The following is a 72,089-nucleotide window of genomic DNA, read 5'->3' as shown; positions in this document are numbered from 1 at the left end:
CAGTGCCAAAAGTTAATACACTATATGCGAGTCTACAGAATGAATCCAACATGGGCAGATTGTAAATACTTACACATCAACATTACACATGTAACATATCAGTCGTATGTACTTTCTAGTGACTTCAAAGAGCTTCGGATTCTGTATAAAAAAGAGGTTTACAAAGAACATCTTTTGAAAATAGCATTATGTAATATATGTAAGGAAAGAAAAGTTAAAATCAGCGTAACATAGCATGTTTCAAACTTTAATTCAACAATGAAGTTAGAATTGGAGTTCTTTGAAAGCTATTAATTTATTTATTCATTAGGCCTATTGTTGTGCATCTGAACATAAAAGGATCAGTATCATAATGTATTACTTATGACAAGTTAATCTGGCATTGCCCAAAAAACGAAATTGTACAAATAATCCAAGTGTTTATCAACAAAACAACACAAAAACCAAGAAACATAGTTCATAAGTTAACCAAGGATTTGTATAGAAATAACTACACAAATACTTGATTAAACTTATTGCCCTCAACAAAACACTTCAATCATCTTCGAAAAGAATGATAATGGACGATCAGCAATAAATGATGGTCTAATAAATGTGGTTCCTGTACGCCATACGGATGTTACTTAGTTTACAAATGTGTAGAACACAACGAATTTTAACAGAAAGATTTAAAAAAAAACAATGGTTGGTGTTAAGGGTTCGTGCTATAGCGGATTCGCATATTGTTGTCTACCCCTTGGCCAGTTATCTCTGGTGAAGGATTTTTTAACAAATAAACAAATTGGTTAATCTTTAGTGCATGTAAATTCTCCACTAACTTATTGAATTTGAAAGTACGAAGATTTTCTCTGAGTAAAAGAAGGATTTTTGAATGATAAAACTAACCATACTTGGAAAAGTAAAATATGAAAAAAAAACAGGACATGGAATAAAAACCATGACAGATTAAAAAAAAAACACACGGTCTACGGTTTTCATGTTTGTATGGACTGTTTTTAGGGATTAGGATTATAGCACAATGTTGACTGTTGTATTATTGATAGTTCTACCTATTATGTCTGTTTGGTTTTTTTTCACGCATCGTTGTCAATATAATGGAATTTGATGCGACTGTCATACAAGTGAGAGGTTTTGTAAGCTATAAAATAAGGTTCAATCCACCATTTTATACATAAAAAAGATCCCTGTACCATATCAAGAATATGACAGTTGTTATCCATTCGTTTGATGTGCTTGAGCTTTAGATTTTGACATTTAATTAGAGACTTTCCGTTTTAAATTTTCCTCGGAGTTCAGTATTTTTGTGATTTTACTTTTTTTTTATAAAAATATTAACATACGTATTGTAACGTTTTCACTCGGTGTTGCTATAGCGTTTTCGTTACCCTAAAGTGAAACTCTGACCCACTGACAAAACTAGACAATCCGTCAGACAAACTAATACTCGGCAATTACTACTGTTTCAAATGACTGCTCTCTTGGGTTAACTCAACCCTGTAATCCAATAGTTATATTTAATTATGCGTTGTTTCAGAAGACAGAAATAAATAATTCGTTTAAAGTTAATGATTTAATGAAGTGTTACTATGATCAGTTATAGATATGTAATTCAGACAATTTCAATAGTGTATCTCTTTTTGCATCAGATCAACACAATAAATAACACTTAAATAGTATGCAAGCTAGTGAGTACTCTGGTCAAGCTCTATATACACATGTATTAAATAAACAATTATATTAACAAGTATTTATAGAAATCTCTATAATTATATAAGTTATGTCGACTTCAAATGTATAAGTTGCGACTCCGGGTTTTACTGTACTTTTTGTGAATATTTGACTTCGTAATATATAAGAATCGTTAATAAATACAGTTTCTATACTATTGGTATATCAAACAAATAATACAAGAATAACTTTAACTGCTACTTTCTCTGAAGAAAAACTATATTGGCGTCTTATTTGAATAGCGAATTTAAGACTCGAGACTGCGTCGTTGAGTCTCTGTATAAAATATGGAATATTTTATGCTTCTGACTTTTCTTTACTTTTCAGTATATAACTTTTTGTACATCTAATGATCTCTGATCTTTAGAGTCTCTTATAATATAAAATTATAAATCTATGTTTTACATAAAGTAAAACTTTGACAAAATACTTCCTAACGATTTAAAAGTGCAAGACTCAAATTCTAAGTTACAGTGAAGAAAGGATTTATTATTTAGGCTTGTGATTGTAAGCAACCTTTTGCCTTGTCAGTCCGATCACGACTAACGCGCTTATTGGTAGTTCAATATTTATACAACAAAAAGACTTAAAAGATTTCATATTGACGTCAAAAGCGACTCGAAAGACTATTTCAACGTATTATTAATTAACTGGAGCTTATTTGACTAAATACGAGTAAAACTGCCAAATCGATAATTTTGTCCTATAAGGCCAATACGGATTTTTCCGTATTGGCCCGGGTTTAGCAAGCCCAATATTAGCATATTCGATTAGCTCTAGACTAATCGGTTGAAATCCCGATAACTCTAGAGTAACTGAAAGTAAACAGTTGTTTTGAAGACGCAGTTGTCATTTAGTTATCTTCAACATGCTGAAAATGTCAGTATGGCAAACATTTCTGGCGAAAGACGGTCACATTCATTTAAAAGATATTTTGAAGGCAGACGATAGAACTGTTTCAGGTTTGGGGAACGAGTAGATTATCACAAAGTTCATTTCTTGACGACCTCATAATTTCACGATTGTACACATCGATTTTAAATTAGTTTCTGCGTAACACATGCAATGGCAGTACCTTTCCAATTACTATTTATGTGTTGCGTCTAAATTTAAGTTGTAACACTTTATAGTGACTGAAAAGGGTAGAAAAATTCATCAGATGAGAAAATGCTGAAGACACCTGCATCTAATAAAAAGAAACAAACTGAGATTTGGATAGTTCCACTTCAAGGTAAAAATATTTATCTCTTTTGAAATGAAATTAAAAAAATATTGTAACACTTTAGTTTATTAATAAAGATATTATTACGTGTATTTACGTGTGTTGGACTGGTTAATTAATAAAGGTATCATTGCGTAACAATTTTCATATTGGCTTAGTTATAGGTCCTCGGGCAGCCATATTGGCCTTCGGCTTCGCCTCAGGCCAATATGGTACCCTCGGACCTATAACTAAGCCAATATGAAAATTGTTACGCAATAATACCATAATATTGCCGTTCACGACAGTGCACTTTGACGGTTTAAGATAAAGCGACTCCAGTAGACTTGGCGGACATTACAAGGACAAAGAGAGACTCTGAGTCTCTAGAAACTTGACCAGGTTAACTAATTCACTCAATATAATTATATATAGAGATTAAAACAACATACTACAATCGTCAACAAATATATAAAGGTAGGTCCAGTATAAGGAAATTCTGTATTAACACTGTACAAAAATAAATAGAAAGGCGACTCAGTTTCAGGTGGGACTTGACGTTATTCTTATCTTTGCTCAAGTTACTGTTCATAAAACAATATGATTAAGTGTTAAATATCTAAGATAACTTATTCTAATAAAAAGAAACATATTCAAAAATTTATAAGTATCCAATACGGTTAAACGGAGATTTAACTGTTGATAAAAAGAGAAAAGGAGGAGGGGACAAAAACTGTTGAACAACGAGGACGAAATCCGTTACAGTATTAATTCAGTATCGCAAAGAAGACCCAGAACCTGTCTGTGTAGGTTATTTTTAATGTTACGTTCAATTGAGAAAAATCTGTTGATTTTATTTGTAATTTGCTGACTAACTATCGGCTTTTAGCTTATCCGTTAATGGTCAGAGGACTGAATGCAGAGTTCATACTTGTCCCTTTTCTTTTGTTTACACATGAAATTGATGAGGTGCTAATAATCCGTAGCATAATTTCAGGAAACGCATTTAAAGGCAAATATTGTTCTTAAACCAATTCAATATTATTAATCCGCAATGGTGAAAAATGTATTGTAATATAAGTATAGAAGTAGCCGTCAGTAAGTTAATTGCACTCCAATTTGACCTAAAGTAGTCAATAACTTAAGTGATATTTAATGGTTTGTTTTCGTAATATTACTGTAATAAAACATCCTCACAGTCCATCTTACAATGGAATATTAAACAAAATTGATAGGAGAATAATCTTGTTATCTTCTAATATTTTGAATATGTGAAATTAATTATCCCACTGTTCACGTATATCAATATCCCATTAAAATGCATACTTTAACAGGCAGGTACAATAGTATATAAGATTTAACAGCTTAAGCACATCAGATAGCGATTCATTTCTCATGCGGGAGTGGGTAGAATAAATATGTAGTTGTCTCCCGGGAGGGCACTTTCCATTATACTACATTTGTTGGTCATAAACTTACAGTTGAGTTGCATTATTAAATTCATTTAATGGAAACATTAGTTGCATCACAAGAACTATTTGAACTTTATTTTCTATTGACTACGACACACACCTAATTGTTGTTGACACTAACGACAGCTCTTTTGATTATGCAGATACATTTAAGAAATTTTGTTTATTCACTTAAATTTAGTACATTATTTAGCTGAATCCAATTGGGTTGATACATGTTTATACACGAAGATTATATTACATATTTCATTTTATATTAAATTACAGCATCAAACATTACGTAAGGTTTTCTTTAGTTTATCACACAATACAATAATAAACAACGTAACATTAAGTTTATAAAAAGACAGTGAATATTTACAAAATACTCAACAATGTTTTATTCAAACAATATGTTACAGAGATAGTATCAATGGAGCACACATTAGCTATTAAGCAGTTGAAGTTAGGAACATATTTACGCTTTAAAGTGGTTGCAGTAGGGAGCCCACCTTATGTATCAACATATTTTACTTTCAAGAAGCATTGTGAAATATTTTAGATGTTCGAGGCTAAGTTTAAATAGACATATATAAGGTACAAACTGTTACAAAATATATGCCACATGCATTTATTGTTTAACCTAAACGAACTCGTCACTTATATTAACTGTTATCAGCCTTTTCCATTCCGTCACACAAAAGAGAAAGAAGAGTACCTAAGCGACAATGTTAATCTTAAATAAAGGACAATGGTGGTTCCAGACAACCTATAAGTAGAAAGAACATAAAAAATCTTATCCCAAAAACACACCAACGAATACATAACCTATCTTGATATTATTGAACCAAAGTCTATGTCTCCTGCTTTAAGCCTGAGAAAATAATGTTGTCATGTTTCTGTTCTCATGCGGAAATTGTTTAAAAATCGGATACCCAGATTATTTTCAATCCAACATAACGTATATCGCATGCAGAGTTTGATATCCTTACCCTCCTGAGCTTCATAGGAAATCGCATTATCACAATAGTGAAAAAAACAAATTAGATGAAGTTCTAGAATATCAATTATCCAGGTAAATATGAAGCAAAATATATAAAGAAAATAGTTTGTTTACCATATATTTTTTTATAAGTAACTAAAGAACTCTTACGTAATGTTGTCTTACATGTATTTATTCATCCTTGGAATTCCCATTCTTACCCTGATTATTCTGTAAGGTCAACCTAGAAATATGCAACGAACTTATAACTATCGGTACATATCACCTTGATAATCATATTTAATTAGAAAATAATTAAAATTGCTTGAATCATGCAGTAAAGGAATTCGTTTTCTCACTGTAATAAACTTTTCCTTTCGATAATCGACTGTTTCATTGACGTGTTTGTGCTTTTGTGGTAGTCATAGTTTTAATTGTGTCGTTAGAGGAATGCCATTTTATTAGTCTTGAAATTGTGGTGAAAATAATTTCTGTTTTAATTGAAATTCAAGGAAGATTGTAAAATAAAAGAACGATCAAAGCATTAAATCATTTCATTTAATAAGAAAACAAATGTGGTTTTACGACTTGAAATACATTATTTACATTATGCAAGTAATTATAAATATAGAGCAATGTTTCCTTGATAACATTGGTGTTAAAGTATTATACAAATTGCAATTTTCGTAACTAAAAGATGACTTTCAAAGAAATCCGTAAAGTACAAATGGTAGGAAGAATGACTTTCACAATCAAGATAATAGTTTATACCAGTCCAAGCCAGCAACTGAGTCAGCTTCTTAAGATGCTGTCTCAAAAAGTTACCATTCGTTTGAAGACAGATTGGCCTGCTCAGACACATTTATATTTGGACTTCTAGCAAACCGATTTTTCCTAAATGCTTATTGCGTGGCAGATAATGATTATGATGATGATAATGATGGTGATTTTATACAAGAACTGTTTGTTCAAACCCGCAATATAGGTCTACGGAGTTGAATGAAGTTTGCATCTGGCATTTTTCGTTCAGTTGTTAAGACAAAGAGGTAGATAGGGATTTCTTTTGGCATAGAAACTGCAAATATCGATGAACGACTGTTGACCTCCAACACTCTAGAAGTGAATACAAAACAAAAGATGCGGTAGTATTCTAGATCCAGGAAAGTGCATATGAATATAACAATAATACTTAGTGAGCGCTACCATGAAGTCAAATCACTTATGCGGTTAAGATATATTTTGAGTAAATGTAGATCTAATCGTACCATCTCATTAAATACGGTTGTTAATAGTCGTTTGTATTTTCTATGGGTTGGGCTGTTTGTTTAGGGAGGATGGGGTCATATAAACGTTACAATTTCAAATAGAATAACGCTATATGTTGATTGAACAAGTGGTGTTGTATGTTTGTATCGTGATATTCCATCAGTACACTTCATTATAATGGGTTTATTTTTTTAATCAAATGTCTTTTGATTACTTGAGTCATTTGAGTCAGTTGGGTTGCGGTCTTTTGGCGTGGCTTTATAACGTTTTTGATATGAGCGTCACTGATGAGCCTTGTGTAGACGAAACGCGCGTCTGGCGTACCAAATTATAATTCTGGTATCTTTGATAACTATTTCCGCACCGTTATTGTAGTCAAGATCGTTAAAGAAAAACTTGTCTTTAGCCTGTATTTTTGTTCATATCGAATTTCTCCTGCTGAAAAACAAGTATAACTCAGTTTATTATTATGTAGTGTTTCTGGGATTGTTGAAATAATTCGAAATATTGTGATTAATCATGAAGTTTAAAGATTATATTGGATATTTACAAAATAATAAACACACTCTGCTCACACATAATTTGCATTGAAATTATTATCAAAATAAAAACGGTAAATAAAACAAATATTTTCAGTTCAATATCAGTAAAAATGTTCAATAGATATTTTGTGAGGAAATCTCAACAAAAAATTATGAAATTAATTCGAAAATATTTACATTAAGATAATTTCATATATGAAGTTTTAGTCAATCAATACAAAACGGTACACACATATTTATTTTCGTTCATTCTTATATTGTGGTTTATAACTACGACCATCCGTCATCTGTGCGCTTTTATTTACGTAAATTGTGGATAAGCTATAAGAGTTTAACAGATTTTATTTTCCCCAGAACTCAACACATCGGACTGAAATGTCACAACCCACTCAAGAAGGTCAACCAAAAAAGTTACAAATACTTGATTTTCTCCGTTATTAGAAGGAATATAAATTTAAAACTTTGCAAATGTGTTTTTTATGTTAAGATGAACATAATTAGATGATAAGTAAAAAATCGCGGAATTTCCCTTTTTATACCATAGATGAAAATAATGGGACAGACAAGTAACAGCCAATGAAACGCATATGTAATGTGTTTAATTAATTTGGCTAAGGAAAGCTCCGAGTGATTGTACAGGAGGGCTCCAAGCGATTGTACAGTAAACTTGCAAGCGATTGTGCAGTCAATTAAAATATCCGACTTTTAGAAAATGAATATATTGGGGTTTCTACTTGGACAATGACTTTCAAACTTTCAGACAGGTAAAACTATATATCAGAAAAGGTACATATGGTAATTCTGATAGTAACGATGGGTTTTTCGATGTTTATTAAACATTTTTGATCGCTGCTCCGTCGCAGTTTTGATCGATTTACTCGGAGCCCCACCATTCTATTGAAAACGTTTGGATTCATATGTTGTTTTTATTATTTTATTGGTTCATATATATTATATGATTACCAGAACTTGAAGCAGAAAAGTTTTATAGTAACACTTAAGTTCATCAAACTTTCCATCAAGCAACTTGTTATTGTTACGAATGTTGGAGCCCCGCTTGAAAGTCTCCCGAATGACCAAATTATTATGAAACCGTACAGTTCCGTTCCCACACTGTGTAGAACATTGTTATCGAATGTTGAACATTCTGAGATTAAGTTCGAAATTATCAATATTTGTAATTTTTTCTCAAGTTATCGTAAAATCGAAGAAAAAATAAGTTGAAGCAGTTCAAACATTAATTAGTCAAAGATTTTGGTAGACAGACCGGAAAAGCTTCGAATCATCTGAATTAACAGGAAAATTAAATGAGCTATACTCCGACCTAAAATATAGATTCTGACAAAAATGCTTCTTAACTATGCGCCTATAGAAACGGAATATTAAGAATTTCAATGAATCAAATAATCAAGAAAGGCAAAAATGGAAATTATAAGAGTAAATGTAGTACCTTGTTCGATAAAACTGTACTTGTGCTGAAATCAATTTAAATTGTTGTTTTGCTAACGCGTTGTCTATAGTCGCCGTCACGTAAAATTGGCTAAATGTTTTTGGTTGAATCTTTTTTAACTAACAACCGCATTCATTCGAGATGACGTTTTTTAATTAGCGAAATCAAAAATCTTTCGAAAAAATTTAGTTTTGAATTTTAGGGACAAGATCACAATGTATAAATGATAACATAAAATGCATCAAATTTTGGTTAGGAACTTTTCTGTATATATGATTGTTTATAAGGTTGACTACTCACAAGATGCTGGTTTTCAGAATGAGCAAGCAATTTCATGAACGTTACTAATTTTTCTGCACCAGATGTGCATTTCTATATTCAAATGTATCTTCAAAGATGCTTGAAACCCAAAATTCCAAATATCCAAAGCTCACCACTTTGTTGGAAAATTTCCTAACCAAAAACCACTTATATTGATCTAAACAAAACACTTTCCATGTTTTATGCAGATTCATAAAAACCGAGGTTTTTGGCACATTTACATCCTACTTGTACTATCATATCATAAACAGATTATCATGAATAGTTTAGGTGACTGTTCCTAATTTTATTTTGCGCATGTTCCTTTTAAATTCAACCTGAATTGACCAGTAGTTTTTTTAAACTTTGTGTTCAGAAAGAGAGTTTAATCTTACCAAGTCTCAACAACCACTTGTAAAAACTTACATGTATTATTGTATTATCAGAATCCTTCACAAACTGCTCATGACCTTGTTATGTGTCTATAGTTATAATATGAAACATGAGAGTAATGTCAATGTTCATAAAAAACAACAAAAACGGAATGTTTGTTTTCTTCTCATTAATATAAACTATTTTCTTTGTAAATGCAATTATTAAAAGCCTGTTTTCTTCAAATCATTTAGATGGTTTAAAGTGATATTCAAAAAAATGATGAATCTATTCTTCCTAATGATCTCCAATGGACCCTGTTATGAACAATACGCATGAGTTTGAAAAACAAACTTATCCATTACAAAAATTCATTAATGTGAGGACAATTGAAATTATGATGATTTGTTATGCTTATCAATAATTTCAAAAGACTTTTAATTTCATTTTAATGATGTATATTTTCTTTATTTTCAGTTAGTGCTGACTTGGTAGAAAACAGGAGTCTTAATAATTAGCTCTTCTTCCTGCAATGAAGATAAGGGTTTGATGAGAAGTTTTTGAAGGACGGCTTTTGCCTCCATCAAGACATTATCCTCCTAAGACGTGAGAATGGGTTTTTTGTAAGGAGTCTGCTTTGGGCTAAGACGGTGTTACTAAGGAGATGTTCTCCAGTTTCATTATTTCATAGAAAAATGAAGGTCTTTTTTGTACACTCTCATAAAGTTTATTCAGTTGACCATTGATACTTGTTCAATTGTACTGTCGAAGATAAAAGCAAGAGTATCAGCCATTCGTTCACATTATGCAACTACATACCAGCAGCTCTATTACCCATTCTTCTTTTGTTTTGGCAGAAACTAGATATCTTGCCTGAAGAAAGGTATGGAATGTAATCCATTTTCTGGCAAAGTGCACCACAGACTGTTACTAGTATTGAAAAACTATTGGAGGAATTCCGGTCATCACCCGATAAAATCATCTATAAAATCAAATAAACTATCTAAAGCATCATTTTTTAAACTTTCTGGAGGACAGTGCCAAAAGTTATTAGACTATATGCGACTTCACAGAATGAACCCAACTTAGATGGATTGCAAATACACAGACCAACATAATTTTCCGATGGATTTTCGCAGGAACATGACTTGCACTTAATTTACTCATATCAAAGGTTGTGAATCCAGTAGAAAACTAATAAAAGGTTTACAAAGAACATTTTTTGAAAATAGCGAGATGTAATATATGTGTGGAAAGAAAAATTGAAATTAGTGTAACATAGCATGTTTCAAACGTTTAATTTAACAGTGAAGTCAAAATTGGATTTCATGGAAAGCTATTAATTTATGTATTCATGAGGCCTATTGTTGTGCATCTGAAAATAACATGATCAGTATTATAATATATAATGATATGACAAGTTAATCTGGCATTGCCCCAAAAAGACATTGTACATATAATCCAAGTAAATAACAACAAAACAACACAAAAAACCAAGTGAACTTATTGTCCTAAAATCTTCAATCATCTTCAAAAAAGAAATGGTAATTGTCGATCATCAATAATTAATGGTCTGATTAATATGGTTTCTGCACGCCATAAGGATGTAACTTAGCTGATAAATGTGTATGACACAAAGGATTTTAACAAAAGTAACAAAGGGTGTCTCGTGTGGATACGAAACAGTTAATTCTCCGTTAGGACTTCCCTAAAAAAACAATGGTTGGTGTTAATGCTTTGTGCTATAGCGGATTCGTATATTGTTGTCTACTCCTAATTGGCGGGTTATCTCTGGTGAAGGATTTTTCTAACAAATAAACAAATTGATTAATATTCAGTGCATGTAAATTTTCCACTGACTTGTTGAATTAGAAAGTACGAAGATTTTCTCTGAATAAAAGATGGAGTTTTAAATGATGAAACTACCCATACTTTGAAAAGTAAAAATATTTTTTAAAAATCAGAAAAAAACCTTGACAGATTAAAAAAACACGGTCTACGGTTTTATCAATGTCTATGATTGGATAAAAATAGTTATGACCGATTCTTAGTCAACATTTTGTAAATATTTTGTGTTATACAAAATATTTACATACATATTAACCCCGTATCACAAAGAAAACACTGCACCTTCTGTGTTGGATATTTTTAATGTCACTTTCAATTGAATAAATATCTATTGATTTCATGTGTAATTTGCTGATTAACTTTCGGCTTATAGCTTATCCGTTAATGGTCAGAAGACTATACTTGTCGTTTTCTTTGTTTGCACAAGCCTTTTGATGCGCTAACAATCCGTAACATGATTTTAGGAAACGTATTTGAGGAAAATAATGTTCCTAAATTAATTCAATATTAATAATCCAGAATGGTAAAACATGTATTGTAATATGAGTATCGATGTAACCGACAGTAAGTTGATTGCACTTCAATTTGACCTAAAGTAGTCAATAACTTAAGTGATATTTAATGGTTTGTGTTCGTAATATTACTGTAATAAAACATCCTCACAGTCCATGTTACAATGGAATATTAAACAAAATTGATAAGAGAATAATCTTGTTCTTCTAATCTTTTGAATTGGTGAAATTAATTATCCCACCTGTTCACGTATATTAATATCCCATTAAAATGCATACTTTAACAGGTAGGTACAATAGGATAATAGATTTATCAGGTTAGGCACATCAGATAGGAATTCATTTCTCATGCAGGAGTGGGTAGAATAAATATGTAGTTGTCTCCCTGGAGGACACTTTCCATTATACTACATTTATTGGTCATAAACTTACAGTTGAGTTGCATTATTAAATTCATTCAATGGAAACATTAGTTGCAACACAGGAACTATTTGACCTTTATTTGCTATTGATTAATAAGCCAAACATGACACACACCTTATTGTTGGTGACACTTACGACAGCTCTATTGATTAATAAGTCACACATGACACACACCTTATAGTTGGTGACACTTACGACAGCTCTTTTGAATTTGCAGATATTTTTATGAAATGTTATTTATTTTCTCAAATTAAGAACATTATTTAGCTAAATTCAATTGGGTTGGAACATGTTTATACACGAAGATTATATTACATATTTCGTTTAGTTCTTAATAACACCATCAAACATTACATAAGGTTTGCCGTAGTTTACTACACCGTAGCATAATAGAATAAACACCGTAATATTAAAATTATATAAACCAACGTAAATATTTACAAAAAAAACTAAACAATGCCATATTCAAACAATATGTTACATAGACAGTATCAATGGAACTCACCTTAGAGAAGTTGAAGTTAGGAGCACATCTTAGCTTTTCTTTGGTCACCGTTGCTGTATATTGCAACTTCGTCAAGGATTAGGTGTGATCCCTACATCAACCAATACAATGCTATAAGGTGTGCTCCCTGGGGAGAATTTACTTTGAAGTAGTTTCAATTGAGTAAGTAAATTGATATAGTAATAAATGTGTTGGTTCTTGAAATACAATTGGTAAATTTTATGCATCAACACATTTTACTTAAAAAAAAGCATTGAGAAATAGGTAAGAGTTTTATTTACGATAGTCGTATACAAGGTACAAACCGTTACAAAATATGCCACATGCATGTATTGTTTAACCTAAACGAACTCATTACTTATATTAACTGTTATCAGCCTTTTCCATTCCGTCATACAAAAGAGAAAGAAGAGTACCTAAGCGACAATGTTAATCTTAAATAAAGGACAATAGTGGTTCCAGACAAACTATAAGTAGAAAGAACATAAAAAATCCCATCCCAAAAACACACCAACGAATACATAACCTATCTTAATATTATTGAACCAAAGTCTATGTCTCCTGCTTTAAGCCTGAGTAAATAATGTAGTCATGTTTCTGTTCTCATGCAGGAATTGTTTAAAAATCGGATACCCAGAATTTTCAATCCAATATAACGTATATCGCATGCAGAGTTTGATATTCTTACCCTCCCGAGCTTCATAGGAAATCGCATAATCACAATAGTGAAAACAACAAATTATATGAAGTTCTAGGATATCAATTATCCAGGTAAAAATGAAGCAAAATATATAAAGAAAATAGTTTGTTTACCACATTTTTTTTTAGAAGTAACTAAAGAACTCTTACGTAATGTTGTCCTACATGTATTTATTCATCCTTGGCTTTCTCATTCTTACCCTGATTATTCTCTAAGGTCAACCTAGAAATATGCGACGAACTTATAACTATCGGTACATTTCACCTTGATAACCATATTTAATTAGAAAATAAGGAAAACTGCTTAAATCATGCAGTAAAGGAATTCGTTTTCTCACTGTAATGAAACTTTTTCTTTCGATAATCGACTGTTTCATTGACTTGTCTGTGCTTTTGTGGTAGTCATAGTTTTAATAGTGTCGTTAGAGGAATGCCATTTTATTAGTCTTGAAATTGTGGTGAAAATAATTTCTGTTTTAATTGAAATTCAAGGAAGATTGTAAATAAAAGAACGATCAAAGCATTAAATCATTTCATTTAAAAAGAAAACAAATGTGGTTTTACGACTTGAAATACATTATTTACATTATGCAGTAATTATAAATTTAGAGCAATCTTTCCGCGATAACATTGGTGTTAAAGTATTATACAAGTTGCAATTTTCGTAATTAAAAGATGACTTTCAAAGAAATCCGTAAAGTACAAATGGTACGAAGAATGACTTTCACAATCAAGATAATAGTTTATACTAGTCCAAGCCAGCAACTGAGTCAGCTTCTTAAGATGCTGTCTCACAAAGTTACCGTTCGTTTGAAGACATATTGGCCTGTTCAGAAACATTTTTATTCTGACTTCTAGCAAACCGATTTTTCTTAAATGCTTATTGCTGGGATGATGATGATGATGATGATGATAGAAACTGCAAACGACTGTTGACCTCCAACACTCTAGAAGTGAACACAAAACAGAAGATGCGGTAGTATTGTCAATGAGGTAACTCTCCACAAGAGACCAAAATGACACAGAAAGTAACAGCTATGGGTCATCGTACGGCCTTCAACAATGAGCAAAGCTTATACCTAATAGTCAGCAATAAAGGTCCTAAATTCACTAATGTAAAACAATTTAAACGAGAGAAATAACGGCCAAATTATTTACAAAAAATGACAACTACTGAATTACAGATTCCTGACATAGGGCAGGCACATATATACAGAATGTTGCTGGGTTAAACATGTTAGGGGATCCAAACTCTCCCCCTAATCTGGGGCACTAGTGTAACAGTACAACATAAGAACGAACTATAAAATCAGATAGAAAAGGCTTAATATATAAGATGTATACAAACAGAAATACATCTAACAATAACACAGAGTGACCGTGGCTGGGATATGTACATCCCAACAACAAAAGTAGAGATCTTAGAGAACTCACAGTTACTGACAGCTACTTCATATCCACTAACAACTCATTAGGAAAATCATGCATCTAAGGCTCAATTATCAATCAGTACAAATCAAACATCCAATTGATTTAGTATAAAATCGACATAAAACAGTCAGAGAAAAACAGGAATCGACAGATTGTAGATCCAGGAAAGTGCATATGAATATAACAATAATATATAGTGAGCGCTACCGTGACTCAAATTACTATTAATGCGGTTAAGATATATTTTGAGTAAATGTAGATCTAATCGTACCATCTCATTAAATACGGTTGTTAATAGTCGTTTGTATTTTCTATGGGTTGGGCTGTTTGTTTAGGGAGGATGGGGTCATATAAACGTTACAATTTTTAATAGAATAACGTTATATGTTGATTGAACAAGTGGTGTTGTATGTTTGTATCTTCATATTCCATCAGTACACTTCATTATAATGGGTTTATTTTTTTAATCAAATGTCTTTTGATTACATGAGTCATTTGAGTCATTTGGGTTGCGGTCTTTTAGCGTGGCTTTATAACTATTTTGATATGAGCGTCACTGATGAGCCTTGTGTAGACGAAACACGCGTCTGGAGTACCAAATTATAATCCTGGTACCCTTGATAACTATTTCCACACCGTTATTGTAGTCAAGTTCGTTAAAGAAAAAAACTAGTCATCAGCCTGTAATTTTGTTCATATCGAATTTCTCCTGCTCAAAAACAATTATAACTCTGTTTATTATAATGTAGTGATTCTGGGATTGTTGAAATACTTCGAATATTGTGATTAATCATGAAGTTCAAAGATTATATTGGATAGAAATCTTAATCTCAGGCTTTCAATGTTTAATATTCAAACGATGTTGAAAAACTCAGATTCATTTATTGAGAATAACAATACCAATCCCATTTGTTTGACCTTACTTTTAATAATTATCTTACTTAATACCACCAGCAACAATTCGTTCTTCTGCCCGAAGCCTTTGATGTTTTAATTTTGTATAACTCTTTACTGTAATCTAATTATTACGTAATTGGTTCTATTAAATTTATAATGATCACCAGATCTCTTAATTTCATCAAATTCTATCTTTCATGATATAAATGTCAATTTCAGATGGTGTTCAATTTCCGATTGACATGATACGACAACAGATATTATTCCCACGTTTTATTCTTCACGTGTCAAAAGTAATTTTCTACTTCAAGTTTCTCAAAGAAATTATGCCTTATCATATATGAAATATCTATACTCTCGTCCTTGTAGTCTAGAAACTTGAAATCAGCTGTGTTAATTCACAATGCTGAATCTTATTTCCGATGTAACACCCATTTAATAAGTCAATGCCAGGACGATTATTATCAACCTATTCTTCATTTACCTTTGATTTACGAACTATTCTGAAAAAAATATTTTCATATTTCGGTCATTTCGGGATAAACTGCTAAGTGTTTTCTGGTTTGATACATTGACTTGTGTAACCTTTTATTATTTATAGTACGGTGACCAGACCCAATATTTTTTAGATTTAATCGTCAAACATACTATATGGCTATATTATATATCATTTGATTCGGGTAAATGAGTACTATTGAAATATCGATGTCGTCAAAAAGAAATGTGGTAACAGTTTTGCATAAAGTGAGGTCAAAGATCAAATTCTGTTTTTATTTTTTTTTCTTCCATACTTTCAAAATTTGAAGAAATATATAGTAAAAATTTAGATTAAATTCTAGATACAGACATTTTCTTATATCAATTATCAATTAAATTATCTCGAAAATTTATAAAAAAAATGAATAAGAAATCGATTTTTTCCTGGAAATTGGCGTTTTTCAAATACTTGTTCTATTTCACAAGATCAACACATATTCTGTTAAAATTATAACAGTTACTTTGCCGGCTGACATTCAATCTCATCAATAAATGATATACTTTATTTTTACCTGCATCCTACTGTCATGAAGGCATATTTTGCATAAGATCATTCATGAAATTCGTTAAAACTAAAAAGCACTCAATACTTCGAAAATAGTTACAATTCAACATTCCAATCAAAGAGATCCACACAACAGAATTATATCTTCTGGTTAATTGTCAAGGAACATGATTTGATTTTTTTTTTTACCTAATTCTGACCCTTTACAGGATCAAAGCCCCGGACATGTAAGGTTTTGAAGTGAACAAACACATGACTCTTTCACATGCAGATTTTCCTTTCAATGAAGACACAAGATCATGCAAGAATTCTGCTGAAATATGCCCTTTTAAATACACGGGGTATAATGCATCATTTTACTATCGCCAACCGTATTCTAAAGGTGACCGGATAGGGGTTTAGCAATGTGTAATGCGGTCCAAATTTTTAGTTTGAAACGAAGTACGTAAAACATACTGTTTCAGTGCCGTCTCGAAGGAAGGTAACCTGACTACACTTACATCTTTACTAGTGTCAAACTTGAATAATTATTATGATGGAGTGGTTTTAAAAAGATAGTTCTGATCATAAACCTTTGAAATTATCTTTCATGCCAAAACAAGGGTTTCATCATTGTCAATATTACCGAAAATATAAAAAACAACTGAAATAGTCATGCGTGTCCTTCGAAGTCTTGAAGACAGTTTGTATACCTACTCCAAACAAAGACGAAGTTGCGTCGCATCCGGTAAGTACATGTGCAGCAGGCAATCGATTACAAATTGTTGGGGAAAGACAGACACATAGTTATCTCCACCCATCATTTACACTGCTAATGTTCCACATCTGCAACCACAACTCGCTTGTATGTGACCTATTTTTTTTTTTATAGTAACGAACATACAGAACAATTACAATTGTATAAGAGCAATGAAGAGGTCCGTATGATTGTTCTTCCACTCTTTCACATTTCCCTAAAATCCGTGTCAAAGTTTAAGGCATTGGGTATAGGCCTTTTCTTGAGTGCTGAACAAGCTACGACAGTCATGAACAGTGTTGGTATAAATAACAATATCGGAATTAACAAACGTTCTGACTATGTAAAGCTCACATCAGGAGGAATCTCTCTGGGCGGCGATTCCTTTCGGCAGACTTTATAGAGTTGTTCATGGCGTAGCGGTCAAAAACATGTGCTACTTTGTGCGCCATAGAAATTCATTGGGACATATTTTTTTAATAGTAAGCTGCAAGGTCGCCGTATGTTTTACCTTTTTTAGCATTAATAAATTGAATCAATGCAATACAATCTCTTATGCAAGTTGTGAGTGATGGTATAAAGGAGGGTAGGGAAAATGCACAAGAGATTTAAGATTCGAATTGCTTCACAAAATCCGACTTGCATGATTTTCTCATGGTGCCGTCATTTTGAAAAGGGGATAATGGAATGCCGCGGGGTGCGACAACACATGTTCTATGATTACAACATCTCTACATTTTGCCGAAATCAGTGCACGTCTAATCACAAGTTATGGATTTATGCGACATAAAAGTATTTCCCCCGATTTATATTTAAGGTTTGTGTTTGACTTTGATATTGGACTATAAAAACTCCTTGTGATCTTAAGAAAAAGCACTAGTGATAAAATGATTGGACATGTTCAAGCCTTCCTCGACAACTCTGCGCAAAGAACCTCGAATATGTCTTGAAGCATGCATTTAAGAAGAGACATCGAGGGTGGGATTCCACACCAAAGGGATCAGTCATGGATCATTTAGATGGTTCACAATGGCAATAACATGTTCTTCATCTCTTTTCATTGCTGTTGGCTTTGTTTCTTCTTGTGAATTTGCAGAATTTGCAGCAATCCCATCCCTTTTCAGCAATACACGACTAATGGATTCTATGAAATGTCTAGTAAGGGTCCATCTAACAAGCGCAGACTTTTGATTTGTTATGCCTACAGTGCCACCTAATCCCCTTGAGGCTGTTATAACGGTCTTCTCTGTTGCCATGTCAAAGTACTGTTACAATGTCCAGGAATCTGTCTAAAAAGCAATGTAGCCATCTCTAAAAGGTGATCGAATTTTCTCAGAAAATTGAAGCATATCGAGTTTCCACCTTCGTGCCGTACGGTTGGTTACAAAAATATAATGTTACATTTGAGATGACGATCTCAAGGAAGAGACCAATTTACCTCTCGTTCTGCTCTAAAATTTGACAGCTAAATGTCTATTGCTTCAAGGAACATATCCCAGTATGTAAATGTAAGTAATACATCACATCCCAATTGCGTATATGTATCTATATGAGGCTGTATATGAGCCTCGAATAGCTCCGTCATATGAGCGTTATGAATTTGGTCTGGCTTGAATTGCTGAAATAGTGCTTCTGAGACAAATGAATTTGATATTATTGATAAATAAAGGTACACATGTATGAGATATTATATAAATGTTAATTATTTTACATTTTGCGTTAAAATAATTATGAAATTAAATTGGAACGTACTCTATTAAATGAAAAGTATTCGTAGTGTTTAACTTTTACAAAAAATCTTTAATAACGAAATAATTTTGCTAAACTTTATTTGAAATCGTTAAAATAACACGAATAAGGTGTAACAACAATGTATATAATAACAAAAATCGTATCACGGATGTTATTTTACAATGTTGACCTCAAAACTTTTCTTAGTCGATTTTTCGTTCAAGTAAACTAACGTACTTCAAAGCCCATTTTACGAAAATTGCACCGTACGATTTTTTGACGACAAGTCAAATGTTAAGATTAACCTTTGAACTATCAATACTGTGATTTATAGCCGCCCGTATAGTCCGGATGACAATTAAACTCCTTAAATAAGCGACTTTTCCTTACTCGGTCAACGTACTATTAAGTAGACTGATTATATAAGTGTCATTCATCATTTGGAGAAGAAAGCTTTCATTACGTGTTATTGTATATTTCGTATGAATGTTATGAATAATATGAGGACTGGACTAAATATTTCTACTATCCGTCATCAATTATCTTTACTTGTTTATCGCATATAAATAAAAGGCTTTGAAAGGTGAGACAGCAACCCGATAACAAAACAAATAAACTATAGGTCGGCATAAGGTCTTTAACAACAGTTCAGTGATTATTTAATGTGTCACGCCTGAATCTAGAAAGAAAAGATCATGAAACACATATTCAAATTTCAAGAAAAACGCTTAGCTGAGATACAACGATTAAGACTGGACAAAGAAAGCTTAATTTAAACCTTTGAGATAATTTGGTTCAGTCAAAAGAGAAAACAGACCATTAAATTCTGATTTTGTTAGCCTATAATAAGAAATATTACCAGAATAGCTCAGAGTTTCAAACCACAATCTAGAATTCCTACAGGTTCCTACTGTTTTGCTCTTAAATACTAGGAGATATGTAGGTCATATTAAACAGAAATTGTTGATTTAAATCATACAGATTACGAAAAGCTTACATTTCCTTTTACAAATTAAATTTCCCAATTGTGGTAGAGTTGAAGCAGGAAATAATGTGCATGCGTAAGCTTACGCGTTCAGCCGTCTAAAAACTTCTTTCTGCAAATTTATTCATGTTATTCAAAAGACACTTATTTTAACTTTGAAAAGTGATTATTTGTGAAAAGTCACACATATGTTCTATGAATAAGACGAAAAGATATCATCATACAAATCATAAGAATTTATTACTTCATAGTATGTTGTAGCGCTTTCGTTTATTTATAACATGCTATTTGTCTAACCCTAACCCGGGTCAAATGTTGATAAATTATTATTTTAACAAGTAAGCAATTTTATAGATACAAAATCACCAGAAAAGACTACGAAAAGCTTTGGAGACAGCAGCAAGCTTCTTTAGACATACAGTAAGAATTGGTGGGGTACCAATCTCCAAAGAAACAGAATAAAGAAAAACAGTACTGATAGCATCATCCTAGATATATGTAACAACAAACTCGGACTCGACATTGGTATTGGAGACATTGGACGATCCCATGTCATCGGCAAGCTCAAACAAGGAAGGTCTCAAGTAATTGTTCGATTTATTTCATACAGAACTAGACAACTGGTATACTCCAACAAAAAAGCTCTGAAAGGTGATCCTAATGGTACATTTATTACAGAAAACCTAACACATTTTAGGACAAACCTCGTCAAACAGTTAGCAACGCTAAAGTACAACAACAAAATCAATGCCTGCTGGACCACAGACGGTCGGATCTTTGTCAAAGTGAATGCTAACAGTCAAAAGCGCATTATTAACAACCTCGATGATATTAGTGATCTCGAGTCAGATATCCAACAACTTGAAGAACGCACGAACACAAATAACTCTGATGGAATGTAGAGTACAAGGTTTCACCATATTTCATATTGATATATATATAATAAAGACTTATCTTTAATTCTACTACAATTGAATAACTTTTTGAGAGTGTGTCATATGTACTGAACAGTTAATAACAAAATATTATATTTACAGATTGTTTCTTTCCCAAATGTGAAACTGTATGAAAACCCCGCATCTTACCAAAAGCAATCAAAGTCAGTGATCCTATTAAAAAATTCTATGTTCATCCATTAACACAATGTATTGAGAGTAAATTAAAGTCTCGGTTTTTTTTTGGTTTTTTGTTTTTTTGTTTTGTTTTGTTTTTTAAAGGTTCATTCATTCTTATTCTTAAACTTGAAAAACACTGAAGTAAAGATTCATTTGAAAGAAAAATCAATTTAAAAAACAAAAAGCAGTAACTAGTACTGTTAGTTAAATAATACACATTCCAACTTAATATGTGTGTATATTCTCGATATATAGTTGTCGGAATCCGTAAAACTTGTTCCAATCTGTTTTTTTTTTATTTTGATTTGTTTTTGATTTGTTTTTCTTTGGTTAGAAAGGAACAAAAACTAAATCCAAAAGTGTCCCTAAAATTATAGCCTTTTCTGTTACCTTATATTACACTTATTTTGACCTTCACCACTGTATTTAATATTTTCAATTGCATGGTATGTTGTTTGTATGTATATATTATGTTTATTAGGTGCATCTAAAAATTGAACAATTTTGTTAATTTTATTGCAGGCACTAACTTGACAGAGACCTAATGAGAATCTTTTTTAAAAATAAATAATTATAGCCCATTTCATTAAAAGTCTTTAAAAAAATTACATCGATTGAACATTTCCGTTTGCCGTTAATTTTATGTTTATCTATGAGTACATACTCTAACCAGTCTACTGACCATAGGTGTCAACAATAGATAATTGTGGTTAAGCTCGAGTAATTTACCATTTCGAAACCGTTATACATTGCCTAGAGATTCACGAATTAATTGTAGTTCACCCACAAACAAAATCTAACCGAACTACATACAGATGACCGCTTTAAACTAACATAATACCCTATTAAAAAATATTAATACCCTATTAAAAAATATCAACTATTTGATAAGAATAAGAAAAAAGTTAAACATGTCGAGAAATAGGGAAATCCAATATTTCACTTACTAAGTTTTTCAAGCATCACAATTCATTGTTCAATAGTTAGATAAGCCATTTGAAACAACTATAAATTGAACGGGATTTTTGCTTGTCTGCAAATTGTAAATTGTATGTTGACGTACTAACCTATTGCGTATCATATCATAATTTGTTATCTAATGTTTATAGCCTGTCTTTAACTCTATTAAGCTAACAGCATTTCTGGAAGTTTGTGATAATAGTCATAACACAAAAACATTTGTTTTGTTTAGCCAGGATATATAAAAAAAAAAAAAAAAACTTAAAGCTACAAACCTACTTACAGCCATGTCTATTGATCTCTGGCTAATAGTTGTCTCATCGGCAATCATACTTTAGTTTCTGGGGTAACTATCAAATACAGTTCCATGTACTTTTTTCTTTCTTTATTTATTTACCAATTGCTTTTTTTTTTTTTATTTCTAAATACAATACATATAACTTCTTCAGTATTACAATATCCCATTTTCATTCTCCTTTTTTTTTTATGACTTCCATATTTGCGAGGCTTATTTATTGGCCTTTAACATTTTTCAACTTTTCTTGCTCTTACTTTTTTGTATTTTTCTGTGATGATGAAGGTGGTGATGATAATGATGATATGTGTGTCAGTTTTGTAATGTTCTCCTACAGCAGTCCTCTCCTAATTCCTGTAACAGTTTATTCATGTAATGGATAACTGCGTCCAGGAATACAGGGCTGCTATAGGTATATTTAATAACAGAAAAAAACGATGTGGACCTTCATCCAATTTACACATAGCTTCCTATCTAGACATATTTATAATCAACTTACGTTGCAGTCTCCTCATCTTCAATCTCTCTGTTTTACAAACAATTAATCCAAGATCAAACATTATTTTTCTGTTGTACGTACTTCATTTTCTCCTTATTATTGGAAATGTTGAAACAAATCCTGGTCCAAGTTTTCGTAATGAATCGAACGCACCGTCGATGAATGAAACACAACCACAAGAAAATTTTATATCCATTTGTAGTCTCAACATAAGATCCGTGAGAAATAAACTAAAATTTCTAAATAATTTTTGTGATGAATTTGATATTATTACGCTATCGGAAACACACTTAGATCCCAACATTGCTGACGCCGATATAAAACTTGATTCCTTCTCTTCAAATATAGTCCGAAAAGATAGAAATAGCTTTGGTGGTGGTTTACTCATTTATGTCAAAGATGGTATCGGACTTAGTCGAATAAATGCACTCGAAACGAAAGAAGACGAATCCCTTTTTGTCAATATCCATGCTAAAGGTCAAAGCTTCCTATTGTGTCACACTTACCGATCGCCTAATTCAGATAATAACTACTGGACACGATTAAATCATGCAATTGGGATGGGTTTGCAGGTCAATGAGAGGATGGTAATAACGGGCGATTTGAACTCTGACTTACTTACTACGCATAATAACAAACTGATTGACACATTAAATTTGTTCAATTTAACCAATGTTATTGAATTACCTACTAGAGTAACGGACCATAGTAGTACTCTGTTAGATCCGATTATTATTAGTGACTCTATGTCATGTTCCTTTTCAAATGTTCTAAAAACTCCATCTGCAATTAGTGATCATGATGCACCTGTTGCATTTCTCGAATGTCCAATGTCCGATTTTAAATCTTTTAAAAGAGAAGTATGGCTATACGATCGGGCTGATAAAGCCAAATTTGCTGAGAAATTAGACGAAATAGACTGGAATACTATGCTTCCCGAAAGTAAAACCACTAATGAGATGTGTGAATGTTTTACAATAGAATTTTTGAAAATAGCTAAAAAATGCATTCCTACTAAAATAGTAACAGTACGACATAATGACAAACACTGGTTCAATAATGACATAAGACGTGAAATTCGAATCCGAGACAGATTAAGAAAAAAAGCGATTAAATATAATTGTGAAAATAATATTATGAAGTACAAAAAACAACGAAATAAGGTAAATAATATGAAAAAAATCGCCAAAGAAAATTTTGAAACAAATTTGGACTGTCTAATATCAAAACAACCCTCAAACTCAAAAACGTATTGGAAATTAATGAAAACGTTAATTAAATCCAAAAAAGGTTCAGAAACCATACCCCCTCTCCAAAATATTATAAATGATAATGAACTGAATGATACTGTATATGAAGATGAGGAGAAATGTAATTTGTTGAACAAATATTTTAGTATGATTTCAAAATTGGATGAGGATCATGTTGATTTGCCCGAATTTGATACAAAAACTAATAGTAAGTTTTCAGATATTCAAGTAAATATAAAAGAAATAATAGATATTATTCAGATATTAGATCCAAACAAAGCATCTGGTCCTGATGTGATCAGTCATAAGATGCTAAAGCTGTGTCCAGAAAAGGTAGCAGTTCCACTCCATATTATATTTAATAAATCCTTAAGAGAGGGAATATACCCAACTAGCTGGAAGATAGCAAATCTGATACCCATTTTCAAAAAGGGAGATTCATCCTTGCCATCAAATTATAGACCGATATCCTTAATTAGCTGTGTAGGAAAAGTTATGGAAAGAGTAGTGTTTAAGCACTTATACAATCATTTAAAAGCTAATAAATTAATTTATGAGTATCAATCAGGATTCCTCCCTAAAAATTCAACTGTTCATCAACTCTTAGAAATATATAATTGCATATTAAACTCTTTGGAAAAAAAAGATATAAATTGTTTTGTATTCTGTGACTTCTCTAAAGCTTTTGACAAAGTTTGGCATAGGGGTCTTATATATAAAATGAAAGCTTATGGTGTTGACGGAAACGTATTGAATTGGTTTCAGGATTATCTACACGACAGAAAACAGAGAGTAGTATTAAATAACTCGTCTTCTTCCTTCTGTAATGTCTCAGCTGGTGTCCCCCAGGGATCAGTTCTGGGCCCTCTTCTCTTTGTCTTATATATTAATGATATTGCTGATAAGCTTACTTCACTGTGTCGGCTATTTGCTGACGACACATCATTCAACTATTCTGGTAACGGTGGAGAACAGATTAGATCTGTTATTGATCGCGACTTGAAAGAGCTGGATGTTTGGTCTTCTAAATGGCTTATGTCATTCAACCCAGATAAAACCGAAATTATGATTTTTTCAAATATTGAGACTCCAGACCTCAGCTTTTCCTTAAATGGTAAAAATATACCTTTAAGTACATCTCATAAGCACCTGGGAGTTAATTTCAGTAGTGACGCAAAATGGAACAATCATATTGAAAGTATAATTACAAGTGTAAAGAAACACTTAAATGTTTTACGTAAACTTAAATATCGATTATCTCGAAATAATTTAGAAAAACTATACTTAGTTTTTATTAGACCCATTTTCGAATATGCCACGGAAGTGTGGGATAATTGTGGAATAGGCTACTCAAATAAATTAGAAAATTTACAATTGGAGGCCGCAAGAATAGTAACAGGTCTACCAATATTTACAAAAACTGAAACTTTATATTCTGAGGTTGGCTGGGAATCTCTTTTTGAAAGAAGAAGAAGAAGAAAATTACAGATGTTTTATAACATGAACCAAAAGCATGCACCAGAATATCTATGTAATCTTGTACCTCCTTGTGTACAAAGTACAACCAACTACCCGTTGCGAAATGGTCAAGATATTATTGTTCCATTTTGTAGACTTTCCCTTACTACTGAATCGTTTATTCCCTCTACTATACGTGAATGGAATAAACTCGATCCAAAAATTCGCAGTGTCGACTCTATTTCTAAATTTAAGAAAGAATTAAAAAACGATAGTCTAGTATGTAAAATTGAAACGTTTTATTTGTACGGCCCAAGGAAATTAAATATTATCTTAACGCAATTGCGATGTTCCGCTTCATCCTTAAACAATGACCTATTTAGAGCTAACATTATAAATAATCCCTCTTGTCATTGTGGGTCCGATATTGAGGATGTCTACCATTACTTTTTCGTTTGCCCAAAATACACATTATGTAGGAAAAACTTATTCGATAACCTTAACTGGCTATCTGAAAACTTTGTTTTAGATACAAAACTATTAATTTGCGGACACTTGGAACTTTCGAACGAACAAAATATTCAAATTTTCAAACATGTTCAGAATTACATAAAAAGGTCAAACAGATTTCTTATGCCTTGATAGAGCGTTATTATTGCTGACACAGGACGTCATCGTTGCCATCAATCCACAAGTCATCGTCACAGAAGTATACGATTTTTCAAACTTTCTTTTTCCTTTTTTACTTTGTCTCCTCTTTGTTCACCTATGAAAGCTAGTATTATATTGTATAAACTGTTTGTTTTATATGCATGTCCATTATATTATACTATTATTGTAACTTTATATTGTATTATGGAGAAGACTTCATAAGTATGATTTACTTGTGTCTAATCCATTTTGCTTTAATTCAGCAAATAAAATATGTTTAAACTAAAAACAGTAGATACAAATGGTAAGATAAAGACAGAAATATAGAATAACATAAAGACTTTATTAATCTTATATGAAATGTAACCTAGTATAAATAGTACTTCAGCCTAAAACTAGTATTAACACGTTTGGCCTATTCTTTACTAGTTCAACATAGATATTAAGTAGACGTTAGGCCTAGTTATCAGACCAGGATTTCTTTCATATAATAGACAACAAGATGATAGACAGAAGTATTTGAATTATAAATTATATGGGATCATTAATCTTATAAAGAATCCTCATCAAAACAATACAAGTGGGTCAGCCAATGAAAACCGTAAACAAGTCTCAAACAACTGCACCTAGAACAATCGCCATATATTTACATATTATTCGAAAGATCAGCAGAACTGGGTCAAATACCATCTGACCGAACAACTGATTCGTATATCATGTACATACGAAAGAAACAAGTCACAATCTAGTGAAGTATAGATCAGTCACATAAACTTGCATATCATTAAACTGACGGAGCATATCGTAGAATTCAACCCCGTGCAGCACTTTGAAGTTAATATGTTAGGAAGATTTCACATAAACTTTGAGGCAAAAGATCCTTCTAAACTCACGTTATAGGATTTGTTGAACACCAAGAAGTACAAAGAGGACAAAAAGTTCCGATTCGTTTTTCCAAAGGTTTTAATATGATTGTCCTACACTTTTTAGACGCATTATTAAGTGAGCCTTTCAAGAATATTTCACAAATTTATCACTAATGAACTTATTGAAAAGATCCATACATGGATTGCTGATTTCAAGAGAAAAAAATTGGTAGTTGTATTGGAAAAACATACCTGAACTAGGTCATTATCATTATTATTAGATTATCACATGGGAATGTGTCAAATTCAGTCTTTTTTTTATGCAGTATACCGCTGTTCAAAAGTCATCAATCGATTGAGAGAAAACATATTCGTGTTACAAACTAAAACCGAGGGAAACACATCAATTATACAACGAAACAACATAAATATGGACGTGCAACACAAGGAAACGCCAATGCAACATACATAGAAACGAATAATTACATAACAACTGACATATTATAGACTTGGTACAAGACATTGTAAGAAAAAAAATGGTGGATTGAACCTGGTTTTATGGTTAGCAAAACCTCCCGTTTTTATTGCAATGTTAAAAATACCGCTAAAATGACAAGATTTAGAAACAGGAACACAGTACAAATGAATGCACGAACATTCAGGACGGTATCAGTGATAGCATTAAGTTAAACACATATCTGCTCGCAAATGGTTGTAACATCTATCAGTAATGAGACAACAAATATTACCTGACAAACATAAGGGAGAAGAACTACACGAAGAATGCCCATCAAAGAACCTAACTTCATCCATGGGCACTATTGTTGCGGCCAGAAATCACCATTAAATTGTAGCCAACAAAAGACACAAATCAATAATAAAATTCAACTGGATTTATTTCACATAAGCTAACAAGAAATAGTATATAAATTGAAACGTCAACTTCACTGTAAAAAAATACATGTCCTATTCTTTGTGGTTTTTTTTTATCTGGAGTACTTCTGTGAATCCAAGTATATTTGAGTCTGATCTGACCAATTTCGGTTTCGGTATATAGAGCTGTCAAGGAAACCTCTAGAACACTGTAGAAGGGAAAAACTCCCAGAAAACAGTAAAACCGGAACTTCTAGAATACGATAGAAGTTTTAAAAAATTACACAAACAAGTGACAACATATTTTAAATTGAAGATCAGGACAGCACGTTGATCACCGTTGATAACAGTAAGTCAAAGCAAAAATAAAACACGGGGCGGCTAATGAATAAATATACATAAAAACATATGACACATATACATGCCAATTCAAAAAAAGTACAAAAGAGAGAAGAAGTATATGTATACAATAATTATAATCATGGACTCAAGTGTTTCAACCATTAGCTTAATATGGTGCCGTAACGAAGATAAGGGACTTGATCTTCTCTCGTTTTACAGATGGATACCAAAGATAAAGAAGGGTTCTTACAAATATGGTTTATTGTTCAGTCTGCTAATTGCTGCATGAAATCTGTTTCTGAACGATCAATATAACTTTTTCAGCAATCAAAGCTGATCTTCAGAGTTGCTGTGAAGTCTATTATTATATGAAAGAGGGGCGAAAAATACCAGAGGGACAGCCAAACTCTTAGATTTAAAATAAACTGACAACGCCATGGCTAAAAAATAATAGACAAACAGACAAATAATAGTACACAAGACACAACATAGAAAACTAAAGACTAAGCGACACGAACCCCACCAAAAACCGGGGATGAACTCAGGTGCTCCGGAAGGGTAAGCATATCCTGCTCCACATGTGGCACCCGTTGTGTTACTTATGTTATAACAAATCCGGTAAATAGTCTAATTTGGTAGGTCACATTCGTGAAAAGGGAAGGGTATTTTAGGCACGACATATCCGATATCATCTTTGAAACGGTCATTCCATAACGGTCAGCCAACTTCACCATTTGGAACTCTTGGTTTAATATCTTCCGTGTGAGCAGCAACTATCCATCAAGGAAATCATGATAGGAAATACAAGCCCGGGAGTATTGTATGAGAGTTGTGCATCAGATGTGAAAACTTAAAATAATCAAAGACCTGTTAGAGAATGTACAATCGAAATCTCTTTCATCTTTCAATTATAGTATAACACATTTGATATTTACCCTTACACTTGTATTCCACATTTTCAACTTAAAGAAAGATGAAAAAATAAGTCAGAAAAAACGCCAACTTATATTCAAATATCTGGTTGTAGATAAATCTTCACTATTGAAATATTTGAAGGCTCAGATAACAGTGTAGATGTCAACTGATTTTTATATATTAGTACAGAAAGTACTTCACAGTTCATGTTTCAACATTTTATTTCGCTTTTAATTTTATTATCCAACTATACAATGATAAACGTTCGTAATAAAGTAAGAAAACGCAGCAAAGTTGTCGTGTTTGAGAATGATCAAATACAGTTTGTCAAACTTTATTAGTTCATAGTTCAGTAGAACAGAAACCATAATAATGATCGCTTGGGGTTTTAAGATATTTTGGTTAAGTCGCAATTAATAATCATATTTCTGATCACATGGGATGTTGAAAGTCTTGTTGGTTTAACAATTATTATTATCTGTGATCGCATGAGTATGGAAAGTTTTGTTGGTTTTGTCTGGATTTTGCATCATTTTATAATCACTTGGGTGTATGAAATATGTTTTTCTATTTTGTATGGCTTATTTTGTATCTAATAATCGCATGGGGAATACAGGATTTGTTGGTTTTGTCTGAATAACTATAAAGTGTATCTCAGCAGACAAGTGAAAAATTTGTCGGTAAAGGTTATTTCAACTAAGTTTAATCTATTGTTATTCTGTAGACATCTGTCTTCAAAATTATCTTCAAGTGCTAGTGTCATGCATTAAAAATATAAAACTATCTTTAAAATAAGATTACTCTGACAGCAGCAGTTATGATTGGTGAGTTATCCGCACATTTTTCTGGTCTTAATCTCACCTATACAGCTTATATGCTTTTCATTTTGTCAATATTTTTTTAATTTTCATATAATTTTGTCCCGAACATTAACGAAGATAAATTGTTAAAATGCGCATCTGGTGCAGAAAAAAATGGTATCGTAAATGTTATTGAATTTTGTTAAAATGTTTGCTTACTTTTTGTCAAGGTAGATTGAAGTGTTCATATATTATATTTCTTATTTATTTATACGAGTTTAACAGTTTACTAATTTAAGTATTCATATATTATAAATTTCATTTTTATTCATACGAGTTAAACCATTTACTAATTATATTTTAATTAACTGATAGGCAAAATAAAGATTGTTCAGATTAAATGAGAAATAGCAAAATTGACGCTTCAGTATAAACTAGTTGATTTTATCTGCATTACTCCAGTTACAATGTATACAATGAATCGCTTGAAGTAGCCCTCTGTGATTTGTTACCAATAAGATAATAGAAAAGCAAACAAATGAAGTAAATAAATATTGGGAAAAGCTATTAAGATACTAACGAACATTACCTTTTTGTTTTAATGGGTATCAAGGGACTATTAAATGTATTACCTGGCGTTTTAAATAAAGGCAACAGTAGTATACCGCTGTTCAACTCATAAATCCATGGACAAAAAACAGAATCGGGGTAACAAACTAAAACTGAGGGAAACGCATTAAATATAAGAGGAGAACAACGACAACACTACAATGTAACGTACACAGAAACGGACCAAGCATCAGACAAATTCCCACGAAAATAAACAGCTACAAAAATGAATGTGAACTATAATAAATTTAACCAAATAAAGGAGATGTGGGTATATTTCATCCAGTGAGTAACAAAACGGCATGAAAACCGTATGGCGACCTATATTTTACGTCATTTGAAATCCGGAGGGGATTTGTCTCGCAGCAATAATACCCAACTTATTTTCATGCAAACCTGGTGATCAATTTATGATAGTCTCAGGCAAATTGACCTTAGTTGGACAAGCAGTGCAAAAGTAAATGTGAGATGTGAGATGACATCTGAAACACATAATCATACGTATGCATTTGTTGTATAACCTTCTAATCATTTTTGAATGTTAATTTATCTTGTAAGAATCAGCAGTAAATTGTTTCAAACTCCCTTTGAAATTGTCGCTTAAATAGGAATCCTAAATATATTACTTTCGCTTAGTCTATGTACACTCAAATGGTATAACCTTTACCAATCAATCCCAACATCGAAAAGCTGTAACAATTTCCGATGCATATGTAAAACTGCAAACAATGCGTTACGAAATTCTATTGAGATTGCACAAAACATGTTTAAACCCGCCGTTTTCCCAAGTCACGAGCCTTTGGCCTTTGTTAGTCTTGTATGTTTTTTTTTAAATTTTAGTTTATTAGTATGTTTTTTTAGTATAAAGTGTGACGTCCATTTTCACTGTACTGTAAAATTTATTTAGAGGCCAGCTGAGAACCACCTCGGGTGCGGGATTTTCTCCCTGCCCTGCGTTTAAGACCCATTGATGGCCTTCGACTGTTGTCTGCTCTTAGCTCATGTTGTTGTCTCTTTGACAAGTCCCTATTTCCAATCTAATTTTTTTTAAGTTATATTTCTTTGATATGCATTGCATAATTTTTCCTTTACTTTTCGTTTTAAGTTTTTGTGATTTGCTTTACGATACGAAACTATTATTGCTTTTCCTCATCACATGGGAAACAAATATGATAAATAAATTTTGCATTTTGAATATTCCCAATACGATGTTAAGACCAAATGCCATATGAATTATTATAATGTTCATTTATGTGTCACGAATAAGAAAAGAAGCTAATATGCCAGTCATGAATAAGTATCTCTTATTCTGTACCATTTATCTCTACCATTGAAATATTATATTGTCAATATAATTCGTCCACGCTACTATCAATTTACCATTTTTATACGTACATGTATAATTGCAGACACATGTGTCATTTTCTTTTTTGAACTGTGTAATACTTAAGGGATTCTATGGATATATCATATGTTTTGCATCATTGAGATTACATTTGTTGATAAAAACAATGAAATATTCCCATTGTATGCAGCAAGCTTATATTATAACACAGGGGAATACACAGAAAATTTAATAACATACATTTTTCAAAAACTCTCGGAACCGAGTAAAGATACCTAAATCTTTTTGTAACGTGGAAGGAATCGTTTTAAAGGCTGTTCGGTCTCAAACCTTGATCGAATCGAAAGGGGTGAATTGTATTAACAAAAAAGCAGGGTATGACAATCTATTAGATAGACCATCAGCACATTGATTCCCTTTTATGGTTTTTGTACTTTTTTGGTACTGTGTCAGTACGGTGGAAATGGTGTTAAGTTGCATTTTTTTTCCGGATCAGCCTTAGTATTTTACTCAATGAAATCAAACTGCGCAAAATTTCGTGTGCGTGAGATAAAAGTGCATACGAAATTTTAATACTAAGGCTTTTTACATCAGGGAATAGATTACCTTCGCTGTATTTGACAACATTTTATGAATTATTTTCCTCATTGCTCTTCAACTTTATTTTATCTTTTTAACTTATAGTGATTCGAGCGTAACTGATGTGTCTTTTGTAGATGAAGTGCGCACCTGGCGCACATACAAAATTTGAATCCTGATATCTATGAATAGTTTATTTTGAATTTAAGTGAGTTAACATGAAAATCGGTGTGCAAAAATACCAAACGATTGTAATAAAGTAGTTTAAGTTTGGTGTTATAGCTATTGGATATATATTACTTGACAAACAACACAAATAAAATATAATCATAGATAACCGAATTGCTCTTTCGTTTCCCTTCATATGTTCATTTCACAGAAAAGAAACAGCTAAATATTGATTTAACTCAATATGATCTACTCATGTTTAATGATTTGGGACACCTCCTAAGAATTTACCCGTTAGCGTCAGCTTTAATAGTCAGAACAAAGAAATATCAATAATTTCTTTTACTTTTCTTTGATTAGATATATGCATTCCTAAAAGGATTTATATAGTCTTCCAAATTACAGCTTTAATTTTGATACCATTTAAAGATCGAAAATAACCCAGAAACAATTTTAATTTTCTCAAAGTTTCTATGTAAAAATAAGGGTCTCTGGAGTCTGGACATTCATTCTTTTCACTATATTATTAAGTACTAGTAAATAAAATTAATAAGTATTGGCTTGAAATTATTGAAAATATAAAAATTATTTAGTCAAACTTTTATATTGTTCATTTACATTGATCCAACCACTCCTAGAGATAAAATAATATAATACAAACACTCAGCCAAATCAGACATATTGCTTCAAAACAGGATTTAACTTGTACTTTTACGCAACAAGAGTAAGATACGTGTATTCTAGTGAATCGAAACACGCCTACAGACAGTCAAGATTTCATAGATATTCAAATCTCTTTAAGTTTCTATAATCATGTCTTCAACTGATACAAGTTAAATTCATTTGATCACTAACGTCAGTGCTTAGTTACGTGTATGAAAATAATACGTTTGTATGACATTGGAATTGTCACTGACGACAAAATTCTTCCTTAAATCACGACATTCAAACACCTTATATGAAAAAACAAAATGTATTTATCTTAAACATGTTTTTCCATCTTAGTCGTATTAGTACAATATTACATTAAAAGTTAAACGTTTTCTAAGAGCAAAACTTACTTTCTTCCATGCGGAATGATGTGACGTCAAAATATAATTTTCGGATCAGCAACACACATTTTCCTTAATCTTAAGATTTTTTGTGTATGTCTTGTGAATTCAACAATGACAACATCAAAAAATAATATCGACAATAAAATAAAATGGACAGAAACAACAACAACTTAAAACGTAAAAAGCGAGGGACATACCGCTGATGCGATTACAGAAGATGATCAGGCACATACATATGTGACAGTCTGAAATTTGGTTTACTATTTCCAATGGCAATTACAGTATAATGTGTTGGCCTAGAAGCAACACTTACCGTTATTGTAGTACAATTTACTTACTCTTAAATAATTTCAATACAATGTAATGAAAATTAAATAGTATAATGTAATAAATTGGTATTGAGACATTTTCTCTAAGGGTGTTTCGTTATAAATATTTATAATAATTAACCGTTCTGGTCATTTCCCTGTGTAATACTATTTAAGATGAATATCTTTAATGACGCCTCTATGAAATAGTCGTTATGATAAACATTTTACATAGCTAGTCAATTAAAGGATGGTTCAATATGAAATATGCGAACTTCTAACGTGTTTCCAAATCAGCCGACCTTTTTTTTTATTTTTAAATCTAAAATAAATCTATGTTGCACTTCAGTCAATGATTCTGTTGTTCCGTTGTTTTCCTCTTATAGATGATATCTGTTTCCCTCGGTTTTAGTTTGTAAACCGGATTTCTTTTCTCTCAATCGATTTATGACTTTTAAACAGCGGTATACAACTGTTCTTTATCTAAGTGATATTGTGTTTCTTCTTTCTATTCATTGTGTGAATTAAAGACCCTGTAGTGTTGATACGTTTGGGTTTTTTTTTATTGTGAAACATTTATCAAATACTGTAACAACTTCACATTGATCTGCCAGTATTCATTGTTGCGTGTTGAAAGTACAAAGATGATAATAAAAGAGGGACAAAAGATACCAGAGGGACAGGCAAACTCATAAATCGGAATAAACCGACAACGCCTGGCTAAAAATGAAAGAAGTTAAACAGACAAACAATAGAACACTTGACACAACATAGAAAACTAAAGAATAAGTAACACGAACCCCACCAAAAACAAATAAAGCTGTAGTATCTTTGTGAGTGATCGCCTTCCATAAGGTATTTCGCTGGGTTGTCTTTTAAAGACAATAGGGTCAAATATTTAACAAGTATGTAAATTACTACATTTTCTATAAATGAAAATCATTGGGATATTACAATTTAAACAACAAATGGCAAGAGCCATCAGAAATTCGTTACAATAACCAACAAGAGAATGATTTTGTATACCGTATGCTATACTATAGAAAAGATTTTGTTAAAATATTCGTGTTTTGTTTGGTTTTTTGTTGTTTTGTTTGCTTTGTTTATTTGGGTTTTTTTTTTGTTTTTTTAACAAATTCGTGCTTATATGTTTAAAGTTTGATAATTTTAACAAAGCTACAACAACTATGATGAAATATCAATAAACATTACTGTACCAAGAAATAACTTGATATCACTGTACCAAGAAATAAGTTGATATCACTGTACCAAGTCATGAATATGACAGTAGCTTTCCATTAGTTTGATGTGTTAAAGCTTTTGATTTTCCTTGGAGCTTAGTATTTTTGTGATTTTACTTTATTTGCAAAACACCAACTATGTAACAACATAAAACTGTAAAAACATTTCAAGGTACGTAACGGAAACTTCACATACAGTTTGTAGAACTCAATGTGTTACACAGAAATGTATAATGCGTAGTTTTATTACCTTGTTTTTATCACTGAAGGAATGACTCGTTTACAACAAAACAATTGCCAAAAGGAACGTCATCTTTAGGTGTAATTGTGACTATAATTATTGCTTGTAATAAAATCATGGAAAACGGAAATCATGCATCATAAATATTCGACATAAAATAGAGGGCGAACATATTGATACATAATCATAGGTCAACAACCAATCGTAAAAATAAATTATTAGTTTCATTCTAAATATAGGCGTCGATATATAGTTCCACTGTGTTTAGCTTAGTGTTGTGAAAATAATTCTATTTCCATTGCTTTGTTCTATCTTATTTTGAAGACTACTGTTGCATAATTATTTGTATGGCTCTTTTTTACATTTCACAGAATTGGAAAAAACTGAAAGTGTACATGTACAATCCTACTTTCTTCCTAGAAAGAGATTTTCATGTTCCTGACTAATATGAACATTATTAGGTAGCAATACACAGTTAGGATTAAATATTAAAATTTGCCCTTATAAATTTTACCATCCCCTTTTCATTGCTTTCTTGCAATATCAAGCTTACTGTTTGTGTCATATATGGGCATATGTATGTAATCAGAATCTTCCATAGATTTTACATCCAGTATATAAAATGGTAAAATATTGTTTTTGGGTGTATCCATGGCAACAATCTGCATTTATTTGTTATGAAATATTTCAAAAAGGGGGGACAAGATGTCACATATTTCCCCAAAATTTGGCTAAAAGTAGAATTTCAATCCCTTGAAGTAATACCTTTTCTGGAACTGTTTACATATATCATTCAGCAAATCCAATGAAAATCATATGTCTTTCATCTCAATTTTTTGTAAAATTGCGTCAAAAACTTCGTGTAGAAAAAAGTGTTTGTAAACATTACATTAATTTCTGGACCGATGGCCGGTCTAGCTATGAAAATACGGATTGTCAAACAGAAAACAGCCCATAAAACATTAAATTAATAATCTTGATGCTCTTATAAACCATCTTTGAAGGCAAAATTAGCACTCAGCTGTCTAAAAATGAATTTTATTACACAATAAATTTCCTATTTGAAAAATTTAAAGGGGCCAAAATGCGAAACTGAACTCCTAACTGTGTATTGCTACCTTAATGGGTTTTTGTTTTATGTTGATAACATTTTTAATCATATAACTCTACAAATGTTTTAGTCATTATAGATCCTTGGCTTTCCAATATTTGACTTTGAAAGTTCATGACGAAGATAAATCCAAAATATCGCTTTCGACGCATGAACTTTCAAAAGTGTTGTTTCCATTGGCTCACAAATAGAAAAAAAGAGACGATTTTTCATTCCCAACTGTAAGTTTTACTTTTTAAGCGGTGATGTTCTTTTTGTATCTTCTAATGGTGTGCATATTTTGAAATCACGTGACCTTACTGAGGAAAACGTATTACTAACTGGATATGACTTCAGAAAGTAATCAATTTAATATTTAAGTAAGAGCTTTTAAAACTGTCTGTATTGATGCTAAAATTGCTATCCAGTTATACACAATTATGGCCCTGTATACTGTCGATACTTATATGTAAACATTACATAAGGTTATGCTTTTCACTAATGTCTTGTGACATTTGAGTTAACAAATTGAGATTTTAGTCTTTGTGAATCTGATATATTAGTCTTCGTAGTGCCAATTAAAAGTGCCTTTCTCTTGGCTGTCGACTTTATCGTCTGTAAGTGTCTGAAACATGTATCGTTTTCTTCGTTTTTTTTATCGTGTTTAAATTATTATTTCAGAGATATTTTTTGGGTTTAATTTCTACATGTTTTCAATTGAATAGACACCTACATATATACGACCCAAATGAGATTGTTAGATCGTGGCAGTAGGAGCAAGAACACATCAAATATCTGTAAACAATGTTAATAATCATGTAACATTAGTTACTATATGATTGAATAAGTCAAAATTTCAATTTAAGGAACTTATAATTGTGCGACCCCTTTTCAACGATAACAATCAGTTAATTACCTGGACCATACACGTTTGGTCGGAACACATATATTGGGACCATTGTTACCGCATATAATAAAATCATGGAAAATAGAAACATTGCTTCGACATTAAACAATAAAAAAGCAAATTGATATACAGTCATCAGACAACAAGGGACAATTCTTCGTAGAAATAGCATGAGCTGTACTCATCATAATGGCTTTACTGTGTTATTTTAGAGTTCATAAAATTAAAGTCTATTTTCATTCCTGTGTAGTATATAGCTTCGCACGGCTACTCAGCCATGAATACTATATTGAAGGGACTGTTTTTATGTTAAATACAAAATTATTCAAACTTATTTGATGTGTGTAAGCTTTTGATTTTGAAATTTACTTTTGGAACATCCGTTCAGAATTTTCCTCGGAATTCGGTATTTTGTTATTTTACATCTACTTTCCCTTTACAACAAGTGGGGGATAAATTCATCAATGATATCAGGTTTATAATTTTGTATGCTAGACCGTTTTAATCCTGACTTACGCTTTCGAAGCAGCCGGTCTAGCTCCTTTTCCCACAGTTTTTGTTTTTACCTCTATTTCTAGATTGTGTTTTGTGTATTCTTTTTTTTGTCTGAGTCTTTTTCTTTTTTAGCCCTGGCTTATTCAGTTTATTTTCGACTAATGAGTTTTAATGTCCCTCTGATATCGTTCGGCTCTCTCTATTATCTTCTTAATAAAGTTATAAGATTTGAACATCTGTATATAAACTTATCATAGATACCCGGGTTAATTTTTGCATTTACACCAGACGCGCGTTTCTTCAAATTTTTAACCAAAGACTAAACAATGCGCGAAAAAATATAAAGATAAATGTCATGAAATTATAAAAAATGTTCATACGAAAAAAAATTGACAAATAAACAGAATCAATTCTTTTATCCTACATCTGTTTTTTTACATTTCGATTGAATTTCCCTGTTATAATCAAACAATACCGCAAAGTCATTCATTCATCACCGTGCAGTAACGCTACAATGAATTTTCAAAAGTTAAAGTGTTGCGTGTTTAGACTATAAAAGTTGTAAAATATTTTCATAGTAAAACAAATTTTTAAATGGCACTTAGTTCCAAATCCCCTTGGCGTTCACAATTTATTTACAACATTTTAAACTAAATGGAAAAAAGACGATTGAAACATTTGGGTTTTCTCCAATGGAACTGAGATAATTTGAATGTCAAATCAGATACAAATAAGGCGTGAAGGATTCTTATTGTAGATGATAAAGTTCTATAAATTTTCTATGAAATAGTAGATTGATTTTGTAAAATACACAAGAGGAATCAGTCTGCTATTGGAAATCGACGTGTGATAATTGGACATCGTACTGTGACTGTGGGATTTTAATGGCATTGCATACTTAAAAGATCCGGTCAACATTAAATTGCGATAGTTCTAAAAGATCAATTAGCTTACAAGGTAAGAACAGAATTGTATGCATTTGTTGTGTGTTAATTTCGAATTTCGCTCATTTGTCTGATTTCCTATTATCGAAATATATTCTTTTTATTTTTATTTTTTTATTATCATTAAGTCACATTTATTTGGGTGTTTTAAATGTAACAAAATCCTGTTAAGTACATACATGTAACTTAATTCTCTTCTTTTCTTAAAATCAAGTTTTCTCTCTAATATATATTTGATTTGACACATTTCACATGTCAGATGGAACTCATCTATTGTTATCATAATCAAAAATATGTTTCAAATCATTTTTTCGTCTTTATAAGTGACCCATTTACCAATATGGTTCAAAATTTCATCGACAGAAAGAAAATCATATAATTCATTAAAACCCGTGTATACAACACAGAAATAAAAAGAAAAGAAAGCCATTTACGGAAATGTTATAAATTAATAGAACTATTTACGTGAAAATTACTAATTTCATTTCCGACATGATGATTACAGATAATTGCTTTGCAATCTCGTGTAATATATTTACTACAAGGAAATTTAAGATTTATAGTTAATGAGGAATGTGTATACGGAAAACGGTAGTATTAAATTTTCCTAGCATTAGGTTGGCCTTTTGTGTACCCAAGGCTGGTGAAGGAAGTCAAATTATGAGCGCTGTGATTGGATGTAAGGGTACAATATATGTTTTATTTATCTATGAATAACTGCAGTGTGTATATTTACAATATAAATTTTAAAACCTATTGAAATATTTTTTTGAGAATTATTCGAAAAGACTTGCAAAATTTCATAAATTTGGTGCAAAATGACGGTGGGCATCGATAACATAAACAAGCTCCGTTGGAAGATGGTCATGATACTATTTGGCTTTAATTTTTAAAACAGAATAATAAAGTACTAACACAACATATAACTGTTTTATCCAGGTTTTTATCTTAAAAAGTGGTAAATTTAGAAAATGTTAACATTGTCGCCTATGGCAGAATAAATAGTTCCGTTTTCCCTATAGGGTAATAACAGTGCCTATTTAATATGTAAAAACGACCAACAATGTCCCTTCCTGCAATACCAAATGTAGAGAAAGTTCGGAATTTTAACGGTCTCTTTTAAGAATATGAGGACAGGACAAAATATAACTCGAGAGCTCAAATTATTTGAAAGCCAAGGAAATAACTATTTATAAACTACACCTCTTTAAAACCAAATTTTTCTTTCAAATACATTTACTCGTTTTAATATATTATCGGATAACCTTCTCCGATGAGCTAGAGCTCATACTTTGAACAGCAATTATGTCCATCAGATTTTGAAATATAATCTATACAAACGTATCTATTATCCCTTTATGAGTAAGAAGTATGTTAAAAAGTGTCTTATGATATTTTAACTGGAAAATATCAAAGCACTTTTGTGTTACTTGAATTATCATTAATATGTTCATAATAATAAATTAACTGTAACAAAACTTTGAATTTTTGAAATACTAAGGCTTTTCTACCTAAGGAATAGCTGTATTTGGCAAAACTTTTGGGAATTTTTGGTCCTCAATGCTCTTCAACTTCGTACTTAATTTGGCATTTTAAACATTTTTTGATTCGAGCGTCACTGGTGCGTCTTTTGTAGACGAAACGCGCGTCTGGCGTAAGTGTAAAATTTTAATTCTGGTATCTATGATGAGTGTATTTACAACCACTGGGTCGATGCCACTGCTGGTGGAGACTTATCCCCGAGGCTATCACCAGCCCAGTAGTCAGCACTTTTGTGTTGACTTGAGTTATCATTGATATGTTCATAATAATAAATTTACTGTTAACAAAACTTAGAATTTTTGAAATACTAAGGTTTTTCTACCTCAGGAATAGATTACCCTAGCTGTATTTGGCAAAACTTTTAGGATTTTTTGGTCCTCATTGCTCTTCAACTTCGTACTTTATTTGGCATTTTAAACATTTCTTGATTCGAGAGTCACTGGCGTCTGGCGTAAGTGTAAAATATTAGTCCTGGTATCTATGATGATTTTATTTACATTCAACGTACTTTTCTGAGAAATTTGTATGTAAAGCAATTAACTGAAAACTTCTCTGAATAAAAAACACCGGATTAATTTAGTTTCAGTTAAAATTACAAAATTGTTTTAGAGTCGATTCACTAAATCGTAACTTACATGTTTATAAGTGCTGAGCTAACTATTGAGAAAACAGTTCACCAGCAGTTATAACATATTTAAACATAGGTAGACACTGGTAGAGTATCAATATGCAAAATTAAGGTATTACGGGAATATTAGTTTAAAATTTTCACGAAAATAGCATATACTGATGCAGAAATGCACCTTATTTGTGTAATTTTCGAATTTATAAAGATTCCCCTTTAAAAGGAGTCGGTACGATCCATACTTTGCCCAGTTATTAAGTTCAATGTTTCAAGATTAAATGTGTTTTAAGTTGACGAAAAAATATATAAGAAAATGTAAAACAATCTTTTCAAAAATATGTGTTTCAAGCGTTAATTATTATAACCAAGTACTCAAAAATAAAAATTTCAAAAGTTGACAAATTGTTCACATTTCAAACATTTTCTGACAATAGAACGCAGACGTAAGCAAACTAAATAAGTCAGATGTTTAAAAAATTATGACAAACATTATATTACAATATCTTTTTTATCGACTAACACTATTCATTTCCCAAATAAAATTAAGAATGGAAATTGCGAATGTGTCAAAGAAACAACAACCCGAACAAAGGTCAGACAACAACCGAAGGCCACCAATGGTGCACCCGAAGACGTTCATCAGCTGGCCCTAAACGAAAATGTATACTAGTTTCAAAATGAATAGAATTTATCTGTGTGAAATCTATTTTTATGGAAAATTGAATTTAGTGCAATTTGAGACGTCATGATTAACATGCAAGAACGTAATATTTAGTAGTTACTTATTTCATAAATACAGAAACAATTTTTTGAAAGAAATGTTTGAGCAGACTTTTTCATTTTCAACTACATAAACGATATATTTCAAAGTTTGGTGACACATTTATTCCATCGAATTTGAAATAAAAAAAATACTACAGAGGCAGTTAGGTCTGATTCATATATCAACTTAAATCTAAAATGGTCAGTTGCGAACTATCCTATCGGGATTTTCACCATAGAAGTGACAAGGAAACTATCGAACCCAGGCTTCCTAACGACAAACTGAAGTACTTCCTTCGACAGTGTTACCGACACCATCATGATTTGATTGACTGTTAATGAATATTTGTGTTGCACATTATTAGAATTGTCGTAGCTGTACACTCGTCCTCTTTTACTTGTTTGTCTATACTATCGAAAGATGTGGGTATTTTTTTAGGTTTTTCTGTCAATTGTTTATCATTTTGAACCAATAAATTATGTTTTCGGGAGACTTCAGTCTGCCATTCAACATATTCCTAAAATCATACAGAATAGGTATTACAAAAAATATTGGACGACTTATTGTAAGTTCATTGTCATTGTGTGTTTTACTTAATTCAATTAATCTACTAGTGTGTTTCTTTTGATTGAGATTTTAGCAAACTAAACTTTATAATAAGTATCCACACATCCATTTATATTTACATTAATATATGACGACAACGGTGGTGTTAATCTGTAAGATTAGTTATGAAGTCTGTTGAGAAAACTAATTTAAAACAAAAACTGTATATACTTGTATTTGCTTTAAACGAAAATGTGATTTGTTTTAATTTTCAAGACGATGACAATGATATCATTTTTTATCTAAATACACGTGTTTATATAACAATGTTACAATTTTTTTCAGATAAAACCAATTTTGAACAATGCAGAAGATTATCTTTATGTGTCTTTGTGTTTGCATAGTAACTGTCCATGGCGGAAGTGAAGATGACGTCACAGACCTTTGTAACTTGTGTGCTTTAGAGAGAAATGAAAATAGTGTGGCCTGTATGATTTGCCGGAGTGCATTAGAAAATGAACCAGACTCAAATGAATATGGAAATATGAACAAACGTGGATTTCTCCGACAGACACGCCTATTTCCATGCCAATGTTGTGCATTCTCACGTCATCAAAACGCGTACTGTTGTGATAAGTGTTACAAGAAATAGGGGTTCATCATGTCGAATATCTGTACATATTCAATCGTTTATTTTTGCAGCTTTAAGTACATTTAATTGTTAGTTAAGATGTGATTTTAGTTTTTATATTTTATATGCAGAACTATGGTGTTCTTGGTGTTCGGAAAAGTAAATTATTTCAGTTTTTATTTTCCGCCAGCTTATTTCAAGAAGTTGTTCACATGACTTTCTTTATTTAGAAATAATTCATTTATGATATCTATTAGAAAAACAAAATAGATGTTTGAATTGCATTACTAGGGAATGCCAAGTAACATATTAGTTGTTAGAAAAAGAATTAGGATATTTTGTAATTTATTTTGTTTGTATCATAATTATCATTGACATTTACGGATGTAAAAAGCTTTTAGTTTGAGAGACGTAATAATTCTTCATGATCACCCATCATTAATCGTTATATTTACCATCTTCATGAGTGAACGAGACGTAGACAAAGTGGCCTCAGAGTTCTTATTAGAATAAGTATGATGCATTAAAATAAATATTTTGGCTGTAATGAAGTGTTTTAATGTTTTAGATGCATTTAATATTCAGTGTTATTTTGTCCACTGTCTAGCCATTATTCATTGGCCTGAACAAACAGGAAAAACGAACTGCTTGAACTTTTAACAATCCTCCCCAACACTCGACATAACCTCTAGAGTTATGTTTTATGGTGGAATTAAGAACTGCCTGAACTTTTAACAAGTTCTCCCAGCACTCGATATAACCTCTAAAGTTTTGCTTTATGGTCTTCAAATATATGTCTAACTAATGTGCCTTATAATCTAAGAAACAGAAGAGAACATAAAACAATAGCCATGACATATGGGGTTCGTGTTGCTCAGTCTTTAGTTTTCTATGATGTTTTGTGTTTACTATTATTTGTCTGTTTGTCTTTTTCATTTTTAGCCATGGCGTTGCAAGTTCATTTTGGATTTATGAGTTTGACTGTTCCTCTGGTATCATTCGCCCCCTTTCCACGATATTCATCTGCAATTTAAAATTTTATTCATAGATTGAAAGTTTACTGATGTTTTAGTTCAGATATAAAGTTATACTAAAACAACTGTTATCCGTGTTCATGAAAGATATAAATGACATGAAAATAAATTCATCATATATTCCAAGATTAATTTTGTACGCCAGACACGCGTTTCGTCTACAAAAGACTCACCAGTGACGCTCGAAAGTAAAATATTAAAAGACTCAATAAACGAAGTTGATGAGCCTTGATAGAAATACACTATAAAAGTATGAAAAGTTATATTACTCCATAATTTGAAGTACTTTAAGTTGCAATTAGCATTGTTTCGGTACTGACATGCCGTCAATGATTACTATGCATTCTCATTAGAAAGTTAGGAAATATTTGACTAAATCTTAAATTACTACTCTCTGAGGCAAAATTTAAAAATGCTTTGTCTCTTTTTTTTTCTTGTCATATTCGTCTTATATCGCTAGGTTTCCAATTTTATTTCTGAGAGTTTTTATGAATTTAATACAGAAAAGCGTATACACTACATATATAGTATTAATTTTATATATTAGCAAATATTCAAATGTTCTTTCTGGTTCATGTAGAAAGACAAGAAACTTTCCTGTTTCATGATGTAACAGAATAAGTTTGATGCGACTGTCATACAAGTGAGATGTTTAGCTAGCTTTATAACCCGGTTTAATTCACCATTTTCTAGGAAAATGCCTGTACTAAGTCAGTAATATGACAGTTGTTATCCATTCTTTTGATGTGTTAAGCTTTTAATTTTGCACTTTGATAACGGACATTCTTTTTAAAATTTTCCTCGGAGTCAGTTTTTATTTTTGTGATTTTACTTTTTTAGAATAGTATTTGAAATAACAACGAATTCTTTTTCAGTTCTAAAAGTATTCGTACATGGAAAGCATTTTAATTTGTATATTACTCTATAGAAGTTGCTGTTTTTTGGACTTTTTACATATCCAGCAAATCAGCAAATATGAGAAAAGCGTCTGTTCTATGGAAAATGTTTAACAATGAATATTTTTAGGTCATCATTACCAAGTAACAGTTAGTTGAGAAGAACGGATTGAATCCTAGAAATATTTTGTAACGGACATAATCAATCGACGACAAAATATAATAATTTGTTTTAAACATTATCCCGTATTATGTGAAATCTTTTAATTGTTACGATATAATGTCGAATATCAATCAAAATTCATAACAAGAGAACGAACCAAGACAAAACAAAACTTCAAAAATAGAATAAAGGAATAAAATACTCTACAAATCATCCCTTAGAAACTATAGAATGAATATCATGAATCTTTCTTCAAACAAACAACGGGATTCGGTAATCGGAAGGAAGCTGACAAGTAAAATATGTACTAGTAATAGAAGTTATATTTTTTCAAAATTATTGAAAATATTTAGCTGCCATAATAGACTTATTACATTTCTCAGGCGTTATTTTGAATAGTTGTTAATTTAATAAACCCAGTCCCGAAAGACCAACCGCACACACATAATCACTTACCAATTATGTAACCCCGGAACATCTTTACTCACATTTGGGCCTTTTACCCATGCACGGTGTACATGTAGTATAAATTTCGCCTACACACGGAATATAATGCTTATTTCACCATAATTTGATATTGCTTCATGTATAATGTTATTTGATTCCATTTCAGCTTCGATGTTTACAATAACAAAAGACACATACGAACATAAATGAAAACCATTTAAAAAAGTAAATTAATATATACATTTTAAAATGATAGACAACAACTATGTAACTTAAGATAATACTAAATCATGTAAATAATACTGTATCAAACTTTGTCAACTGGCACACTCACAGTACAGTTCTTGTCGTCATATACTCTTAATATAAGCGACTGTACTTCAAAGAAAATCGCATACAGTAAATTTATGATCAGTCGAGGGACAAAATCTTTAGAAAAGAACAGAATTGATATCTTCAAAATTTCAATACTGAAAACTACAAGAAACGGATTGATGTTTGTAATAAATAAACATTCGATGTACAATGACTTGTCATCAAAATAAGCCTGTGTATTATCTTCTTCATTTACTTCTGTTCTACTATATACCAATGTCATCTTTTTATCTCATGTTCATATACCTTGGGGCACCTTATATCATCCCCAGTTTTTGGTGGGGTTCGTGTTGCTTAGTCCTTTGTTTTCTATGTTTTGCCATGTGTACATACAGCAACACAATCCAATAACAATTTGTAAACAAAATATCATTTAGATATAACATTGTCAAGATATGATGCAAATTGCTGCAATTAATCAGTCACATACAAGAAAGATGACAATACTTCATAGTCATTTCTGTAATGATTATGTTTACTAGAAAGGTTTGTGCAGAAAAACAAATGTTAAGCGTAGGGGGGATTGATCTTTGATTGACAGCTACGTAACTGAAGGACAATGCCAATTTTGGCAAAACACGAAAGTGGGGAAACACCCACTTATGATAGCGGAGTGTTAATTGCCATAGAAATATGTCTTCCTTCATTTGAAATTATAATTTTACTTAAACTAGAATCAAGCGGAATTACAAAAACACGTCATACTTTGAACGACAAAATTATTTCATGTCTACCTGTGCGAATTTCAAACGCGCAATTTTACACCAGTACCCATACCCTCCTTCCTTGATGGGTGCATTTTACATAGACAAATATAATCGTATAATATAATCAAAATGAGGATGTTAATTTGATGTATGCCTTTTTGTGCTTCTTCGTTACATTTGTTGTTTTTATAGTGATTAAGATGATAACATAATGTTGACTGCTGTACCCCTATTTTTGACATTTTTACCTATTATGTCTGTTTGTTTTGTTCACGCATCGGTGACTATATAATGGATTTTGATGCGACTGTCATACAAGTGAGAGGTTTAGCTAGCTATAAAACCAGGTTCAATCCACCATTTTCTACATTTGAAAATGCCTGTACCAAGTCAGGAATATGACAGTTCTTGTCCATTTGTTTTTGATGCGTTTTGTTATTTGATTTTGCCATGTGATTATGGACTTTCCGAATTGATTTTCCTCTGAGTTCAGTATTTTTGTGATTTTACTTTTTTCCATAAAGCAGCAGTAAACACTATTTACCATGTCTTAATCAATACTTGTAACATTTAATATAAACTTTATGGGGACATTTCATATAATATTATGAGAAAGTTACGAAAATCCTTACATAATTGTGAGATAATCAAATTTATCGCCATCTTAACGATGACTTACTGTACAATTTGACTGCAAGCATTCGTTTTCCAACATAGTAAATCACAATCTAACAGACATCATTCAATGCTATTGTCTGGAATTTCTGTAACAGAATTGACAGTCGTCTTCTTTAAGAATATTAAATTAGTTGTAGTCTTATAAATTCAGGTGAAATGGCATGTTGTCTTTGAGAACTCCAAAGATCAGGAATTTTAAACACCTAGATTGGGTGGTGTTTATTTATATGCATCTCTTTTAGTGAAATTACGATGATCAGAACAAACATACGTAAAGACCATAGGCTTTGGGAAAACGGTATGTTTTTACTCAAGAATGGCAAGTTGATAATTGGGAAAGTGAAATTGCGAATGTCGTTTATCCATGATATCAGTTGTCCACCATTTCAAGAAAATATAGATATAAAGTAGACATTCTTGTCTCTACAGTATTTGATTCAAGTTTTTAGGGGTATTACGAAAAAAGGTTTATTGAACCAAGGAATGACATCAAGAAACAAATATGTTAATTTCCATTTTCAATTTTAATGTTGATGGTTCACTGTTTGCGAAAAAGAAAACGAAAGCAGATAAACATCCTTAGAGTACTAGTTTTCATATTCAAAAACAAACCACTACAAGGTTTTGAAGACTCAATTTTTATTAAAAGTGGATTTGAGAGTTGATAAATTCGTGCTTGCATCAAATACAAATGAAATTGTTTGACAAATAACTAGACAGTGCTCAAGAAACCAGAAAATTCTAAATAATGTTATTAAAATTTAAGTTTAAACCATTGTTGAAAGCAAGATGATGATTACAAATATTTTTACTTTCTATTCAGATTACTTCCTTGACGCTATCATTAAATCATAATTGCTCTAAATTGATAACGTTGATGCTTAATCTTTACGGAAAAGTATTGTAATGCAAGCTACTTAAACTTGGTTATTATTTGCTTTTTGAGAATAAAGGGTTTTGGTTGAATCCATATTGCATTTATAAAATTTACAAAATAATTGCAGTAATGAAAGTAAAAGTAATAGATTTATAAAGCTGCTTATAATATTATTATTGTTTGACGTAAATTTTACATTGAGGTTCTCAAAAAAGAAATCACCAATTCACCAACATTCCAACTGACTCAATTTTCAGAATACGACATCTGTAACAAACATAAACTTTTAGCTACCGCTTTACAAACAGATCCAAATACAATGAAAGTCCCAACTATGTATTGGCTTCCGAAGCTACACAAAACACCTTACAAATATAGATTTATTTCGTCTTCAAGCCATTGTTCTACTACTTAATTGTCTATTCTTCTTACCAGCACACTTGGTACAATTAAAAACCTGATAATAAATTCTTCAAATAAGGCTTTCGAAAATAGTAGAATTAATTACTTTTGGAGTGTCAAGAACTCGTTATAAGTACTTGATAAATTGCATTCTTATATTGGTGATTTTGAATGTATTCAAAGTTTTAATTTATTTACCCTGTATACCACATTGCGTCACATTCTCATTAAGAAAAAATTTACACACCTAATTAAATAAGCATTTAAAAAGTCAGAATGTGAATATATATGTTCAAACACTTTTAAGTCATTTTTTAGTAGTAATAAACAAAAAAACTATGTCAATTGGACATGCTTTGATACTATATATGCCCTTGAATTTTTACTAGATAACATTTGTTCGCTTTTGGGATTCCGTGTATCGTCAGATTATCGGAATTCCAATGGGGACTAACTGTGCACCACTTTTTTGCGGACCTGTTTTTGTATTGCGATGAGTTACAATTTATGACAAAAATAAGCAAAGACCCATCGAAACAACATCTGATAAACAAATTTAATAATACTTTTAGATATTTGGATGATATGTTGGCTCTCAATAATGACGACTTCAGTATGTATATAAAAGAAATTTATCCTGTTGAACTAACTTTAAATAAAGCTAATACTAACAATGACCACTGCCCTTTCCTCGATCTTGATATCTATATCACTAACGGAAAGCTGAATACTAAAATTTATGACAAAAGAGATTATTTTTTATTTCCTATCGTTAATTATCCATTTTTAGATAGTGACGTTCCCTTGTCACCATCTTACGGTGTTTATATATCTCAACTTGTACGATTCGCTCGTGTATGTAACAATGTTTTAGATTTTAACGAGAGAAATTTATGTATTACTGAAAAATTATTACACCAGGGTTTTCGATATCACAAACTAGTCAAAACATTTACTAAATTTTATCATCGGTATAAGGAAATCATTCGTAAATATAGCTCAACATGTAGACTTCTGATACGTTCAGGAATTTCACATCCAATTTTTTATGGAAATATTCTTTATAAAGCACAAAGGTGTCAGCATTCACCTAAAAAACGAACAAAACCTTTGAACAGACTTATTAAGAAGGGATATAGTTACAATACTGTTGTCAGGTCATTAAAGATTGCATATTTTGGCGTTAATATTGATTCACTTATAGGGTCTTTGCATCGGAACTAAACACATTTATTCAAAAACCAGTTGTTGGCATGACACGGGTTATGTTCTTCTCATATGTGTTATGATGGTATGATACTAAACCCTTAACGGGAAGGATTGTGTCTGATGTTCATATGATGAAATCATAATCTTTCAGTCAGTTTAATTGAATCTGGAGCTGGCATGTCAGTTAACTGCTAGTAGTCTGTTATTATTTATGTATTATTGTCATTTTCTTTATTTTCTTTGGTTTCATCTTCTGAAATCAGACTCGGACTTCTCTTGAACTGAATTTTAATGTGCGTATTGTTATGCGTTTACTTTTATACATTGGCTAGAGGTATAGGGGGAGGGTTGAGATCTCACAAACATGTTTAACCCCGCCGCATTTTTGCGCCTGTCCCGAGTCAGGAGCCTCTGGCCTTTGTTAGTCTTGTACTATTTCAATTTTAGTTTCTTGTGTACAATTTGGAAATTAGTATGGCGTTCATTATCACTGAACTAGTATATATTTGTGAAGGGGCCAGCTGAAGGACGCCTCCGGGTGCGGGAATTTCTCGCTACATTGAAGACCTGTTGGTGACCTTCTGCTGTTGTTTTTTTCTATGGTCGGGTTGTTGTCTCTTTGGCACATTCCCCATTTCCATTCTCAATTTTATTCCTCAAAGTTATCTTAATTTAAAAATAAACACTCTAAGTACATTGTGACATAGTAACCTTTATATTAAGTCATTAACGTGAAAGTAAAACTTTAGTATTTGCCTTCTGATTCGTTCACTGTAATGTTTAAAGATAATTCAGATAGGAAAAAAAAACATGCGTTACTCTTCAGATTTGGTTCTCAGTTTTTTTGTGTTCTGTTTGTTTTTTCAGTTTGTTTTTTTTTTATTGTAAAGCTGCCAACCATATCTCTTACTATAATAGTAAAAACCTCTGTTACATAAAATCGAGTTTACAAGCTATGGTAAGTTTCTTTGATAATAATAAATGACATAATTAAAATGTTGCCTTTTATATTTGTTCGTGCAAACTCGTAGAAAACGGATCATCAAATACGATCTACAGCAAAGAATAGATTTAAATATTTTTTATGACAATTACTAAAAATCAAGAGAAAACTGGCAAAATATTAAAAAAAAATAATGAGTGGCACAATATGACATTTTAATATGTTTGCAACACCGTATTTTTAAACAGTGTTTACGTTTAAATACTGATATATTCAATGTAAAAAGAAAGGAAAAAACAGAGTGTCTCTCTTGCGAACGTTACTTTTGAATGTTTCCTTCTGATGGTTTTCGACATGTTTTCTTCTATTTTTTATTTTCACACAAACGTTGCTGTATGAGCTAGTATGTAGTTTTAGTCTAATTGTTCTTGTGTGAATGGAATCTTGGGTTGAACAAAGTGTAAACATATTTATTGCAGAACCGTGTCGATTAAGAAGTAGGCATTGTTTACACGCGTACTTGATGTTGATAAATTTCAGTTTAGGGGAAGGGGTTTCTTTGCTGTTTTGTGAGAGGCGCTAGATGGTTTCAATTTTGGCGTATATCCCACATTTTCTTTCATTAATACCGTTTCAAAGATATCTATTTACTGTATTGATCCAAAAGAAAGTTGAAAACAAAGTTATAATATCTGGCATTTGACAAAATATCATAAAACATTCTGTTATAATCATGTCGTTTTACGTGCTAATGACATTTAACATTATTGTAAATTTCAAATCGTATGATCTACAGATGAAAGAAATTATTCGTCAAATTGGATTGGACTCCAACTTCATCAAAAAATTAAATCTACCCGTTATGGTATACACAAGGGCACTAAGAGTGAAGTTAAACAACTAATAACCAAACGTATAAGTTTGAAGATCATTGAGTTCACATAATATTTCAATCAAGTCACATCATTACGTTACTACCATGACATACAAGAGAACAACAAAAGGGTGTTATAAACTTGTTTGAGTGCATTTATACAATAATTTCATGACAAACGATATAACTTTAATGAGACAAATTTAAATAAAATCTGATTAGCAAAGAAAAATCGGCTGCTTAAAATTGTATATAAAACACAACACGTAATCATGAAACCTCTCTGTAAGCAGCAGATGCTTGGTAATAACAAGTCTGTCTTGTCTACCTTTGACATTTTCATCATATAGATGACAACAATAACTTGTCTCCCTTTGACATTTTCATCATATTCACGACAACAATGACTTCCTTGCAATTTATTAGCGAACGTAATTGTGAAAGTCTCATCTCCGTTTACTTCTATATAAAAAGAAGGACTTCCCAAGTTGTATGGCCTGTCTACTCAAGTAACCTTGATATCAAATATGGTTTCTTAATTTAAATTGTTTTTGAATTTTTTAACTCATAATCTTCAGTTTTGAAATGTCTAGTTTCAAACTTTTAATCACAATATATTGTTTTCCCTCGTGATTAAAGTTTGTTTTAAACCGATATATTTCATTGTTATATTGTTCTTTGGAGAGTGAAAAATATGGCATAAGAAGGAAATAATTTTTAGTTTAAGAAAACTCAACTAGTCAGTAACGACACTGATTCAGACAAAAGTTATTCAAATGAAGACATTGCTAAATTACTACTGTGTATTCTATTCGACCATTTCCATATTGAATTTGGTTGACATAATTCCGAACTGGTACTTTTATATCGATCTATTTTGTAAATACTCAATTGTTATGAAGCGGATTTCACGCATATATAATTTAAAATTAATTTATCACCGTTCCTTAATTTCAGCTTCCGCTATGTCATTTGTGTTATTTCTTTTGAACAATCTAATTTATATTTATGTATAAATATATTTAAATAAAGATCAGTCAATAGTTTAAAGCGGGGGTGTCCATAATGGGTTCGTTGATCGCTAACAATCGAGAGTGTCATGAAACTTATTACTAGTAAGGAGTCACATTATTTTGCAGGTTATAAATCGCTAAAAACTAGATGATTCGATCATTTATGCATTCGTTTATCTCTTACTCATAATCATGTAATATTTCAATTGATTTTCATATCTTTTTAGGACCGACAAAAAAATCTACTTTTTAATAGAAAGTAAAGTATCGCAAAAAGAACGTCAATACTTGCATAAAACAGCTGTTTCAATCATATTGCATATTCTTGGAAAAACAAAGTCAACGATTTTATTTATGATACCTATAGCTATTGCCTTTTTAAATGTACTAACATTTAGCTTTACATCTTGATCCTTTAGTCGAAGTGTTATGACTTTTGATAGTCATATCAAATGCTGTATTTGATGGTATTCATCTATGATTTATTTTTATACTTTGGTATGGAACGTTTTCTTCAAATTCGAAAATGTATTAAGTTGTTCTTGTTATTTATGATATGTAATGTATCCGTCGCGAAATTATGTTTAATTAATTGGATAGATTTTGTGTTGCTCAACGTCCTTATAAATGATTAGACCTGTTAATTATGAGTGTTGTGTTGTTTTCGAACTTATTCGCCCATCATTGACTGAGCAATTTTACAGCTATTAATATACCCCAAGAGTAAGACAGCAACCCGACAACACTTTCTTCAACATCAGACATTTATTTATAATTATGTAAAATCCTTCATGTATCCGAATTTAATGTTTTTGCAGATACTACCAAAGATATCCCATCGCCACCACATCAAATTCTTCAGATAAAAGAAACAACAAGATATAACTCAGCTTTTCGACTGGGTTAAGTACATCACCATAACTAAGCAGACACTGGTTTCTTAACTTTCATCCTTTGAGTCTTGGTCAGTGGCATTCATTAATTTTCTTGATATAACTTTAAATGCTATTAACTCAGAGTTGAGTGACCAATAAGACATTGAACATGGTCCATGCTTTTGAAAACGTCATTTTCATTCATCGCCCAATAATTCAAAATGGAAAGTTTGGATACCAATCATTTCAATTCATTTGGTGTATATCTTTTGTTAATACAATTACTTTTCAAATAGTAATGTTTTCCGATAGGCTGAGTGGGTGCATTTCAATACAGTCATTGGAAATACATTAAAATGCACTTCAATGTGCAGTTTCGACACTGTTATTACCTTGAAGAAAATGAAACATTTACTTAATCAACTGTTCTTGTATTCTCTCAGACTATTTCCCGCCGTCCTTAACCTTTAATGATCAGTTTACTCAAACCATAAATGTATAATAAGTGCTACTAAAGACTGAGTCAGACATGAGACAGTAGTTTTCAATTCCCTATATCTATCTATACGGTACTAACTCAATAACCCAAATTAAAATTAATCTTTATTTTTGACATTAATTAATCTTCGAGTTATGTATATGCATTTTTCATAAGTTTTTATTACCTTTGGGTATTAAGGATATATATGTAAACCAGACGATACAACTCCACATATAAACTCCTTTTACGCCTACATATGTACTACTTTTAGAATAAAAATAATAAGTTATATCCTGCAATGGAAAGTTAAATGAAAGCTGATTTGGGTCAATCCATCTTCTAGAAAAAAAAAGTCGTGGCCACTAATTCTGGGCTATGAAATACTAACTTCATCAGGAACGCTTAAATTTAAAAAAAAAATGAAACCCAAAAATTACCTAAAATCCATTCTGTGGTTTTGTTAGATGTATTTCTGTTTTATATCGATCTGATGATTTAATAGATGTAAGAAGATGTCGTATGAGTGACAAAGAGACAACTCTCAATCCAAGTCACAATTTGTACAAGTAAACCATTATAGCTCAGAGTAAGGTCTTCAAAACGGAGCTTTGGTTCAAAACGACTAGCAAGCTATAAAGGGCCCTAAAAATGGCTAGTGTAAAACCATTCAAACGGAAATAAGGTATAATCTATATACAAAACGAGAAACGAGAAACACTTATGAACCACATCAACAAACGACAACTACTGAACATTAGATGCCATCTGAACATAAACATCCAGATTAAGCCCATTTTAACTGATTTGCTTAGTTTGTTCTCATGTTGTCATAATTCATTACTGTCCCAGGTTAAGGGGGTGGTTTGCGCCTTCAAACAAGTTTGACCCCACAACTATCCCTATGTGTATGTCCAAAACCAAGAGCCTGTAATTCAGTGATTGTCGTTTGTTGCTATAAATCATATTTTTTTTGTTCTTAATTTTTTATTATATAAATCAGGCATTTAGTTTACTCGTTTAAATTGTTTTAAATTTTATTTTTTGGTCTTTATAATGACTATGCATTATGGGTTTTGCTCATTGTTGAAGGCTGTTCGGTGATATATAGTTGTTAATTCATATGTCAATTTTTTCTTGTAAAGTGTTGTCACATTGGCAAATCATATCAAATCTTTGAATTTTTATGTAAACGATTAGCTAAATTCAGCTAAGTTCTCATTTGCCTGAGATATTTAAAAAAAACCATAGTTCCTTAATTTATCACCAGGAAAACAAAGTAAGTTATAAATCGTACAGCAAAGAAGAATTGACTACTAAGCTGATTATGATCTCGTGAACCTACAGTCCAGCAGCAGTGGTATCATCAACCCATTGATATTGAAAGACGATAAGACTTTAGAATTTCCGTGCTCCGGAAGCGCTTTATCTTGTTTAACCGTCAGTAGGAACGCTTAAATAAAAACTGCGAACTCAGTGTATAATTTGTGTATCAAATACATTTAAAACAAACATCTTTGAAAAGTTTGCTTGCATTTTCCCTTTAAAAATGTCTAGGCAATCAACATTTCATGTTTTTTTTCAGTCTTTTTTAGTGTCCCCAAAGTCGTTGATTAAACGCGTGTCGTTCTCAATTACTTATTTTTGTAATTTTTCTAGGCATTATAGGAGTAAAAAAGATTTCATCAAATTTTATATTGAAATTATAATACAAGTTAACTTATAACCAGAAAATTAGGGAGTGAACATTTAAAACTACAATCACTCCCTTTTTTACTTTGAAATAACAATCATAAACAATCGAAAAATTATTCTGCAAAAATTACTGTACTATTGAATAGAAAAATAAATTGTCTTATTTGCAATAATTGTCAAAGAAAACAACACGGAATCGCGTGTCAAGAGAACTTTATTTAATCTCGATGACAATGCCGGCGATTGAAGCTGAACATTTTCAAAATCGTTCCTTTGTCCTGGAAAATAAATGACCAATTCACGTAGACTGTCATTACCAATCCCACAAAGGAGACACTACATAATTGAATAGCATGGTCATTCTATAAAATTAACAGAATCTATGATAAATAAAGGTCAAGTGTAATTGTAATTACAATTGTCACCAAGGATAATTCTCATGACAAGTGGATACTGAACTAGTAGACACCTTATATGATTTAGTGTCATGAAATGTACGTGTTTTATTAGATAGAGAAACAATCAAAACATTTCCGTCAGTTTTGTCAATCTTTCAGTTGGACGTCGAAGAAATTGTGTGTTGTAATTATCCATCCTAAGTTTAATTGATGTATCACACTGTTCAATGTATTATCCTCTCTGACATATATAAAAACTTTCTTTTTTCAAAGAAGTCTTTCAAATTTATTTATACCGTTATAAATATCTGTACACACAACATACTTAAAGACTTATAAAACATATATTTTATTGATAACATGACTGACATAAATGAAATAAATTTCCAAACTAATTAAAAAACTGTGCAACTTGAAAGTATCATTTGGTAGCTGGTTGCAATGGATCTGGAAAAGTTGCATAGTTCATTACATTTGCTGTAACTATCAGAGATTTACCATTGTTATCCTGATCGTCTAATACTTTAAGGAATCCTTCAGTTACACGTTCAAGACTACAAAAATAAAAAGAAATAGGCTTTTGATATTTGATGAGCGAGCTCACTCATGTAGACTCATAGCATGATTTTGAATGCAGCATTTCTAAAGCCATTTTACGTTTTTTATAATGGTTCAAAATGAATACATAACGACCGTCACCTCTAAACGAAGTGTTACTTAGAGTCACGACAGGGTCAGGATGTGTTGATATGTTTGCATCCCCGGTCATACTATTACATGTTATATTAGGTAGCTTTCAGGGGGAAAATAATGGCTGAATATTAGGTAGCTTTCAGCGGGAAAATAGTGGCTGTATTACCACAAGCTTTTCACTATTGTACATACCATGGAAATAGCTTTACTTCTTCAATGGTTGTATACTAAAACAGTTTTTAATAACGGATGTATGAACCGGATTCATATATTATAATGAAGTAGTCATCATGTACATTATCTTTGTCATATTTCTATTTCTTTACAACTGTTTAAATAAGATGAACACCATTTTGTATAAATAAGATAATTTTTCAGCTAAATTAAAATAGAAATGATCATTTTTCAAAAGAGGTCACGCAAAATTCATCATAGTATATTTGATTTAATTGATATTGATCCTCCTTGCTTTGATCTAACTTCGGGTTAATTTGGATTTAAATAAACAAAAGGCAATGAAGTATAATGACTATAGTAATGTTTAATTAAAGGTTAGACACTTGAACAATAATACATTGTAATGAAATATTTGTAAACTGTTAAATTTTGTACATCATTTAACTGGAAAACAGTAGTATAGAAACTCAAAATTAGCTTGTACACATTTTATTATCTTTGCTAACCTTTTGGATCTTAATATGTTATTAATAGTTTGTTTGTTGAAGTAGGCCGTTATTATGGAGTATTGTGAATGCTATAGAAATATAAGAAGACAGTTTATTAAACCTTATAATTATAGGCGTCCATCGTCGTTCAAATTAGTTCAGCTTCTCAGCACTGAAAATGTCAAAGATTTGCGTAATTTGTGCGAATTCTTATTTAATGCACTTAATCTTAGGAATGAACTGTTAGTGGACAATACATGACATTTATTTGGATCTCTGTTGTATTATGTCATGTTGTATTTGTATTATTACACTGATAACCATAATGTGCTTAAAGCAATAAAGAATTTAATTGAACTCAATCTTCTAATAAAAACTTTGAACATGCATGAATCATTTGCCACTCAACGTAAAGAAAACATGAATCAACGAATAAATCAACAAATCAATTGAGTTAAAACAAACCGTATAAATGACGTATGTGTAGCAAATTAACTGAATGAAAATATTTTCAAGGATACAAAAGGAATTATAATGATAGCAAGTATTCGAAATAATACCATGAATAACTGGAGAGCTAATTTCTATATTTCGAATGAAATGGTGACATTTTTCCGGAGAAAGTTCCATCTACTCATCTTTCTGAGTTTAAATACCGCTACAATACCAGATCGGAAGCGCAGGCCATTTAAAATATTAAGTATTTGTTACAGGAACCAAATATGAGGCATCATGTCCTTACAACCCACACATGTGACATAACTTTTGTAGCATTAAGCCCAGGGGATATTTTGATAACAGAACGATTTTGCAGTTCATCATAGCGTAATGTAAAAGGAATGAAATATCTGTAATCTAGAATCTCCAAGAAAACACTTAATGTCTCTACTTTACATTTGTATTTTATATTTTTTCCCATTTGTGTTATTTTGTTGGGCTCTCTTTTATAGCTCTACAATGTTGCACTTTCACATTGGGTTATGAGAATACAGATCACATTGGGTTATGAAAATACAGATCACATTGGGTTATGAGAATACAGATCACATTGGATTATGAGAATACAGATAACATTGGGTCATTTTGACTGTAATAATTCGAAACATCTACCTTAAAACATATATGATCATTAACTCTATTCGAAGTTTCTTAAATTAAAAAAATCTCTGATTAAATTAATGTTTGATACTATTTAATGTTTTGTTGCTTGTTGTTTACCTGGTCTTTCTTTGCAAGCAATAGTGGTTCCAGTCATTCTTGACTTATAATTTTTAATCACACCTCAACATTTTACCATTTTTCATAACACCATTTAATCATCACTGACACGAGCAAACAATGAAGTCGAACTTTAAGGAAAACAAATCATCGAAACGATGGAAACATTTCTAAATATTTCTTATGTTTTGCTATAACATTAAGTTCCTATGATATTTTTCATTCATGTTTTAAATCACCTCGTGTTTCTTAAACCTTATTTGTTTGGCTTTTTAACCATTTTGATTTGAGCGTCACTGATGAGTCTTATGAAGACGAAACGCGCGTCTGGCGTATAAAATTATAATCCTGGTACTTTTGATAAATATTTACACCACTGGGTCGATGCCACTGCTGGTGGACGTTTCGTCCCCGAGGGTATCACCAGCCCAGTAGTCAACACTTCGGTGTTGACATGAATATCAATTATATGGTCATTTTATAAATTTTCTGTTTACAAAACTTTGAATTTTTCGAAAAACTAAGGATTTTCTTACCCCAGGAGTAGATTACCTTAGCCGTATTTGGCACAACTTTTTGGAATTTTGGGTCCTCAATGCTCTTCAACTTTGTATTTGTTTGGCTTTTTAACCATTTTGATCTGAGCGTCACTGATGAGTCTTAAGAAGACGAAACGCGCGTCTGGCGTATAAAATTATAATCCTGGTACTTTTGATAAATAATTATGAAAAACCCACAAAGTATAATCATTACAAAAATACATACGGCATAATTCCAAGCTTTTCCATAAAAGGAGCTACAAATTGTTTGCCTTGAAACTGTTCTTCTTTGATATCTTTGATAATGTCTGTATCCGCGAATGCAGGACATATTGTAACCATACGTATGTTATTTTGAGTAACTGCTGGATTCATCTTAAAAGAGTTCAAAGGAATCTTTAAATTATAAATTAAACAATGTCAACTCTTTAAGGTGGTACCTAACACTTTCACTAAATTTAATTTGGCTCGTTCAATTTTCATAAAATTTTGTCGGAGTATTTACTTTGACCCTTTAACAAAAATATAAAAATTTCTAAATTTTTGAACCAACCGTTTTGTCAGAAAAATTGCACTGGTTATATAGCAATTTGACAAACACCAATTTTTATCATTGAGAAGCTTAATATTCCTTTTACAACACAACGTGATTAAAACGTTTAGCTGACTTTACAGAGTAACCTCCCTGTAGTGTTAGGTACCACCTTAAACAAAAATTATTTAGATATTCAGATCACTTGGTAAGATTAACTTTCGCCGGTGGCTACGGACTTTCTGTTTTGTCAAAATATATATTTTTTTTTGTGAAACAAAATCCTTGCTAATATTTCTATAAACCGGCTATGTAATTTTGGAATTATTCAGTTATAGTGTCTCCGGGTAAGATTGTTGTTCTTACTTCTAAAGGCACAATACATAAATAAAGGCAGTGGTATACCGCTGTTCGAAACTCATAAATCGATTGAGAAAAAAACAAATCCGGGTTACAAACTAAAACTGAGGGAAACGCATCAAATATAAGAGGAGAACAACGACACAACAGAAACACAACATTAAAATGTAACACACACAGAAACGAACTTTAATATATTAATGTCCATTTTCCTGACATTTTAAGAAAACAATGGTTGGTTGAACCTGGTTTTGTGGCATGCCAAACCTCCCGCTTTTATGGCAATGTTAAATATTACATTAAAATGACAACATAAAATAAGGAGTATAATATCATATTTTTCAAGCATTTCGATATCAAAACTTTTTTATCAAATATTTAAGGTCAACACTTTTCATTGTTTATTGATAATAAAAATTGTATCCGTTGTTGTTACTACTGTTTCAAACATATACAGACCAATACAAGGTACACAAAAGTAGGCTAAGAAAAAGAATCTCATTAATTATAAATATAAATGTTTTATATTCCAAATGATAACATTCCATATTTGTAATTTGAACATTGGCATTGATGTAATTGAAGAGGATGATTTTCTTGTGATTGATGCCTTGTATTACATCTCATTTATACAAATAAGTTTGGTTCATTTCAAAAAGAAAGATTGAATGAACAACAATGTTAAGAAACTTCGTGCTTTACATTCTTACAACAAGTACCAGACCACATATAATGGAGTGAATTTAAACTTGATATTCGAGGAGAATACATAAACAAGGAAAATTTAAAAGTACAACTAAACATTAAAGATTTATCCGGTACCTTGATTTAAAAAGGATCAACATACCATGTTTTGCATTCACCACCAGTCTTACTTGTGTGTGGTCAAGTTGCCTGACCGTGATACATTTGATTTGTTTTCAGTTTTTTTTTTGTTGGTAGTTAATAATAACTCATATGACAGAGTCATTTAAAGTTAAAATATGATAGTTCATTAACCAGCCTATTTGGCTGGCTGCATCATTATGTTAATACACAATGTACATTAAATTGTATATATTCAGGTTGAACTATCTGTTCATTCATTTATTCTTTCATAGTTTCAAGTTCTAATGTCATAGTATCTTTTATTAACTTTGAATGTAAAAGTATGCTTTGATTTTACAAGAAAAAATGAGACGTAAGACAAATTTGTCGTAACCTTTTACGTAGATGATTATAAATGTCTCAGAGTTAATCACTACACAAATGTACTTTTAGAAATTGTTAATTTAATTTTGGCAAAAATTAAGAAGAGTAATAACCCCTCAGTACCAATTTGTTCGCTTTGTTGAAAAAAATCACACTGTTTCATGGAATCACAAAAATATCAGAAACTTAACGATATCAAACCTTTTTCATGGATGCACTAAAATATTTACATTAAACAAATATGACGCTAGCTGTTGATTTAAATGTTCTTGTAGTATAATGCCATTCAATATATATCAATCATACAATTTATCAAAAAATGGACTAACCCCCAAAAAGGCTACACGTCTTTAATTTTGATATCCACTGGCTAATTAGAGAAGATGGTGAATAAACATTATTTCAATACTGTCTTATCATGAAATCAAATTGAACTTAAGTTTACAATGTGATGTAATGAAGATTTTTTCCCAAGCACTGCAAGAAACATTTCATGTAATTAATATCTGCGATTAAAATATTATTTGATTCTGAACAAAATTTCAAAATGAAAATGAATATGTGTAGGCATTCCATCAACGAATCACCTTTTGCATGACTCTCAAGTTAATGGGTACTTAAAATTGAAAAAGTTGTATGTATTTAATTATATGTGGTTGTTTTTTTATAAGTACTGTCATTTAAGCGATAGTTATGTTAAGGATTTGAATTACCAATTGTCTCATTTGCTACAGTCGTATTTTAACATTTTAATACTTACAGCCCAACTTCTGGTAAAATTGACCACGGCGGCTTTTGTTGCAGCATAAACCGGAGCATATAATGTTGGAAGAACACCTGTAAAAAAATGTAATTTATCAATATTCTATGCTCCAATATTCATTGGTAAACAATCTTTATAAGTGTTATGTTTTCCCTATCTTATTTTCATATCCTCTTTTCCTTGACGCCTTCTTTCAAAGGAAGGTGTCAATGAAAAAAATCATAAAGAGAATGTTTGCGAGCACAACAGTTAAGACAAATCTGAATTTTAATCAGATTGGTGTTTACCCGTATTTCTTATGAAAAATATTTGATTCTGCATTTATCTCGTTTCGTCTGTTGTTTTACCATGTCTATGCTTTTTTTTAATTCATCTAGTCCCGACGATATCTCCTGAAAACGACCCTTTTCAGAGTCATCTCTATTTTACAGAAAGAGTCTGCCTCACTAAAGCACTCGATGAATAACCCTTAATCGGGTTGACAATTTTGTTTACTAGTATTCACCTCCTCAGCGGACAATAATTGTATAGTATTCATTGAAAGACCACAAAAACATATTTACAATGTTCATCAATTTTAAATCTTTTCCAGTTAACGCCAACTTTCTGTGAGTATATTTTACTATATCCTAGCATTATTATAGAATCCTGAGGGCCACCTGAACTATCGGCTAAAGACTCATAATTGTTTTAGCATATACTTATCAGTTATGTTTCTTAGATATAGTATTTGTGGCACACTTAAAATTTAATTGCAACAAATAACCAAATGAAATCCCTCCAAAGTAACAAAATAGAATTTAAATGGGAATACAATTATAATCCTTGTCAATTGTAAACATAAAAGAAGACACCAAGGGCAATAAAATTATCAGTCTTAGGAAAACAGATTACATCGTGAATAAAACAACAAAAGTCGAAATGACAAACGATAATAACAAAACATAAAGAAACGTAAAGACGGATAAACAAGAACGCTACCAAAAACCCATGGTGAAGTCATGTGCTGTAGAAAGGTGAAAGAATGTAAAATCTGCATGAATGCGTTAAATAAAGATCTTAGATTGTTTCTTTTCAATTGATAATCAACTTTTATGGCCTTTGAACAATTTAGAGCAAGATATATTGTCAACGCGCGTGGATATTGTTGAAGTCCGACTGTTGTTCTCTAGATGTCTTTTAGTGTTTATTTTCGTTTGGTTGCTTTTTCGTTGACATTTACCTATGCCCCCTTTTGTCTACATAACCACTATATATCCTCGTATATCATTTGAAAACACGAGGATAACCTGCCGTCGTCTATGTCTATTCGAAACATTGGATCACATCTTAAAAGTATCTTCAGATGATAAAGATCTTATGATTATGGATTTATAATTTACCTTATAATATTTATTATACGTTTTTATTTAAACTTCATAATTCATTTGGTTTTTCAATTGTCTTGATTCCAGTTCAAATGATGAAACTTGTGTGAACATTAAGGGAAGACGTTTCTATCCTGTGTCTATCACGAGCATTGAAGTAATTATATAAATATATAAGCAATTCTGAGCTGAATTGAAATGTCATTGGTAATAAATCATTTTTCATAAGCTTACTTCTAATAAAATGATAAAAAAAAGCCCTCCCTCTGGAATAGATTTGATCCAACTTTTGGAACATTCGAGTGTCCAAAGCTCTTCAACAACGTTATTGAATTGACATGCAAAAGTGAAGGCAAAACTTATAACATATATTGTAAGTGTTGTGGAGGTTAAAAGTATGATATTTTCGCTAATATAAACAAACACGTCTGTTCAGCTATAACTTTTAATAACAACTCAAAGAGCCCACGGCGACGTCACTGAAGTCGCCAACGTCGCCAATGGTAATGTACAAACTTAGGAACGTTGTAATCCCGCGGTAATCTCGACATGTGTGTAAATTAACGCAACAGTAGTTAAATGATGTTCCAATATCGTGAATCGATTAAGGATTAACCAACTAAAGTTAAAAACAAAACTGAGAATATACCATGAACTTCAAAAAGAGCGAAACCGGATGCGTCGACAGGATAAACGACACCTTATATGCATGAATCATCCGTCACGCGAATCCACATTCAATCAAAATGTCACAATCTCGGGAATAGAACAAATTCAATAGAATAACAGATCATACGACTATAGTAGCATTTAAGATCGCGGAAATAACTCGCTTTTTAAGGGACTTTCCGTTTTGAATTTTCGTCGGAGTTCAGTATTTTTATGATTTTGTTTTTTTCGCTAGTGAATTTCGTTATAAAAATTATGTTGTTTCGATATCAGTCATTCACCCCATAAGTCTGTTGGAGCAGTGTTTAGTGAAAGACTACATAGTGTGAACACGTATTTAATGAGATATGTAAACGACTTGGTGAAACAGCGGGTATGTTACTGCTGAGAAATAGGAAGTTGGAATTGTCTCATTAGTAGTCATTTTGTGTCAATATTGGGAAACAGATCAAGATATAAAGCAGACCTACTTACGGTTTTATCCTTAGTATACAGTTCACTGAGATAAATGAGATGTAAGCACTCATTGAAATTTGAGTTATTGGGTGATAGGACATCATCAATATATCTTTAGAAAAGAAATTAAAGAGGTTATAAAACTACGTAAGATTGCATGGTACTTTGTGTGACTTTTTTCTTTCTCACCTGATAATGATGACACGTTTACTATTACACCTCCACCATGTTTCATATGATCCATTGCTAACATTGATCCTTGTATTACGCCATTCTGAAAACATAAAGAGCAGTGTAAAACTATTTTGAGTACTGTATTTCATAAAGTCATCCGTCTCGTGTCTGGCGTACAAATTTAAAAGCCTGGTCTCTTTAAAGAGTTATTTTTATAATTCTATTGATCTTATGAAATATAAATTGTTTCATTGGTTCCCCAACGAAATAACAGTTTGTTAGGTTTATTTCTTTTACATAGTATAACATCAACTATACAATTGCACTGAACCAGAAACATGTTTCGACAATTAATTTCTTTTCAGTGATACTCGAAGCCAACATATTTACAATTATAAAACCTAATACAAATGTTTAAGAGCTGATCTTCCAAAAAGAGCCTTGACGGAATGCAATCTTTGATACTCCAAAACACCATACAGCTAGACCAATCAAAACATTTGAAAAAAAAGACTTGTGACAAAATTGCCAATCTCAACAGCTGGCAAATTTTGCTTCCAAAATGTTGTATGTAAACTTGAAAAGTGTTGTATAAGAGCTTCGGGAATCAAATACTTATACATTTTTATATTTTTGTTAAAAATAATTATAGTTTTTAAGGAATCCACAAACGTCACTACCATTTACAAAAATATTCAGGTTCACTTACACTTAATTTGGTTTGATTTTGCCTTTTGATTTTGGATTTTCCTTTTTGAATTTTCCTCGGAGTTCAGTATTTTTGTGTTTTTACTTTTTACGACATTTTGGAAACATGCATTTCAACCAAAATTTTAAAGCCTGATTGTGTGAGATTTTATTTTTGAAAATAATGTAATTTACAACATTTAGGAAGCCCAGCTACGTTATACTTAACTTTGAATGATATACCACTATTTGGTTCTAACCAAACATTAAAATGAGTGAAATTTTTCGAATAATGAATCAAAGATTTTCAATAAAACGCTACTGATACTAATTTCTTGTATACATTTTATTGTTGTGAATGTATGTCTAGCAATCATAATGTCGCCAAGTTGCCTAAACAAAACACTTTGTTAGTTCTTTTTTTTTACAATTTGACAATTTCTTTCAATTCGTTTTCCAAATAAAACACTTACCAAGTTAATATCAACGCAGTTTTTCCATTGTGTTTCGTGTATAATTCCAGCATTATTCACTATCAAATCAATCGAGGAGTATTTTTTAAGGACACCATTAAACAATGCTACATGAAATTGAAATGATTTCTGTTATTTTATTAATATTTATCAAATACATTCATCACTATTATTATTATCATTCTAATTTTTATTACTGATACATGATTTCATACACTTAAAAAATTAACATAAGAAACTAAATATATGAATATGCTATGGGTTGCATATTGTCTATGAGTTCTATGACTTATACATGTATGTGTGAAACGTATGGCCATATTCAAATCGTCTGCCACATGTGGAGCAGGATCTGCTTACCCTTCCGGAGCACATGAGATCACCCCTAGTTTTTGGTGGGGTTCGTGTTGTTTATTCTTTAGTTTTCTATGTTGTGTCATGTGTACTATTGTTTGTCTTTTTCATTTTTAGCCATGGCGATTTATGAGTTTGACTGTCCCTCTGGTATCTTTCGTCCCTCTTTAATGTAAGCATCTGATGTGTCAAACAATTTACATATGATTCCACATCTAATAGCTTGTGTAAACATGTAATTATACATGAATGAAATTTAAAACTTAAAATGTATTTTTCTTAATTTTCTTTTTTTAATGGAATTTTTTTTCCCAGTAAGTTAAATCATTGATATATCCAACTAAGTATGACTATCATATGTCTTCCTTCCTTAGTTGAAAAAATCTTATTTTAATGACATTTCCAAATACGGCTTGTCATTTTTTGTTTTACTTTCTAATACGCAACAAGACAGATACCTGCAGTTAAGCAAGAATTTTCTACTATACCGGAGAAAAAGAGTTCATCACGGGCGTGTTGACGAATCTTTAACTTTCTGTTTTTATTAATTGTACTAATTTTGACAAAAACAAAAGATGAAAAAAGCCAAGATACCTAAGTGCCCTGGTAGTTACTTAAAGTTATTTCAAAATCAATTATATTCAATAGATAAATCAAATTTCAATCAGTTAACATGGAATGGTACGAGTTCAAAAGCCGTCATAAACAAGCAAACACAAACAATTGTACTGTACTTATTGCTATGTGTTTCTTTTTTCTACATTGGCTAGTGGTATAGGGTGTGTGTTGAGGTCTTTCAAAACATGTTTCAGGCTGTGTTGAAGACACATTGGTGGTCCTTCGGCTGGTGTCTGCTCTTATGTCGGATTGTTGCTCTTTGACATAATTCCCATTTTCATTCTCAATTTTATATTATTGATTTTGCTAAAAAGAAAAATCACGAAAATGCTGAACTCCGAGGCAAATTCAATACGGAAAGTCCCTAATTAAATGACAAAATCACACAAAGACTTATATTACAGAATAATATCGTGCATATATATGGTAACATCAAATCATAAAATTAGATTTTATAAAGATTTTGTTTTGAGACATGTCAACATGAACAATTTTATTTTTAACTTTGTATTAAAATATTTATTGGCTTTGAAATACCATATGTATTTGGTATTATGCCATACCTGTGAAATCATTTTCACTTCGCACATCACATTTTTGAAAATAAACATTTCCGTTTCCATATTGTTTTGCTAAGAACTGTTGTGTGTTTTCACCTTCATCTGTATCAACATCACAAAAACAAACCTGAAAGAAACAGCAACAACATGGTTCCGTTATTTACTTAATCTTCTAGTTTAAACTTTTAAGTATTGAAACATCCACTCTTATTTTATCACTGCATCAAGTGTGATGTAGTATTTATACTTACCAGGATGTTAAATATTCAAATTTATAACGAGAGGCTTTTAGAGAAATGTTTTTTATCACATGAGAATTGAAGGGGAGGTGGATATGCACAGGATATGTGTTTTTATTTGTGTTGAGAAATATAAAACAATAACTATACTAACAACAAGAATATGTTTTCATTAAACACCATTCTCCGCTCCCACTATGATATGTCCATGGTTAGTTAAATAAAGGCTACAGAAGTATACCACTGTGCTATCAGGGGTCAAGATCGTAATAAAGCAAATAACTTGCAAATTTCACCTAACAATGAATTTTTCATCAAGTATAAAGTTGAGGTGACCCCAACTACTTTTTTAATTTCCTTCACCAAACATTCTAACATGAAAAAGTACTAATTTTTCTGTGTTCAGAAAATCAAAAAAAAAATCATATAAACAATATAAATTGATAACGATATCATTGTAAAAAGTAAAATATTGTAATGTGTCAATAGTACACGGATGCCCAATTTGCAATATCTTTTTCTATATTCAGTGGAACGTGAAATAAGGGTCAACATTATAGTTTGGCATTAAAATTAGAAAGATCATATCAAAAGGAAAATATGCAATTAGTGTCATATTGATTGGACTTCACCTTCATAAAAAAACTACCTTGACCAAAAACTTTAACTTGAAGTGGGACGGACGAACGAACGGACGAATGCAGATTTAGAACGAAAAACATAATGCCTCTAGGTAGGCAAAACAAAAAATACCAATCTCCGACATAAATTCTAAACAGAACGTCCATGAGCAAACTGATAAAACTAACTTAACCTAAAACTTACCTAACCTAATATCGGAAGAACAAACAGACGGACCGACGCATGGGAACACCAGATAAAATTAAGTCGAGATTTGAATGTAATTCAAATTCAGCTTACATGCGTTTGAATCGCATATAGTTTGCATATTATTCATATTGCTGTAGTAAATTAAAGCAGTTGCCTATCTAAATATATCCATTGCATTGTACGGTAAACTGGATCAGAGCCAGTATTTTCAAGGGCGATATTTCATTGTTATCATTACTATTACAGCAGAGAACATACTTTTTTCAAATGAAATCCTATTTATCTTAAACACTCAACCATTTCCAAATTTAAATACAAATGCGGATTACTTTAAAAACACTTTAAAGAAACTGTATGGATTACTAAATTTGCACTTTGCAAGCCAATAGAAAAGAGTAATTGTTCGTGTTAGTGAACGGATGTTTGTAGAGATAAATATACTATCTATAATACTAAAATTACGAGGTCCAATTTGTCAGCCGTCATCACGTAAAAACGACGAATCAAAAAATTCAACTTTATATATAACTAATATAGTACAAAGGTGTAGATTAAAAATTACACCACTTTAGGCCCTTTTGTTTTCCACGTAATTAATATTGCCAATAATTAAGAAGTTCCAGGTCGAGTCCGATACCGATACCAATAGTATATTCACCTGTTACCCATTACCTTATCTGTACGTTCCGCATCTGACAGGCGCACCACCAAACGGTGTATTCATGATTAATATGCTATATAGTATTACACGGGTCATAATCACAGGGTTGACACTACTTAATTGTCAAATTGTTACCTATTGTAGTATTTTAATCAGTTAAACATTCTAAGATAACAATACGAATACTAAAAATCTGGACTAAAATAAGGCGTATAGGTACAGTTTTCAATTTGTTAGCGGGCATGACGTAAAACAGCGAATCAAGAATTCAACTTTATTTATCACTAATATAGGACAATGCTGTTGATTAAAAAATACTCCATTCCAGGACCTTTTGTTTTCCAAATAATTAATATTATCAATAATTGATAACGGGTTCAAACAGAAAGATTTGAAAGCAGAGAAAACTGTGTATCTTATAATCGGCATGACTTTATCAGATGACAATACTAATACTAAAATAAGGCTTGCGCATAGTTATATACTTTGATTCAGTCACGGACCCGCGATATCACGGGTGTGTTCTAGTATAATAGAAATGTTTATGCCTTATTTAAATATCAAATTCATCGTCACTTTAAAGAAATATGTCTTCATTCTTTTAATAACAGAAAATGTAAATGAATAGAATATGAAAAATTTAATGCAAAATTATATTTTTTTGTCAATGCATATATTCCAGGAACTACCCATGGTCTCATTTCATGTTAAGATATGTGTTTTCCGGGTAGTAGAAACAATTTATATCGCATCAGATACCATAACACAAAACACTAAAGTTACTCCTTTGTACAATATGATTTGAATGCACGATCGTCATTGTGTAAATGATTTCTTTTCGTAACTTAAAAGAATCAAATATATACGAACAACAAAAGCAAATTCTATTACTATATCCTGTAATAAGATAGGATGAACATTCTAACACATTGTAAAAGATCAAGTTAAACTTGCTAAAAGAATACCCTTTTACTTAAACTGATTAAAATATTTAAAAAAAAAAAAAAAAATAACTCAAATGTGTATATTAACGAGATTTTTAAAAAAATGACAAGATAAATTAAAATTCAGGTTAAATTACACAACACCCCACAACGAATAATGATGAGAATACATGTACTATAAGATTATATATGATGTAAGTGTCAGGAATATGTAAATTCTTTGTCACGGTATAAGAAGATTTATCGGTTTTTTTTCCTTTAAAAAAATGTCCATCCAACATAACATTAGACAACATTCTATTAATTTTTATTTTATTGTCCGTATTACGCCAGTTTGAACATATATATCATACATATATAATTCGTTCATTGATCACACAGCCAGAGATAACATCTCTATGAATATTTAGTTTCGCTGATCAAATTGAAAAGTACTGATTCCATTTCGGTTACTAGAATATTGACGATTCTCTAAAATTATTTTATTATGTCTGTACATCTTTTTAATCTATTCATAATCAAAACATAAAAGAACACATAATTCTGAAGTTGCAGAACATTCAAACCTGCTCTAAAGCAAAAGCTTGTCACTGAAGAAGAAGAACCTATGGATCTTAAATCGCAACTCAAAGTATCTCTTTTAATATCAGTTTTCTCTAGGACATACTATATATTCAGTATAATAGTCCTAGGTTTTGTTTTTCTGTCTCACTTTTATATACCTGTTAAAATACCTGTATTTTTTACTTCCTTGTCCAATTATACTTACAATAGCCTCTTTGTCCAACGTACAATTTTTCAAGCTCTCAAATATTTTTGTGTAATTTTCTTCTGGAACGTCGGCACTAAAACATTATCCAAGAAACACAATTCACGCTTGTTCCTCTTAAATCAGTATATATTCCCATATTGACGTTTTTTCAACATTTCAAAGGAAACTACTTTTCAAACTGACGGCTACTTAAAATAACATTTTCGTTTCCCTTAATGAATTATTAAAACTATGCTACAAACCCTAATGTTTTCATTGTTTGCATGGCCAGAATTGTGACCTAAACATAACTAACTTACCTTGTAACTTCTTTTGAGAAGAGCTTCACAAAACGCCTTCCCAAGACCCTTTGCTCCACCAGTCACAATGGCAACTGTCATTTTTAACTACAATGTTGTAGATCTGTTGTAAGAATATTTACTGTCCTGTTATACATGAAAATGTATATGCTTTGTTATTAAATAGAAAATATGTTAATGACAACTTCTTATAAATTTCGACATTAAATGATGCGAGACACCATAAAATATTATTATATTTTACATATATATGTGATGGAGAATACAATTAAAATTGTATTTAAAGCATTTAAAAATGTGTACGCTAGAACGGTTTGAAAGGACATTTACCTGTTATATGGTGGACAAGTGTAATAAACAAATTCAGTTTAAATGTTAATTGTCCAAATAAATCAGGTTAATAAAGCACCTTGTGTAGAAATGTTAAAAAAAAAGACTTAGGTTATACGTAAATGAGAGGTTAGCCCAACAAAAAAAGAATATATTATTACATTTTGTTCCTGTTTTGTGCTTAGATAATACGTAAATAAGAGATTAGCCAAACAAACAAAAAAACAATATTCTTGCATTTTATTTCAATGTTGTGCTGTCCCATCACTGACACAGGTAAGTGGAGGGTCGATCGCTAACAATTATATTTAACCCCGCCACATTCTTTATGTGCATGTCCCATGCCAGGAGTCTGCAATTTATAGTGGTTACGTTTTAGATTTAAAATCGTTGATTTGAACATATGGAGAATACAA

The 72,089-nt window shown here is 31.3% G+C and overlaps 1 protein-coding gene and 1 long non-coding RNA gene across 2 annotated transcripts; one reads left to right on the top strand and one right to left on the bottom strand.

Moving 5' to 3' along the window:
* Nucleotides 1-38,786: 38,786 nt before the first annotated feature.
* LOC139518402 (uncharacterized) lies at nucleotides 38,787-43,761 on the top strand. The gene is made up of 2 exons (XR_011663334.1): nucleotides 38,787-39,120; nucleotides 42,929-43,761. It is a non-coding gene; the product is annotated as an uncharacterized lncRNA (long non-coding RNA).
* Nucleotides 43,762-56,611: 12,850 nt separating this feature from the next.
* On the bottom strand, nucleotides 56,612-71,623 carry LOC139519277 (15-hydroxyprostaglandin dehydrogenase [NAD(+)]-like). The gene is made up of 7 exons (XM_071311247.1): nucleotides 71,344-71,623; nucleotides 67,601-67,724; nucleotides 66,066-66,172; nucleotides 64,921-65,005; nucleotides 62,237-62,313; nucleotides 59,620-59,768; nucleotides 56,612-56,832 (listed from the first exon to the last, which is right to left on the bottom strand). The coding sequence occupies exons 1-7, from the start codon at nucleotides 71,422-71,424 to the stop codon at nucleotides 56,700-56,702; spliced, it is 756 nt and encodes a 251-aa protein (XP_071167348.1). The 5' UTR covers nucleotides 71,425-71,623; the 3' UTR covers nucleotides 56,612-56,699.
* Nucleotides 71,624-72,089: the final 466 nt, after the last annotated feature.

The sequence above is a fragment of the Mytilus edulis genome, chromosome 4 (assembly GCF_963676685.1).
Source record: "Mytilus edulis chromosome 4, xbMytEdul2.2, whole genome shotgun sequence".
In the NCBI taxonomy this organism is placed as follows: domain Eukaryota; kingdom Metazoa; phylum Mollusca; class Bivalvia; order Mytilida; family Mytilidae; genus Mytilus; species Mytilus edulis.
The sequence above is the reverse complement of the archived record's forward strand: the minus strand, read 5'-3'. Positions and strand labels throughout refer to the sequence as shown.

What these genes read in the sequence shown, in the direction of transcription:
- LOC139519277 (XM_071311247.1), bottom strand. Translation starts at nt 71,424, where the DNA reads ATGACAGTTGCCATTGTGACTGGTGGAGCAAAGGGTCTTGGGAAGGCG. An exon ending in ACTGCGTTGATATTAACTTG is followed by an intron (nt 65,006 to 66,065) that starts GTAAGTGTTTTA and finishes TTATGTTTTCAG; the next exon opens with AATGGCGTAATACAAGGATC. An exon ending in ATTTTACCAGAAGTTGGGCT is followed by an intron (nt 59,769 to 62,236) that starts GTAAGTATTAAA and finishes AACTCTTTTAAG; the next exon opens with ATGAATCCAGCAGTTACTCA.